This window comes from Apium graveolens, chromosome 4 (genome assembly GCF_009905375.1).
Source record: "Apium graveolens cultivar Ventura chromosome 4, ASM990537v1, whole genome shotgun sequence".
In the NCBI taxonomy this organism is placed as follows: domain Eukaryota; kingdom Viridiplantae; phylum Streptophyta; class Magnoliopsida; order Apiales; family Apiaceae; genus Apium; species Apium graveolens.
Genome location: NC_133650.1, coordinates 142,256,913 through 142,329,001, shown reverse-complemented (window position 1 = coordinate 142,329,001; position 72,089 = coordinate 142,256,913). Strand labels below are relative to the sequence as shown.

The following is a 72,089-nucleotide window of genomic DNA, read 5'->3' as shown; positions in this document are numbered from 1 at the left end:
CGATATGAGACTATCAGGGTTCCCATGTTGAGACCTTCTAAGTATCCCATATGGAAAGTGAAGATGGCTATGTTTCTAGAAGCTACAGATCCAGAATACCTTGACAGAATTTATGAAGGACCGCATAAGCCAACCAAGCTCTCTGTTGTAGTTGCAGATCAGCCAGCAAAGACCATACCAAAGGAGAAAAATGAATAAATAGCTGAAGATATCTCATCTATTGCCAAGGATGCAAGGGTAAGCCATTTGCTGCATAGTGCCATTGATAATGTCATGTCAAATAGGGTAATTCAATGCAAGACTGCAAAGGAGATATGGGATGCTTTGGAAATAAGGTGTCAGGGAACTGATGTAATCAAGAAAAATAGCAGGACTATACTCATTCAAGAGTATGAGCACTTTGACTCAAAAAGTGATGAGTCATTAACTGACTTATATGACAGGTTTGTCAAACTCCTGAATGATCTGTCACTGGTGGACAAGGAATATGACATTGAAGATTCAAATCTGAAATTCCTTTTAGCTCTTCCTGAAAGTTGGGATTTGAAAGCTAATATTATAAGAGATAACTATGCTCTTGATGAAACTACTCTTGATGAAATTTATGGAATGCTCAAGACTTATGAACTTGAGATGGATCAAAGAAGTAAGAGACATGGGAGAAAGTCAAGAATGGTTGCTCTTAATGCTGAGGAGGAATCCCTGAAAGTGGTTGTCTCAAAGAAAGGAAAAGTAAAAACTCTCATCATAAAGTCTGATTCAGAATCATCAAGTTCTGATGATGAAGATTCAGAAACTAAAAGTCTACCTGAAGTAGATGCTGATGAAGAGATGATGAAGCTGTGTGCTCTTATGGTGGAGGGTAGCACAAAGATAGCCTACAGGAAATTCAGAAGGGGAAAGAAGTTTTCCAGGAAAGGTAGAAGTTCTGATAAGAAGGGCTTCAAAAAATCTGAAGGCAAAGGAGGAAAGTCTGACAGAGGAGATTACTCAAATGTCAAATGCTACAACTGTGGTGAGAAAGTCCATATATCTCCTGACTACAAGAAAGAAAAGAGTGATAAAAGGCAGAGCTCTTGTCACAAAGAAGAAAAGCTGGACAGACACCTCAGATTCTGAAGATAAGGAGAACTATGCCTTGATGGCAAATGTTGATAGCAGTTCTGATGCTGCTGAGTTAAAGGTACCTCAAACAACTTATGCCTTTCATACTGATGATATTACTGAGTTGAGATTATATCTTAAAACCATGTTTATTAGCTATAGAGATCAAACTTTAACATTTGAAAGATTAACTTCTGAAAATCTTGCTTTTAAAAAGAGGAATGATTATTTAAAAAAAGAGTTAGTTATGTTCCATCAAACTCAGAAGGATAAAGATGATGCTTTCTATGTTAGAGATGAAGTACTAAAAATGAATAAATCTCTAAAAACTGAGTTAGAAAAGGAGAGAGAGATTATCAGGACTTCGACTAACTCTGACAGAACAACTCAGAATATACTAAGTAGTGAGAACTGGAAAGAGGGCTTAGGTTATGGAGATGAGAAAAGTGAAAAAGAAACTGAACAAGTTAAGCCAATCATTGTTAAACGGATTACTAAGCCAAAGGTAAATCCTGTTAAATTTGTAGCTAAAACTATAAAGTCTGATTCTGAAAAGATGAAAGATATTAAGACATAAGTGATAGCAGAGTCAACTTCTGACAAATTAGAACATGATAAACCAACTGAAGTCAACATAGGCTTAATGACAAAGAAGCAGCTTAAACATAAGCTGAAAGAAATTACCAGTGTAAACAAGGTAAAGGCAGCTAGGAAAAATAGGAATGGAAAGGAAGGAGTGAATAAAAGCAACAATTATATGCCTGTTCCTAATGCTCCTAGAAAGAAATGCTATAACTGTGGAATCTCTAACCATCTGGCTTCTTTTTGCAGGAAGAATAAGAATATAAACTCCTTACCTTCTAATTCAGGAGTTAAGAGTCAGTCTGTTAGGTTTAAGCCACAAAATCATTGTTTTCATTATGGTAGTACATGGCATTCCATTTATACTTGTAAGGAATATCATAGTTTGGACTATGATTATTATCAGATAAAACCTTCTTTGAAGAAAGTTGCTTTAATTCCTTCTAGTGTAAAGTATGATGCAAAGTCTGATACTGTTAATACTGATAAGAAAAATGTTAGCATAAACTCTGATGTTAAATCCGCTTCAAATGTTAACAAACTTAAGGCCAAAGGATCCAATCAATTCTGGGTCCTTAAAACTAACCATTAGTGGTCTTTGTGATTGCAGGGCAACATGAAGAACATCCTAGTTCTGGACAGTGGATTTTCAGGACATATGACTGGAAATAAAGCCTTGCTATCAGATTTTGTGGAGAAAGCTGGTCCAGAAGTTTCTTATGGAGATGGCAATATTTGAAAAACTCGGAGATATGGCAAGATCAATCTTGGGAATGTCATCATTGAAAAAGTAGCTCTTGTCTCGGGACTTAAACACAATCTGTTGAGTATAAGTCAAATCTGTGACAGAGGTTAACATGTGGATTTCTTTGAAGAACACTGTGAAGTTATAAGTAATTCAATAGGCAAAGTGGTTCTGAAAGGATACAGCCATGGTAACATTTATGAAGCCAGACTTTCAACAAGTACTGATGGTTCTGTAATCTGTCTGTTGAGTAGAGCATCAATTGAAGAAAGCTGGAATTGGCACAAGAAACTCTCTCATTTAAATTTCAATAATATAAATGAGCTTGTAAATAAAGATCTTGTGAGAGGACTGCCAAAAACAGTATTTGCTCCTGATGGCCTTTGTGATTCATGTCAGAAGTGAAAGAGATGTGTCCTAAGTCCAATCATGTATGATGATTTAGGAATAACTTTTATGTAATATGTTTTGATTTCATTGATATTAATAAAAGACTTGTTTTGTTTTTATTGCGGGCTTTATCTATTTAAGTGTTTAAATAAGATATACCATAGTTTTGAGTAAAACTTTTTATGGATTATGATGAGATCATAATAATGAGACCTAAAAGATGATAACTTTGACCTTAAATAGTTCCTGGTCGTAGGATTACTAACTGGTAATTAGTAATCCGCAAAGATCGGTACATACTATGCTTGCTTCATTATGAAGGATGTCTGTTCTCATAGAAATTTGTGTGGTGACACTATAGCTAGTATGTAGGTGCTTATTATATAATAAGTTCACTGAAAATGACTCACACAGGTGAACAACTGATGGAGTTCACTTACGTGTCAGCAGATGTTCACATAGTGATAGTTGTACAAGTATCCTTAGAGAACTATACTTTGGTTTAGTTCTTAGTCTCCAGGGACAATAATAAGGGCTCTACTAGGTGTAGGAATTTGTACACGAAGATAGTGTATGATCAATAAAGGATCTACCCCTTCTAGTGAAGGAAGAGAATGTTCAATGCTGTTCCACTTATGCTAGTTCAGGAATCTCTGGCCAGAGTGAATGAAATTAGAAGGGAGTTTCTAATTCACATTAATTAGAACTAAGCATAGTGAATGGGAAAGCATATGATTAAATAAGATAGGCTTGAGACGAGTTCCATGCCTTGTATTTAATCGTGACATTGCAGGGTAGAAGGAATTGATTGTACGATAACTATTCAGTGAATAGGTTCTTGGTATTCTAAGCAGTGAATTCGTATTATCCGGATAGTCGCGATATGCTGAGAAGTATCCCTCACGATGTAGAATGAATATGATTAATTTATTAATCATATTTAATGAATTAGAGAATTTGTATAAATAATGATAAAATAGTTTTATTATTATTTATTTCTACTACCGGTTTAATATTGAACCTACAAGGTCACACCATAAAAGAGAATGATTTAATGGTGGAGGAATTAATTAATAATGGCTGGTAATTATTTATTTTATAAATAAATAATTAATTAGCTAATTTAATAATTAATTAAATGAGATTTAATTAATTATAAATGAATTAAGAAAAAGTTCTTAATATTATTAATTAAGAATTTAACTTTTGGAAATTAAATCAAATGAGAGAATTATTTTTTAAAGTATTTAGAAGGATTAATGATTAAAAGGTGTTTTAATTATTAGTTAATTGGTTAATAAGAATAATCAATTAAAGGGTTCATAATAATAATAATGTTTTATGGGAAAATTTTCAGCTAAAATTTTTGCCTATAAATATACTATTATAAACCCTATTTGCCTCACCCAAAATACAACCCTAATTTAAAGAAGAAAAGAAAGGAGGCAACCCTAATTCTCTCAACCCCTTCCTCCTTCATTACTTCGATCTCTTGGTGGATACAGGTGGAGTGCTTCACACTTGAGGAGCAGCTGCTAGGGATCTCCGCTCATCATTCTTGGATCGCTTTTAAAGGTTAGTAATCGATCCCATATATTTTATCCATGATTTGTATGCAATTAATATGGATTTTATATCAAGAAAATGTTATACCATGCTTCTGTGATGTATAAAATCCTACAAGAAGGCAAAACAAAGAAAATCTTCTTTCAAGAGCAAAACTGAGTCATCAATTCTTGAGCCTTATCGCCTACTACATGTTGATCTATTTGGTCCAGTCAATGTCATGTCTATTGCAAAGAAGAAATATGCTATGGTTATAGTGGATGAGTTCACAAGATACACTTGGGTGTACTTCTTGCACAAGAAGACTGAAATTGCATCTACCCTAACTGATCATGTCAGGCAGCTGGATAAATTGATCAAAGATTCTGTTAAAATCATAAGGAGTGATAATGGCACCGAGTTCAAGAATTCAATCATGGAAGAGTTCTGCAAATATCATGGAATCAAACAGGAATTTTCTGCACCTGGAACTCCACAGCAAAATGGAATTGTAGAAAGAAAGAACGTGACTCTCATTGAAGCTGCACGAACTATGCTTGATGAAGCAAAGATGCCAACCTATTTTTGGGCTGAAGCTGTGCAGACTGCTTGTTTTACACAAAATTCTTCACTCATAAACAAGCATGGAAAAACACCATATGAGATGGTGAAGAAAAAGAAGCCAAATCTGAAATACTTTCATGTATTTGGATGCAAGTGTTTTGTTCTTAAGACTCATCCTGAACAGCTGTCAAAATTTGATCTAAAAGATGATGAAGGAATTTTTGTTGGATATCCACTTTCCACAAAAGCCTTCAGAGTCTACAATTTGAGAACAAGAGTTGTCATGGAATCTATCAATGTCTCTTTTGATGATAAGAAGATTAATGGACTAGAAGATTTTGATGATCATGATCAGCTGAGATTTGAGAATGAAGATTTAAATTCCGATTCTGGAAATTCTGATGACTTAAATCCTGATTATGTAAGGTCTGATGGATTAAGTTCTGACGTCGTTGAAACTGTGGTAATAACTCCAAAGGAAAATGCACCTGTCCAGGGGGAGCAAGCTGAAGAACCTACCACATCTCAAGACTCTCGAGAAGCATCAGAACCTGTCACTGGCTCTTCAAGTTCAAACATATAGTTCTAATGAGCCAAATTCTGATAATTTTGGAAGCTCTGATTCTTCAACTCCTGAAAAATCAAATTCAAATTCTGAAGTCTCGGAGAGCATAACTATAGGGGGAGCATTAGAAAATGCTGATGGAGATAACATGGATTATGGGGAAGGATCCAGTTCTATAGATCAACTTCCATCTACAAGGAAGTGGACTAAAGCATATACACCTGATTTAATCATTGGAGATCCTGAAGCAGGTGTCAGAACTAGAACTGCAACTTCAAATGAATGTCTCTATCATTCTTTTCTATCTCAGACTCAACCAAAGAAAGTGGAAGAAGCTCTTCAAGATGCTGATTGGGTGCAAGCAATGCAGGAAGAGTTAAATGAATTTGAAAGAAATAAAGTCTGGACCCTAGTGCCAAGACCAAAGAACAGATCAGTTGTTGGTACAAAATGGGTGTTCAGAAACAAAACTGGCAGTGATGGCATAATTACAAGGAATAAAGCAAGACTGGTTGCTAAAGGCTACTCTCAACAAGAGGGTATTGATTATGATGAAATATTTGCACCAGTTTCTAGATTAGAAGCCATAAGGATCTTTTTAGATTATGCTGCTCACAAGAAGTTTAAAGTCTTTCAAATGGATGTAAAAAGTGCTTTTTTCAATGGAGAATTGGAAGAAGAGGTATATGTTGAACAACCTCCGGGCTTTGTAGATCCTAAATTTCCCAATCATGTCTACAGGCTTGACAAAGCACTTTATGGCCTTAAGCAAGCTCCAAGAGCATAGTATGAGACTTTAGCTCAATTCATTCTTGAAAGTGGATTTCACAGAGGCAAAATTGACAAGACTTTATTCTACCACAACCATGGAAAGGAATTACTTTTGGTAAAGATATATGTTGATTATATCATATTTGGCTCTACTAAATCCAAACTGTGTGAGAAGTTTGCAAAGCTAATGCAGTCAAGATATCAAATGAGTATGATGGGAGAACTCAGCTATTTTCTGGTGCTTCAAGTCAAGGAAACTGTAGATAGCGCTTTTATCTGTCAATCCAATTATACCAGAAATTGAGGTCAGCATAGTCAGTTTGTTCACATAGTGATAGTTGTACAAGTATCCTTAGACTTGAGGTCATCATAGTCAGTTTGTGTACACTGAACTATGCTTTGGTTTAGTTCTTAGTCTCCAGGGACAATTATTAGGGCTCTACTGGGTATATGAATTTGTACACGAAGATAGTGAATGATCAATAAAGGATCTACCCCTTCCAGTGAAGGAAGAGAATGTTCAAGGCTGATCCACTTATGCTAGTTCAGTCTGGCCAGAGTGAATGAAATTAGAAAGGAGTTTCTAATTTACATAGAACTGAGCATAGTAAATGGGAAAGCAAATGATTAAATTAGATAGGCTGGACACACGTTCCATGCCTTGTATTTAATCATGGCATTGCTGGGTAGAAGGAATTGATTGTACGATAACTATTCACTGAATAGGTTCTTGGTATTCTAAGCAGTGAATTCGTATAATCTGGATAGTCGTGATATGCTGAGAAGTATCCCTCACGATGTAGAATGAATATGATTAATTTATCAATCATATTTAATGAATTAGAGAATTTGTATAAATAATGATAAAATAGTTTTATTATTATTTATTTCTACTACCGGCTTAATATTGAACCTACAGGGTCACACCATAAAAGAGAATGATTTAATGGTGGAGGAATTAATTAATAATGAATTATTTATTTTTGAAATAAATAATTAATTAGCTAATTTAATAATTGATTAAATGAGATTTAATTACTTATAAATTTATTAAGAAAAAGTTCTTAATATTATTAATTAAGAATTTAACTTTTGGAAATTAAATCAAATGAAAGAATTATTTTCTAAAGTGTTTAGAAAAAGGATTAATGACTAAAAGGTATTTTAATTATTAGTTAATTGGTTAATGAGAATAATCAATTAAAGGGTTAATAATAATAATAATATTTTATGGGAAAATTTTGAGCTGAAATTTTTGCCTATAAATATACTATTATAAACCCTATTTGCCTCAACCAAAATACAACCCTAATTTAAAGAAGAAAAGAAAGGAGGCAACCCTAATTCTCTCAACCCCTTCCTCCTTCATTACTTCGATCTCTTGGTGGATATCGGTGGAGTGCTTCACACTTGAGGAGCAGCTGCTAGGGATCTCCGCTCATCATTCTTGGATCACTTTTAAAGGTTAGTAATCGATCCCATATATTTTATCCATGATTTGTATGCGATTAATATAGATTTTATATCAAGAAAATGTTATACCATGCTTCTATGATGTATAAAATCCTATAATGGCATCAGAGCTTAGGTTGTATTCATATAGATCTGTGATAAAAATTTCAGAATTTTCTGATCTTGTATGAATTTATTATGATTTTTGCAAGTTATATCATGGATTAATTATGATTAATTAGAAATTATTTCTCAAAATTGGTTTGACTGTAGATATGAGTTTTACAAGTGTTGTAGATCGTCTGAGTATTTTTTTCATAATTTTCTGATGTGTGGATTAATTATTATGAATTTTTAAAGTTATTTTAATTAAAATTCGTAATAAAATATGTATATATATGTAATCTGTTATGTATATATATATATATATATATATTGTATCCTGCTGAAATCCAAAAAGTGTGTACTGATGTTGATGGGTTGGCACGGCGTTCCATGGTGGCTGATTATAATAAAAAAACGGCAAAAGACAGAAACGGGCGAAGGACCGCGCGGCTGGCTAGCGCGCGTGAGGGTCATACGCTCTTGTGTCACGCGCAGCGCGTATCTGACACGCGCGGTCAACTGGTCAGCGCTGACGCTGACGTCATGCTGATGTCATCAGATGACATCACACTACCATCAGCTAAGTTGTGAGGGCGCGTGTGCGCGTGGGGGCGAGTGGCTGAATGTCAGTTACGCGCCTGACGGCGCGTGTGCTCGTATTGGCGCGTCAGGTCCCTTCTTGAGGCGTGTGAGGGCGCGTGGGGAGTCTGTTTGGGGCGTGCTTGGTGTCGTTGGATTTGTTTTTTCGAGACGCTTCTAATGGTATATTAAATTATTTTTCCTGAAACTGTTTCGGACTGTTTATAGCTAACAGTAGTGTATTAAGCTGTTTTTTAATTGTTTTAATTACTTTTAAATGCTTCATGTGATACATAAAGATGTATTTTGCTTAGAGTAATATGCTACATGATTTAAAATACCTACCTTTACGTTTATTCATGCTTATATATGTGATATATGCTTAACTTATCATGCGATGATAGATTTAGGTGAACTTAATTAGCATAAGGCGTATGTTAGACAATCTAGTATAGTGAAATTGTTTCATGACCTTAATATAAATATTATGAATACAATCATGAGATTCTTGTGTTTATGAAACACGTAATTAAATATGAATTTTCAATATTGAGAGAAAGGATGATTCTGTCAAAAACAGATTTCGATATGTAAGAAAGGGGTATTAAGTGACGCCTCTTGACAATGCTCCCCCCCGATCTGGGAATCATCTGATTATCGATTATTGTTTTGAAATATTTAATTTAAAAGGAAGAATCTCTTTATAATATGATTATGATTATAATATAATATAATCCCTCTAAAATTAAATAATATCAAGTAGTAATTGGCCAATGACACAACGGGCTTGTGTCGGTCAAAGCCTTCCAACATGGTAGAAAGTAGTTCTTATTTTTAAATCATTGTCATTTCGTGCTACAGCCGAGGGCTTTGATTTTGAAATAAGAAATACTTGTCTATTACATAGAGATGTGTACATTGAATTAGAATCTAAAGGTCGTTACGTGCTGCAGCCGTGGGCCGTTGGAGACTTATTCAATTATACGAAATGTTGGGTTAGACTTGACTTAGAATATTGAGTCTGTCGTGCTACAGCTGTGAATCAATTATTCAAGAGGCTAAAGTTTTATTATGGAATAACATAAGATGTAATTGACAAGAGTTGTCTGCCTATTGAACATCACATGACGTTTCGTGCTACAACCGAGGTTGTGTGATGGAATGTATTATCCCTGTTCCCACTAGTATTATGAATGCTTAATTTTTCACTTAAGGGGTTATATAAATTAGATAAACTAGTGTGAGCCACTTATGAATAAAGAGCCGATTCATATAGTGTTTTGAAATGAAATTGAATATTTTCTAAGTGTTGTTATGTGTTCATCATTTACAGATTTACTATATACGTTATGTCTTCTGCACTATCACTCCGGAGTATACTAGATGCTCACAAGTTGACTGGTCCTAATTTTGCTGACTGGCTTCGAAACTTGAGAATTGTTCTCAGGATTGAGAAGCTGGAATACGTTATTGACTCACCTAAGCCTACTGAACCTGCTAGTGATACACATAATGATGAACATGTTGTGTATCGTAAGTGGATAGATGATGCAAATGTTGCTCAATGCATCATGCTAGCTTCCATGAACATTGAGCTACAGAAGCAACATGAGCATATGGATGCTCACACTATCCTCATGCATCTACAAGAGTTGTATGATGTGGCGGGGAGGACAACTCGATATGAGATATCGAAGGAGCTGTTCGATTGTAGGATGTCTGAGGGACCATCTGTGAATGACCATGTACTTAAGATGATCAATTTGATTGAACGTCTTGGACAACTTGGTTTTGCCTTGGATGGGGAGCTGAGGCAAGACTTGGTCTTGCAATCGCTTCTGAGTTCGTTCTCGCAGTTTGTTGTGAACTTTCACATGAATAAGTTGGATGTCAGCCTGCCTGAACTCCACAACATGTTGAAGACTGCGGAATCGAATTTTCCCTCTAAGAAGAGTTCTGTTCTTCTAATTGGTGAAGGTTTCAATCCTAAGAGAAGGAAGAGGAACTCTTCCAAGAAGAAGAAAGTAGGTGAAGAAAAGCCGGTTCCACCAAAAGCTGAAGACCCCAAGAGCAGAGTTGGAATATGTGCTTGACTCACCTAAGCCTACTGAACCTGCTAACAATGCACATAATGATGAACATGTTGTGTATCGTAAGTGGATATATGATGCAAATATTGCTCAATGCATCATGCTAGCTTCCATGAACATGGAGCTACAGAAGCAGCATGAGAATATGGATGCTCACACTATCCTTATGCATCTACAAGAGTTGTATGATGTGGCAGGGAGGACAACTCGATATGAGATATCGAAGGAGCTGTTCGGTTGTAGGATGTATGAGGGATCATCCGTGAATGACCATGTATTTAAGATGATCAATTTGAATGAACGTCTTGGACAACTTGGTTTTGCCATGGATGGGGAGCTGAGCCAAGACTTGGTCTTGCAATCATTTCCGGGTTCGTTCTCACAGTTTGTTGTGAACTTTCACATTTATAAGCTGGATGTCAGCCTTCCTGAACTCCACAACATGTTGAAGACTTCGGAATCGAATTTTCCCCCTAAGAAGAGTTCTGTTCTTCTAATTGGTGAAGGTTCCAATCCTAAGAAAAGGAAGAAGAACCCTTCCAAGAAGAAGAAAGTAGGTGAGAAAAAGCCGGTTCCACCAAAAGCTGAAGACCCCAAGAGCAAAGCTGTTTGCTTTCATTGTAACAAGGTGGGGCACTGGAAGAGGAACTGCAAGGTTTACCTTGCAGAATTGAAGAAGAAGAAGGGTAGTGAGACTACCGCTTCTGTTTCAGGTATGTTCACGATTGAATTAAATATGTCATTAAATCAAATTTCTACTTGGGTATTAGATACCGCCCGTGGTTCTCATATTTGCAATTCGTTGCAGGGACTAAGGAGAAGTAGGACTCTTGAAGAAGAGGAGGTGATTCTACGGATGGGAAATGGAGCAAGAGTTGCTGCTGAAGCTGTAGGATCATTTCATTTACATATGCCTACGGGCAAGACTATTGTTTTAAATAATTGTTATTTTGTTCCCTGGATTGTGAGGAATATTATTGTAACACCCCCAGATCCGGGGTCGGGGATCCGGGTCGTCACGGTCTTTCTTTCCACAATATCACTTCACTTAATTAATAATAATAACCTTAAGCTGTGACCCCACACTAACACACACCACAACCCGTTATAGTCTCAGAGATGAAATTCAAATAAGTACAAGTCTTTGAATCCACAATTTAAAAGTTATTACAACCCAAAACGATTACTTGATAAATTTACAGTTAATTGCCATTATCTGCCACAAGTTATAATTATACATAATTGATTCTCAAAAGTAGAATGCCTAATCTACTAATAGATCTACCTCTGCAGCTATAGCAGCCACAACATCATCGGGAAGACGCGGGACGCTTCCCACGCGCTTGCGCTGGGTCTGCTGGAGTCTGGCCATCTTTCCTAACTGTTGTTGTGTGATGAAGAAATAAAGTAAGAGTGAGCCTTACAGCTCGCAAGATAATACATAGTGATAACAATAATATAAGTATCTAAATGGATACTTACTAGAATCTTTATCGTGAGTAAGGTAATTACTTACTGGATATAAGTTTTAAAAGAAGATGAAGTTACCAATTACTTCACTATACTTATACCATATTTAGAAATCTACTTGAACTACTACTGTTCGAAGTATAATAAGATTCACGAGGTCATCCCATAGATGAGACCACAAATAAAACTTGAAAATATTTGATCTTTGAAATATTTTGAAAAGAGATGAAGTTACGAGATACTTCATTCAATGGATACACCAGTAAAAATGTTTGACCCTGTCAATGCTTCGGCAACCACCCATTAGTAGCCTTTCAATCGAAATGCTACGGGTAGTGTTGCAGAATTATCCAAATGGATGATGAACTCATTACGGGAGTTTACCGCACCAGGAAGACCACTTACGATGATCAGTCGTAGTAGTACAACCCCACCATTTTCTACATGTAGAGGAGAACCTGTCGGATTTACTTGTCAACCGAACACTGAACTCCTAAGGAATGGACCGCCTTAGCGGAACTTCCAGGCCATTTGGGCCAATATAATAAGGCTGGGCCGGCGCTACTCGACCACTTACGCCACTCCTAGTTCAGATGAAATCCATGACTCTGAAACGTAAAGCTCGTTTCCCCCTTTCCCCAAGTAGAAACTTGTTGATACGGCTCCAACAAGAAGTCGTATCTAGTTGGAAAGGAAAACTCACCGATATTTCCCAGGCGATGCCTGTTAATGGATTAACTTGTTCCAAGAATTTTACTTCCCGAATATTGGGTAAGTAATCAAAAACTCTTTTACCAAGACAGCAACCTTGTTGCGAATATAAAACACACCACCGAGCTGGATCCCCCATGTTTTGAGCGAGTATTTAAATCCCCTTTTTAAAAGGAAGATCTTAAATATAAAAATAGTTTTGGGATCCGCTCTAACTTTTGAAAATCATTTTAAAGACTCGAAAACACTTTAAAGAGTGTTTGGAGTAAAACTGATTTAATGAAGTAAATCAGTCCCCAGAATATTTAGAAAATGACTGAATGTTAATATTTAAAATAATATTCCCATAAAGAATAATCTTTATAAAAATAATTGAAGTAGAAGTATTAAAACTTATACTTGAAACGAGTATTAAATAACCAAAGATATACTTATATGAAAGTACTATCTTTATTTGAATAATCGAAAATAAGTTTGATTATTGACACCTTATTCTTTAATAAAATAAAGAATATACCTCGACAAATAATCGGAGTCATAGATCCTCAAATGAATATTCAAATAATATTCATTAAATAATATAAACTGAGTCATAAGCCTTCGAATGAATATTCAAATAATATTCAATAAATAATATAAAAGAGTCATAAGCCCTCCGATGAATATTCAAGTAATATTCAGATAAATAAACAAAAGGAGTCATACGCCTTCGAATGATATTCGAAATAATATTCAATAATAAAATAAAGTTTAAAGTTATCGAATAAACCTTATTCGATTAATAGTTTGGAAAAACTATAACCATATATATATATAAATATATATATATATATATCCATATCCATATATACAAAAATCTACTCGGGATCCTCGACTCCCGGTTTTAGAAAATATTTTCACCTTTGGGTCCCTATACTAAGGGTATATGCAAGCTACCGCTATCCTCTAGCATAGGTATTATCAACTGAACCAACAGATATATATATATATGGAAAGAATGCGAAACAGGCATGCATATATATATACCATAGCAGCATGCTTCAATATATTGCATCATTTGCTAATTAACCAACATGCATCTATCGCAAGATAATGCAAATACATATATTCATCACAACAACAGTATAACGGATAGAATACTTGCCTGAGCGACTTGGGGGTGAGAAAGGCTCGGGACGAGTCTGATAACCTATAAACAAAAAGTAAGTTGGAATTAAACCAAAATCACTTGTAAATCTATACTTTAACTAACTTAGACTCTAACGCTTGTTTTGCGCTCACTGATTTGCTTAAGTCACTCGGGTACCCTCGGCTCCACCATTTTTAATAATTTAACCTTTACGAGTTTTAAAGCGATTCCTTCGCGAGTGTCTTACCAACTGCCTAACACACTTACCATAAATGTTTCATACATTAATTAACCCTTTTTGGTCTTTAACCTATGTTTCAAGGTAAGGCGAGGGGTAAGGGTTCGTTCGCGAAACGTCGTTACTTAAAACGGCAGTTTCTCCTAAACCGTTCATCGGAATCGAACGAACTACATATCAAAACGAAGCTCGTAACATGAGCTATCTAAACATGGCAGTGGTCATAATCTAGCAGGGGGTTCTCGGGTCCTAATGCTATGCACAAACAGTCCAAAGAAAATCAGATGTTACGACGGCTATGTTTACGCGATTTCCCAAATTTTAAACCATTCAATACCAACCACAAATCAACCCCAAATCAATCATACAACCAATATCCCTCCAAACCACATCATAACAGCCCCAACAAATCCACATTAACCATTTATACTTATTCCTCACATGAACTAAAAGCTTTACTTAGGTTCTTTAACTAATTACCAAGATTTACAACTCCAACAATGCAACAAAACCAACTAATCTCTACAAACTCAACCAAACTTCAACCAATCAAGCATCATGCTTCACATATGCTATATCAAACACATTCAATCCTAATTACTCAAAACTAAAGCTAGGGTTTGTAGTTTATACCTTCCTTGGAGAGGTGGGAGGAGCTAGGAAGCCTTAAGAAGCTTTGAGAAGTCTTAAGAATGCTTGGATCTTCAAGAAAACAAGAAAACTTCAAGTTAAAAAAACTTGAAAACACTATTCATAGTCTTCTTCTTTGATTAAATGAAGAAGATTGAGAAGGAATTAATGGCTTAAACTCATGATATAGTCCTAACTAAGCATGAAGATGATTAGGGAATTATCTTACCAATTTAGGAAGCTTGGATCTTGGATTTTGAATTTCTCTTGCCTTTTGAATAGTGAAAAGCCGTGAGCAATGAAGAACAAAGCCTTGGTTGCTTTTGATTTTTGATGAAAATGATTTTACTTGGCTTGGTTGATTGGTTTTTGTGCTTGCTTTAGTCAATTACCTTCTTGCCCTTGGATTTGTGTGGTTACAAAGCCACCACACCTCCTTCCTTCCCATGTCATGCTTATGTCATCCTCATGATGTCATCCTCACTTCCTTGTCCTCTTTCTATTGGTTGGATGACATCATTCCCACTAATCCCTTTGATTAACTTCCTAATCGTTTGCCTAATGACCGCTGATCTGTTATACGGTTCGCTTAACTTTCGTTTTCGTTTATCGTTTGAGGGATCATACCCGGTATCTTATTACTTAGGTTCCCTCAACCTTTCTCAATATATTATATTCCTTTTATGATCCTCTCCTATAATCCTTTAATTTAAATCCTTTTATCCTGTTACCTTTTTCTCAATTCTTTCCGTATCTAGTGGATTTCCGGGAAAAATCCAAGTGTTCAGAATTGGATTCTGACGATCTTTACATACACTTATATACCACATAGAGTACTAATAATATCCCATAAGATCAATAACAGAACCCCTACATAGCGTGGCATGAACAGTTTTCTCATTCAGCAAAAACACTATTCATAAGGGTTTCAAAATTTCTCAAAAATTGGGGTTATTACAGTCTCCCCTCCTTAAAAGGATTCCGTCCCGGAATCAGATAGAAAACAAATGGGGATACTTTCTTAGCATTACACTTTCTAACTCTCGAGTCAATTTTTCCACGTTGTGGTTCTACCACCAAACTCTGCCTAGTTTGATAATCCTTCTCCTAAGCACTTGTTCCTTTTCACTCTATAACCCTTCCTGGTTGCTCCATATAGGTTACGTCGGGTTGCATATCTATGCGCTCATATGCCTCTATTTATCTGGCATCCAAATTACACTTCCTTAACATTGATACGTGAAACACGCTATGAACTTACTACATGTTCGGGGGGGTAGGGCTAGCTCATATGCTAACTTCCCAAAACGTCTTAATATATCCAAGGGTCCAACAATTTGTGGACTTAGCTTTCCTTTCTTTCCGAACCTCATCAATCCTTTCCAAGGGATACCTATAACATTTCTAGGTCCCCTATTTCATACTCTTTATCCTTTCGTGTCAAATCAACATACTTATCATGTCCATCTTGGGCTACTACCAGCCGTCCTCTGATTAGATCTATCATATCCTTGGTCCTTTGGACTACTGCGGGTCCGAGCATCTTGCGCTCTACAACTTCATCCTAACATAAGGGAGATCGACATTGTCTTCCCTCAAGGATCTCATAAGGCGACATCTCGATAATGACATAGGATCTATTGTCGTAAGATAACTCAATTCTTATTAAGTGATCATTCCAAATTCTTTCAAGTCTATTACACAGACTCTCATCATAGCTTCTAATCATTAGAACTTTTGCTTCTCAATACCCATTCTTTTCCAGTTCGTAATCGCTACTACCTTCCGTTCCTAATATTATACGGGTTATACTTTTGCTCGCTAGCGTTCTATAACCTTTTAATAACCACGTCAACCTTAGTATCACGAATGTGTTCCCATTCCGCATACTACCACCACTTTATTACTCCTTTTTCAGTTGTTTCTATTTTCCAAAATTTGATCAATCAAATAGAAGTAAAGGAATTTGTTGAGAGATCACTAAGATCATGAACACTTGTTATATCGCATAGTTAGTACAGAAGGTGGCCAGCCTTTAGTACTTGACAAGCAATTAAACAATAGCTGGTATCCTACTCGGCTTCTATCACACAGATAGATAGTCATTCGGCAATACCTCCCCTTCTGGAAGGGTTGTTCTTCTCAGCTTATATGAAATGAAAAGAAGAGAAAAGAACAAATTGAAGAGAATTGTATATATGAAAAAAAATATATACTGTCACCAAATATCTGGCTTGGAACCTACCTCTGAACTATAGAGGTCTGTCATAGGAGAACGAAACATATATATTTATATCAACATCAAGTGTTATAGCATCGTATTTCACATGCCTAAATATTTTTGCCATTCCGTCCATCATTCTATGGACCCATGCTCTTCCTCGAGCTTATACACAATCACCTTTGAAACTCCCTCGACATCGAAAATTGAATCTGGGATCTCATTCTAGACATCATCATTACTAGAATTCTATGCTTGCACCGCAACCTTCCTCATATAGTAATACGACTCTCTTTTCATAAGAAGGAATAAATATTCAATTGGTAGATACTCTACTTAATTAGTCTATCAATGATAACTTATACATTACCACGACCCGATTAGTGGTACTCAACCTCAACATCCATTCCAATACAACTCTCACGGTTGTAATCAGCTCACCACTCGCAGAATCATTGCTGCATTACTATGGTCCACTACTAACCTACTGTAGTCATTCATTTTCCATGAAGTCTTAATAGCTAACCATACGGAGTCCATACATGTCGTATCAAATTCTCCTAAGGAGTTAACATAACCACCAATCACAATTCATGAAGAACACTCCAAACTCTGACGTACTTTCATGACATGAAGCAGATAAAAGTGCAGAAGAGTTTCAATCAAAGCAACGATAGCAGGTTAATACCATTCTTAATCATACGCCCTAAATAGAAGAATTAACTCAAGGGTTCATCTAGTCCTTTTTGAAACATGGTCCTGGATTATTCTCAAGATAGGACCTTCTAAGATAGATAGCCCGATCATGGCGATTACACGAATTAAACCTTTACCAACTACTATTACGGTTGGGTATTGCACAGTCATCAAAAGGAATGTCAATCTTCCAAACCATAATACAACCTTCACAGTTTTAACCATCATCACTGTATTCTTTTGGCACACGCGCCTATAATTATCCACTTACCCTTAAAGTGTCGGCCACCTCTTTGGCCTTTCCTGATAGTAAAATTTCCTTACAGTCAATGTCATTTTAACCACCTCCAAATAAATTTTCTACCTTATTTCCGATCACTGCTTGAGTGAAGATGTTTTCCTTAAAATCAGATGGGAAAAAAAAATATCACCATTTTTCCATAAGTTATTGCCTCAATCTTTAGAGGTTAATCACTGTCACGACTGACTCTCAATCATACTTAGAACATCTTTTATCTTAGGTCCTAATTGCCCTGAACAATTTCGACCCTTACTGGTTCGATCCATACTTTCTCGTGGTTTAACACGTGCCCCACTTGGCATCATTATAATTATGTCATATTTCCTTTATCAACATTTTTATTCTTGAGAATTTTGAATATTACCTTTCTCCTTGTAAAACCTCTAAGGTTATCCTTCAATCGTTCCTCCTGTATTCCCTAGATACAGGGCATATCAAAATACCATTCACTATTACTAGAACCATTGTCTATATACATCTGAAAAATTTCTCCACTAATTCTTAAAGGTTATTGTTACCTTAATCCTTTCCAATTCATACTGTCAAAACTCATATTATCTCTATTAAGGGTGAAATGCCAACCTTTATGCATTCCCCTAGGATTCGTTTTAAGTTACCGATGTTCTATCCTTAATTCCACCTCTAAAAAGGTACAAGCATCCTTCCATGGATAAATAAAGTCATATATCCCTGATAAGGGTATCTTGTTCAATCATTTCCACCTCGATAGTCTATACCTAACTTCATAATAGCATCCTTATTCAAATTGAGGTCAATCCATATGGCCTCCAAAAGATAACAACGGTTATCCGCTTTTCTTGCCTAATTTGGTAACGATAACAAGGATGTTCTGGAAGATATTGGTCGTGTTCAATGTGAACTTCTTCTTAATAATTCCTTATTTACTTTTGTTGTTTATCTCAACAGTCATCTCAATGTTGGGATATCTCTCATACCTGGCGTCTCCCTTTCTGGGTATCATGCCACCGGTCTTACACTTCACATTCTTGAAGGTCACTTCCTTCATCCAATTTTCCTAGTTTCTTACTTCCTTGTCTCCTCAGTCTATCCGCGTCTCATTGTTTATCCTTCGAACTATCTCAATGTTTCCTCGAATCCTCCCAACTTAAAGGGGATAAAATATATGCATCTCTTATGCCCTCAACTGTCAACTTTAACTCATGGTGAATCACCCTCATCCTGACGATCATATACTTTTCTATTTCTATTGCTACGAGTCTTTAGGGTTTCCTCATACCCAACTCCCTTATCATTCCTCAAACTCTATTGCCGTTATATTCCTTTCTCTTATCATTATTTCATGAACCAACACAATATAAGCATTGATTTCAAACATCCCGTCATTCTGGATTCGTGTCTACAGAATGAATCTTGACAACTTTTACGTCTTAGATTCATAATTCATCATACTCATCTGCCTTTGTTCTGGCTCTAAAGCTTTTACACTATCTCCATAACCTTGGGAATTACTTTCCCGAAAACAATTGACTGAACTTAAATCAGTTTATTCTAACCTCTGGCTCCGTGCCTTTCTTGGTCTTTCACCAGCGGATGGTCTCTTTCTTAGGAGGGTAAGTGACAAAACAGTCTTTTGTGGTTCGTCAATCATTTAGAGTCTCAAATGATTCATCTATTTCCTTTAGCCAGGCTCTTGCCTCGACCGGGTCAGCTTATTCCATGGAACTCTGAGAGCTTAGCGACTTAAAGGTCCTGAAAGAATTTCTCACCGTACTGTCTCCTCAGGGTGGTGGTTGGGGATAATAGTCTAAGTTCTCTTTAGACAGGTCCATGAATTGCCGTATAGGAGTACCATCTCGGGTCTCCTTTCCTTACTCGACTTTCCGTTTCCTTAGTATGGAATGTTTCATCCTTCTCCCATACTTGGGGTTATCTTGTACGTTAAAATCCTCATTTTCCACTTCATTATGTTATGGGTTCTTTCTTTCTTGATGGCAACCTCCCTGACTATCACATTCAGGGTTTGCCCTAAATCTTATTCCTCAAACTATGGCTCTCATCTAAGTTCTCATCCTTAAGCTCTTGAACTTTTGGAACCCAAATTCTATAGGAATACCTCATTATTCCCTTCTCATCTTTCTCGGTATTAACCTCTTATCTATTTTTTTTTTTTGGCTCTCTGCCTTCATTCATCACCTTTCTCTGGCACCGTATGCTCTTTTCCAATAATTCGATCTCTATTGCAATCTCAAACAGCTTTTCGGTACCGGCTCCGGTTACCTTCACTACTATTTCCAAAATCTCTTATAAACTCTCCAAAAGACATTATCATCTTGAGTCTCTCCTTTTTACTAAGGGCATCAGCCACCATATTGGCTTTCCCCGAATGATAAAGAATCTCCCAATCATTATTCTTGATTAGCTCTAACCGCCTCCTCGGGCGTATGTTGAGCTCTCTCTACGGGAAAATATACTAGAGTACTTATGGCTTAGTTAAATCTCGCACTTCTCTCCATACAAGTAGTGCCTCCAATCTTTAGGGCAAAACTATTGCCACGAGCCCAAGCTCATGGGTGGGGATATCGAATTTTAAATTCCCTTAATTGTCTTGACGCAGACGCGATTATCTTGCTGTGCTATATAAGAAGCACCCTAATTCCTTATGCGAAGCGTCACTTACAAATCACAAAATCTCCTTTTTCCCTCCGGCAACGCCAACATAGGGGCCGTCACCAACCTTTGCTTCAGTTCTTAAAAGCTGCTCTCGCATTTTTCTGCCTATTCGAACTTCTCAGTCTTATGAGTAAGCCGCGTTAAAGGGGCTACTATCTTTACAACTTGAACGAACCTCCGGTAGTGACCGGCCAATCCTACCTCTGGTAGTCGACCAAACCATGGTCATCAATTCATCAGTGGTCCTTTATCCAATCCTGTCAGGATCCTCCATGGGATCCTCCTCAACAACTATCCCTTCTAGGACAACATCCTCAACCGCTAAATCCTCAATATCAACATCATCCGGTCCTGCATTAGGACACTCTATCGGATCCACAATCCGATCTCCAATTAGTAATAAAATATCATCGCGATGTTGCTCCTCAACCTCAGGGTTCGGAGTCCCGCTACCATATACGATAACGAACTACGCTCCTATCACGATATTTATAAGGGTTCCCATAAGGGTTTTAACTGTCAGTACTACGTTACGTAGTCCGACTATGAACTTGGCAAGAGTTCTTATTATCTTAGTTAACTTATTATCTTAACGTCCCATCATCTCTGAGGTTTATAACGCTTAGCTCTGATACCATTTCTGTAACACCCCCAGATCCGGGGTCGGGGATCCGGGTCGTCACGGTCTTTCTTTCCACAATATCACTTCACTTAATTAATAATAATAACCTTAAGCTGTGACCCCACACTAACACACACCACAACCCGTTATAGTCTCAGAGATGAAATTCAAATAAGTACAAGTCTTTGAATCCACAATTTAAAAGTTATTACAACCCAAAACGATTACTTGATAAATTTACAGTTAATTGCCATTATCTGCCACAAGTTATAATTATACATAATTGATTCTCAAAAGTAGAATGCCTGATCTACCAATAGATCTACCTCTGCAGCTATAGCAGCCACAACATCATCGGGAAGACGCGGGACGCTTCCCACGCGCTTGCGCTGGGTCTGCTGGAGTCTGGCCATCTTTCCTAACTGTTGTTGTGTGATGAAGAAATAAAGCAAGAGTGAGCCTTATAGCTCGCAAGATAATACATAGTGATAACAATAATATAAGTATCTAAATGGATACTTACTAGAATCTTTATCGTGAGTAAGGTAATTACTTACTGGATATAAGTTTTAAAAGAAGATGAAGTTACCAATTACTTCACTATACTTATACCATATTTAGAAATCTACTTGAACTACTACTGTTCGAAGTATAATAAGATTCACGAGGTCATCCCAGAGATGAGACCACAAATAAAACTTGAAAATATTTGATCTTTGAAATATTTTGAAAAGAGATGAAGTTACGAGATACTTCATTCAATGGATACACCAGTAAAAATGTTTGACCCTATCAATGCTTCGGCAACCACCCATTAGTAGCCTTTCAATCGAAATGCTACGGGTAGTGTTGCAGAATTATCCAAATGGATGATGAACTCATTACGGGAGTTTACCGCGCCAGGAAGACCACTTACGATTATCAGTCGTAGTAGTACAACCCCACCATTTTCTACATGTAGAGGAGAACCTGTCGGATTTACTTGTCAACCGAACACTGAACTCCTAAGGAATGGACCGCCTTAGCGGAACTTCCAGGCCATTTGGGCCAATATAATAAGGCTGGGCCGGCGCTACTCGACCACTTACGCCACTCCTAGTTCAGATGAAATCCATGACTCTGAAACGTAAAGCTCGTTTCCCCCTTTCCCCAAGTAGAAACTTGTTGATACGGCTCCAACAAGAAGTCGTATCTAGTTGGAAAGGAAAACTCACCGATATTTCCCAGGCGATGCCTGTTAATGGATTAACTTGTTCCAAGAATTTTACTTCCCGAATATTGGGTAAGTAATCAAAAACTCTTTTACCAAGACAGCAACCTTGTTGCGAATATAAAACACACCACCGAGCTGGATCCCCCATGTTTTGAGCGAGTATTTAAATCCCCTTTTTAAAAGGAAGATCTTAAATATAAAAATAGTTTTGGGATCCGCTCTAACTTTTGAAAATCATTTTAAAGACTCGAAAACACTTTAAAGAGTGTTTGGAGTAAAACTGATTTAATGAAGTAAATCAGTCCCCAGAATATTTAGAAAATGACTGAATGTTAATATTTAAAATAATATTCCCATAAAGAATAATCTTTATAAAAATAATTGAAGTAGAAGTATTAAAACTTATACTTGAAACGAGTATTAAATAACCAAAGATATACTTATATGAAAGTACTATCTTTATTTGAATAATCGAAAATAAGTTTGATTATTGACACCTTATTCTTTAATAAAATAAAGAATATACCTCGACAAATAATCGGAGTCATAGATCCTCAAATGAATATTCAAATAATATTCATTAAATAATATAAACTGAGTCATAAGCCTTCGAATGAATATTCAAATAATATTCAATAAATAATATAAAAGAGTCATAAGCCCTCCGATGAATATTCAAGTAATATTCAGATAAATAAACAAAAGGAGTCATACGCCTTCGAATGATATTCGAAATAATATTCAATAATAAAATAAAGTTTAAAGTTATCGAATAAACTTTATTCGATTAATAGTTTGGAAAAACTATAACCATATATATATATAAATATATATATATATATATCCATATCCATATATACAAAAATCTACTCGGGATCCTCGACTCCCGGTTTTAGAAAATATTTTCACCTTTGGGTCCCTATACTAAGGGTATATGCAAGCTACCGCTATCCTCTAGCATAGGTATTATCAACTGAACCAACAGATATATATATATGGAAAGAATGCGAAACAGGCATGCATATATATATACCATAGCAGCATGCTTCAATATATTGCATCATTTGCTAATTAACCAACATGCATCTATCGCAAGATAATGCAAATACATATATTCATCACAACAACAGTATAACGGATAGAATACTTGCCTGAGCGACTTGGGGGTGAGAAAGGCTCGGGACGAGTCTGATAACCTATAAACAAAAAGTAAGTTGGAATTAAACCAAAATCACTTGTAAATCTGTACTTTAACTAACTTAGACTCTAACGCTTGTTTTGCGCTCACTGATTTGCTTAAGTCACTCGGGTACCCTCGGCTCCACCATTTTTAATAATTTAACCTTTACGAGTTTTAAAGCGATTTCTTCGCGAGTGTCTTACCAACTGCCTAACACACTTACCATAAATGTTTCATACATTAATTAACCCTTTTTGGTCTTTAACCTATGTTTCAAGGTAAGGCGAGGGGTAAGGGTTCGTTCGCGAAACGTCGTTACTTAAAACGGCCGTTTCTCCTAAACCGTTCATCGGAATCGAACGAACTACATATCAAAACGAAGCTCGTAACATGAGCTATCTAAACATGGCAGTGGTCATAATCTAGCAGGGGGTTCTCGGGTCCTAATGCTATGCACAAACAGTCCAAAGAAAATCGGACGTTACGACGGCTATGTTTACGCGATTTCCCAAATTTTAAACCATTCAATACCAACCACAAATCAACCCCAAATCAATCATACAACCAATATCCCTCCAAACCACATCATAACAGCCCCAACAAATCCACATTAACCATTTATACTTATTCCTCACATGAACTAAAAGCTTTACTTAGGTTCTTTAACTAATTACCAAGATTTACAACTCCAACAATGCAACAAAACCAACTAATCTCTACAAACTCAACCAAACTTCAACCAATCAAGCATCATGCTTCACATATGCTATATCAAACACATTCAATCCTAATTACTCAAAACTAAAGCTAGGGTTTGTAGTTTATACCTTCCTTGGAGAGGTGGGAGGAGCTAGGAAGCCTTAAGAAGCTTTGAGAAGTCTTAAGAATGCTTGGATCTTCAAGAAAACAAGAAAACTTCAAGTTAAAAAAACTTGAAAACACTATTCATAGTCTTCTTCTTTGATTAAATGAAGAAGATTGAGAAGGAATTAATGGCTTAAACTCATGATATAGTCCTAACTAAGCATGAAGATGATTAGGGAATTATCTTACCAATTTAGGAAGCTTGGATCTTGGATTTTAAATTTCTCTTGCCTTTTGAATAGTGAAAAGCCGTGAGCAATGAAGAACAAAGCCTTGGTTGCTTTTGATTTTTGATGAAAATGATTTTACTTGGCTTGGTTGATTGGTTTTTGTGCTTGCTTTAGTCAATTACCTTCTTGCCCTTGGATTTGTGTGGTTACAAAGCCACCACACCTCCTTCCTTCCCATGTCATGCTTATGTCATCCTCATGATGTCATCCTCACTTCCTTGTCCTCTTTCTATTGGTTGGATGACATCATTCCCACTAATCCCTTTGATTAACTTCCTAATCGTTTGCCTAATGACCGCTGATCTGTTATACGGTTCGCTTAACTTTCGTTTTCGTTTATCGTTTGAGGGATCATACCCGGTATCTTATTACTTAGGTTCCCTCAACCTTTCTCAATATATTATATTCCTTTTATGATCCTCTCCTATAATCCTTTAATTTAAATCCTTTTATCCTGTTACCTTTTTCTCAATTCTTTCCGTATCTAGTGGATTTCCGGGAAAAATCCAAGTGTTCAGAATTGGATTCTGACGATCTTTACATACACTTATATACCACATAGAGTACTAATAATATCCCATAAGATCAATAACAGAACCCCTACATAGCGTGGCATGAACAGTTTTCTCATTCAGCAAAAACACTATTCATAAGGGTTTCAAAATTTCTCAAAAATTGGGGTTATTACAATTATTTATATTCCCATGTTAGACTTGGCTGGATTTTTGTTTGTTATTCAGAATAATAAATGTTCAATTCTTAGAGATAACGTTCTTTATGGAAGTGGTATTTTAAATAATGGTTTGTATGTATGTGACGTAGAGCATAATTTACTACAAATTGAACATACTAATAAAAGAAAAAGGGATGATGAAAATCTCACTTTCTTGTGGCACTGCAGACTTGGTCATATTAGTGAAAAAAGACTGCGGACATTGCATAAGGAAGGGTTACTTGACCCCTTTGATTTTGAATCATATCCTACATGCGAGTCTTGTCTATTAGGTAAAATGACCAAATCTCCATTTAGTTGACATGGAGAGAGGGCTGCAGATTTGCTAGGATTGGTACACACAGATGTATTGGGACCAATGTCTACGCAAGCCATGGGTGGATTTTCATACTTCATTACTTTCATAGATGATCGATCTAGATTTGGATATGTGTATTTGATGAAACACAAGTCTGAAGCCTTTGAAAAGTTCAAAGAATATAAGCATGAAGTAGAGAAACAAACCAAACATAGTATTATAACTCTTCGATTAGATCGAGGTGGTGAATACTTGAATGGAGAGTTTCTAGATTATCTCAAAGAAAATGGTATAGTCTCCCAGTGGACTCCTCCATATACTCCACAGTTGAATGGGGTATCTGAAAGGAGAAATCGAACTTTGTTAGACATGGTTCGGTCCATGATGAGCTATGCGAATCTTCCAGTATTCCTGTGGGGTTATGCATTGGAAACCTCAGTATATTTACTTAATAAGGTGCCTTCTGAATCTGTTCCTCAAACTCCATATGAGATATGAAAAGAAAGTAAACTGAGTCTTAAGCACGTTAAGATTTGGGGATGTCCAGCTTATGTCAAGAAAGTTGACCCAGATAAGCTGGAATCTCGATCCGTAAAATGTAATTTTATGGGATATCCTAAAGAGACTTTAGGGTATTACTTTTACACCAATCATAGGGTGTTTGTCTCCAGACATGCTACCTTCTTGGAAAAGCAGTTTATCCTTGAAGGAAATAGTGGGAGCAAAATTGAACTTGATAAAGTTCAAGAAGCACAAACTACTACGGTTCAAATGGAAACACCTATTCAGACTGAACAACCTTCTGTGGAACAGCCCATTCGTAGGTCAGTAAGAGTGTCTCGCCAACCTGAGAGGTATTATGGCCTTGTCATTGAGAATGACAATGAGTTGTCAATCATTGATGATGACGACCCTATGACCTATAATGAGGCTATGAGTAGTGTTGACTCAGAAAAATGGCATAGTGCCATGAAATCCGAAATGGAATCTATGTATACCAACCAAGTATGGACTTTGGTTAAAGCACCTGAGGGTGTGAAGCCTATTGACTACAAATGGGTATACAAAAGAAAGATTGGAGCAGATGGCCAGGTGGAGACCTATAAGGCCAGGCTCGTGGCAAAATGATTCAGACAAAGGCAAGGGATTGACTTTGATGAAACTTTTTCGCCTGTAGCCCTGTTAAAATCAATTCGGATTTTGCTTGCGATTGCTGCTTACTACGACTATGAGATCTGGCAAATGGACGTGAAAACGGTCTTCCTTAATGGGAAACTTGAAGAGGAAGTGTATATGACATAGCCAGAGGGTTTTCTTTCCAAGGGAAATGAACACCTAGTGTGTAAGCTGCTGCGAACCATATGCGGTTTAAAGCAAGCTTCTCGTAGATGGAACATCCATTTTGATGAGACAATCAAAGAGATTGGTTTTATCAAAAACATAGATGAACCATGTGTCTACAAGAAGGTTAGTGGGAGTGCGGTAACATTTCTTGTAATGTATGTAGATGACATACTTTTTATAGGAAATGATATACCGATGCTGCAATCAGTCAAAGTGTGGCTATCGAAGAACTTCACTATGAAGGACTTGGGAGAAGCATCGTACAATATCGGTATGAAGATCTATAGAGATAGATCTAGAAGAATGATAGGTCTTACCCAGGGTATATACATCCAGAAAGTGCTTAAAAGGTTTAGCATGGAAAACTCCAAAAGTGATCTCATACCGATGAGCCATGGAGTGTCCCTTTCCGAAAAGATGTCTCCTAAGACACCTGAGGAAAGAGAGCATATGAGTAAGATTCCTTATGCTTCAGCAATAGGATCTATAATGTACGCGATGTTATGTACTAGGCCTGATGTTGCTTATTCAATTAGTGTGACGAGCAGATATCAGTCCGATCCAGGTGAAGACCATTGGAAAGCAGTAAAGAACATCCTTAAGTACTTGCGAAGGACTAAGGATATTTTTCTTGTTTTTGGTGGTGAATCTGAGTTGAAAATAGAGGGTTATACTGACTCTAGTTTTCGATCAGAAAGTGATGATAGCAAATCCATGTCAGGGTACGTGTTTACTCTGAATTGTGGTACGATTAGTTGGAAGAGTTTCGAACAGTCTACAACGGCTGACCCCACAGCGGAAGCAGAATATATAGCTGCAAGTGAGGCTGCAAAAGAAGCCGTTTGGATGAGGAAATTTGTTTCTGAGTTGGGAGTTGTTCCTAGCATTGAGGAGCCTATTGTGTTGTATTGTGATAACAACGCAGCAATATCACAAGCTAAGGAACCAAGATCTCATAAGAATTCCAAGCATGTCCTGCGGCGCTTTCATCTGATTAGGGAGATTGTTGAAAGAGGAGATGTCAACGTCAAGAGGGTTGACACAAATAACAAAATAGCAGACCCTTTAACAAAGCAACTTTCTCAAAGTCACTTTGATCGTCATAAAGACAAGATGGGTATTAGATACCAGAGTGATTGGCTTTAGTACAAGTGGGAGATTGAAAGAGATGTGTCCTAAGTCCAATCATGTATGATGATTTAGGAATAACTTTTATCTAATCTGTTTTGATTTCATTGATATTAATAAAAGACTTATTTTGTGTTTATTACGGGCTTTCTCTATTTAAGTGTTTAAATAAGATGTACCATAGTTTAGAGTAAAGCTTTTTATGGATTATGATGAGATCATAATAATGAGACCTAAAAGATGATAACTCTGACCTTAAATAGTTCCTGGTCGTAGGATTACTAACTGGTAATTAGTAATTCGCAAAGATCGGTACATACTATGCTTGCTTCTTTATGAAGGATGTCTGTTCTCATAGACATTTGTGTGGTGACACTATAGCTAATATGTAGGTGCTTATTATATAATAAGTTCACTGAACATGACTCACACAGCTGAACAACTGATGGAGTTCACTCACGTGTCAACAGATGTTCACATAGTGCTAGTTGTACAAGTATCTAGTGAAGGAAGAGAATGTTCAATACTGATCCACTTATGCTAGTTCAGGAATCTCTTGTTAGAGTGAATAAAATTAGAAGGGAGTTTCTAATTCACATTAATTAGAACTAAGCATAGTGAATGGGAAAGCATATGATTAAATAAGATAGGCTTGAGACGAGTTCCATGCCTTGTATTTAATCGTGACATTGCAGGGTAGAAGGAATTGATTGTACGATAACTATTCACTGAATAGGTTCTTGGTATTCTAAGCAGTGAATTCGTATTATCCGGATAGTCGCGATATGCTGAGAAGTATCCCTCACGATGTAGAATGAATATGATTAATTTATTAATCATATTTAATGAATTAGAGAATTTGTATAAATAATGATAAAATAGTTTTATTATTATTTATTTTTACTACCGGTTTAATATTGAATCTACAAGGTCACACCATAAAAGAGAATGATTTAATGGTGGAGGAATTAATTAATAATGGTTGGTAATTATTTATTTGTGAAATAAATAATTAATTAGCTAATTTAATAATTGATTAAATGAGATTTAATTAATTATAAATTAATTAAGAAAAAGTTCTTAATATTATTAATTAAGAATTTAACTTTTGGAAATTAAATCAAATGAGAGAATTATTTTTTAAAGTATTTAGAAGGATTAATGATTAAAAGGTGTTTTAATTATTAGTTAATTGGTTAATAATAATAATCAATTAAAGGGTTCATAATAATAATAATGTTTTATGGGAAAATTTTCAGCTAAAATTTTTGCCTATAAATATACTATTATAAACCCTATTTGCCTCACCCAAAATACAACCCTAATTTAAAGAAGAAAAGAAAGGAGGCAACCCTAATTCTCTCAACCCCTTCCTCCTTCATTACTTCGATCTCTTGGTGGATACAGGTGGAGTGCTTCACACTTGAGGAGCAGCTGCTAGGGATCTCCGCTCATCATTCTTGGATCGCTTTTAAAGGTTAGTAATCGATCCCATATATTTTATCCATGATTTGTATGCAATTAATATGGATTTTATATCAAGAAACTGTTATACCATGCTTCTATGATGTATAAAATCCTACAAGAAGGCAAAACAAAGAAAACCTTCTTTCAAGAGCAAAACTGAGTCATCAATTCTTGAGCCTTATCTCCTACTACATGTTGATCTATTTGGTCCAGTCAATGTCATGTCTATTGCAAAGAAGAAATATGTTATGGTTATAGTGGATGAGTTCACAAGATACACTTGGGTGTACTTCTTGCACAAGAAGACTGAAACTGCATCTACCCTAACTGATCATGTCAGGCAGCTCGATAAATTGATGAAAGATTCTGTTAAAATCATAAGGAGTGATAATGGCACCGAGTTCAAGAATTCAATCATGGAAGAGTTCTGCAAATATCATGGAATCAAACAGGAATTTTCTACACCTGGAACTCCACAGCAAAATGGAGTTGTAGAAAGAAAGAACGTGACTCTCATTGAAGCTGCACGAACTATGCTTGATGAAGCAAAGATGCCAACCTATTTTTGGGCTGAAGCTATGCAGACTGCTTGTTTTACACAAAATTCTTCACTCATAAACAAGCATGGAAAAACACCATATGAGATGGTGAAGAAAAAGAAGCCAAATCTGAAATACTTTCATGTATTTGGATGCAAGTGTTTTGTTCTTAAGACTCATCCTGAACAGCTGTCAAAATTTGATCTAAAAGCTGATGAAGGAATTTTTGTTGGATATCCACTTTCCACAAAAGCCTTCAGAGTCTACAATTTGAGAACAAGAGTTGTCATGGAATCTATCAATGTCTCTTTTGATGATAAGAAGATTAATGGACTAGAAGATTTTGATGATCATGATCAGCTGAGATTTGAGAATGAAGATTTAAATTCCGATTCTGGAAATTCTGATGACTTAAATCCTGATCATGTAAGGTCTGTCTGATGGATTAAGTTCTGACGTCGTTGAAACTGTGGTAATAACTCCAAAGGAAAATGCACCTGTCCAGGGGGAGCAAGCTGAAGAACCTACCACATCTCAAGACTCTCGAGAAGCATCAGAATCTGTCACTGGCTCTTCAAGTTCAAACATATAGTTCTAATGAGCCAAATTCTGATAATTTTGGAAGCTCTGATTCTTCAACTCCTGAAAAATCAAATTCAAATTCTGAAGTCTCAGAGAGCATAACTATAGGGGGAGCATCAGAAAATGCTGATGGAGATAACATGGATTATGGGGAAGGATCCAGTTCTATAGATCAACTTCCATCTACAAGGAAGTGGACTAAAGCACATACACCTGATTTAATCATTGGAGATCCTGAAGCAGGTGTCAGAACTAGAACTGCAACTTCAAATGAATGTCTCTATCATTCTTTTCTATCTCAGACTCAACCAAAGAAAGTGGAAAAAGCCTGGACCCTAGTGCCAAGACCAAAGAACAGATCAGTTGTTGGTACAAAATGGGTGTTCAGAAACAAAACTGGCAGTGATGGCATAATTACAAGGAATAAAGCAAGACTGGTTGCTAAAGGCTACTCTCAACAAGAGGGTATTGATTATGATGAAATATTTGCACCAGTTTCTAGATTAGAAGCCATAAGGATCTTTTTGGATTATGCTGCTCACAAGAAGTTTAAAGTCTTTCAAATGGATGTAAAAAGTGCTTTTCTCAATGGAGAATTGGAAGAAGAGGTATATGTTGAACAACCTCCGGGCTTTGTAGATCCTAAATTTCCCAATCATGTCTACAGGCTTGACAAAGCACTTTATGGCCTTAAGCAAGCTCCAAGAGCATAGTATGAGACTTTAGCTCAATTCATTCTGGAAAGTGGATTTCACAGAGGCAAAATTGACAAGACTTTATTCTACCACAACCATGGAAATGAATTACTTTTGGTAAAGATATATGTTGATGATATCATATTTGGCTCTACTAAATCCAAACTGTGTGAGAAGTTTGCAAAGCTAATGCAGTCAAGATATCAAATGAGTATGATGGGAGAACTCAGCTATTTTATGGGGCTTCAAGTCAAGGAAACTGTAGATAGCGCTTTTATCTGTCAATCCAATTATACCAGAAATTTACTGAAGAAATTTGGAATGCAAGATTGTTCAACTGCATCCACTCCCATGGCCACTGCAACCAAGTTAGATAAGGATACTGGTAAATCAGTAGATATTACGAACTATAGAGGTATGATTGGCTCCTTACTCTATCTAACTGCAAGTAGACCTGATATCATGTATGCTACCTGTCTTTGTGCAAGATTTCAGGCTGATCCAAAAGAACCTCACTTATTAGCTGTGAAAAGAATTTTCAAGTACTTTAAGGGTACAACTGATCTAGGATTGTGATATCCTGGGGAATCAGATTTTAAGCTAATTGGTTACTCAGATACAGATTTTGCAGGATGCAAAATAGACAGGAAAAACACTAGTGGAAGCTGCCAATTTCTTGGAGGCAGATTGGTTTCTTGGTTTAGCAAGAAACAAAAGTCAATTTCCATATCAACTGCAGAAGCAGAATATATTGCTGCAGGAAGTTGTTATGCACAGATTCTATCGATGAAGAATCAGTTACTGGATTATGGGTTAGAATTTTCTAAAATCCCTATTTATTGTGATAATCAAAGTGTTATTGCTATGACAGGTAATCCAGTTCAATACTCAATGACAAAACACATCAACATTAGGTACCATTTCATAAGGGAACATGTGGATGAAGGTACAGTGGAATTGTATTTTGTTCCAACAGATCAATAGCTAGCAGATATCTTCACAAAACTACTATGTCAAACTACTTTTATAAGATTGGTAAATGAACATGGAATGGTTTCAGGTTCTTTCTCTAAATCTGCTTAGTTTTTGTTCTCATGGATCAGACTTTATGATCAGTGTTTACAAATTGTATTATCTATATGTAATCTGTGCTTAATTTGAAAATTCATTAAATGTTGATTGTTATCTGATGTGGATCTATATACTCTGATAAGTGTTTTGAATGTTCTGTGGCTATTCAATCCAATGAGGATAACTGTGCTAGATGCTGACCTAGTAGTCTTTAACATACTAGAAATCCCATGTTTCAATTAGTTGTTTATGTGGAAACTCATTAACACAAGCAGATTCTGATATTGAGCTTAGTCAAGTTTACTTTGTATATCTTATTACTAAGTCACAAACTAGATTCTTGTTTCTTATCTGTCAAATTCTGATGTCAGTAAATCTTAAGAATGAACTAATTACTGATAAGCCTCACTTATCAAAAGAAAAGAAAAGAAAAGAAAAGAATAAAAGTCAGGTACTCCTTTGAGATCTAGAGTAAAAAATATGGAAGGGAAGACCCAAGTGCATTGCTGGTAAGTAATATGCATCAGAAAAGCAAAAAAATTTCTTGGTGACTTTTCACACTCTATGATTACTGGAGGAATACTCTGATAACAGCATAAATTTTGATAAGCAGTTGTGACTCACTTAGACTGAGAAGCCACTATAAAAAGGAATTTCAAAAGATGCATAAAATGAGCACCAACAGTTGAGGTGGACTCTTGCATAAATTTTTTCTATAGTAGACATCAGGACTGATGACAGATTCTAAGCATTTTTCTGAGTTATGCCTTATTTCTAAGATGTACTGAAGTTGATCACACTTTAATCTTTATCTGATATTTCGCTGAATGCACACACTTTCACTCCATATGAATGATGAAAATTACTGTGGTGATTAAGTTGTTTTTGACAAACAGTTAAGTATCATTTGTATAAATTATGAGGACAAGTTCTGATGGTAGTTATGATGATTAAACTCTGAAGAAAACAAGTCAGTATTTGTTTAAAGAATCAAAGAAAAAGATATTCACTTTTTGAGTACAGAAGCCATGTTCTGATGACTGTTAAAATCTGATATAAGTTAAGTTCTGATATTAAATCCTGATGGAATCTTTGATGCTTACGTGGCATTTTTCTTTACTTGACTTATTTGTGGTAAAATCTGAAACAGTCATATTTAAATCAGAATAAATTTGGGTGAGATAAAAACAGTCATAATCATTATGGGTTAGTGGTTAACGTGTATGTCTTGAAAAACTACATGTGCACAGTAATTGTTAATTATTTCCCGTGCCCATTAACTCTTCCTTTAGATCTTTTACTGACTATTATTATTACACATCGGTTTAGGGAGTCGAGGGATCATTATTTTTACTTGTAGTTGTTAACCAGCCCTCGCGTCCCTTGGTATTCCATTGCCTATTTAAATGACTGATCGTTCATCAGTAAAATCACATCTTTTCATTTTTCTCAAACAATGGCACATTATAGTTGGTTTTACTGCTATGGTACAGAAATTGTGACCATTTTTTGAAATGGAATTCTGACTATATATCCTATCAACAGCATTCCATTCGACATCTGGATTCAACTTCCAGGCACCATTAAAAATGATCTAATAACTTTCTAAAGAGAAGTTCATCTTCGTATTCTTAAACAGCAGGAGCAAATCATTCATCTTGTTGTTCTCTTTGTTGAAAGTAGGAAGAAGAATTAATTATCATTCATTCGTTTCTCTTCACCGTCAGCTTTGTCAGTCTTCTTAGACTAGGACTAAGGCTGTTGATGTTAAGAATCTTAGAATAAGACTATCTTGTAATTTTTGCATGTAATTGATAAATTTCATGAAATGTACTCATCTATTATATTAATAAAATTTCCTTTAATTTGCAAGATTTGGTCTTTGTTTCTCAAATTATGTGACTATGCATGTTTTAATTGCAATTTGTTAATCTTTACTTCATCGATTTTTAACTTTATCCTGTGATGAATGTTTTGATTCAATAATGGTCAATAATAAATTTTGATGATATGAGGAAATAATTGAAGCACGAGTTCATGCTTCTGAACCTGTGATAATTGAAGCTGAGAATGTTACTTCTCAGAAAGAAAAAGCAGCTCAAAGTTCTGATACTTTGAAAAGGAAATCTATAAATTCTAATGCTGCTGAAGCAACTCCTTCATTGGCAAGGAGATTGAAGAAAATGAAGGCTAGGAGGTATTTGACTAAGGCTATATCAGAAGATACTGAAGAAGCTGAGGAAGGGGATCAAGAATCTCTGATCTCACAAGAACCAATTATCATTGAAGCTCTTCCCACTCAAGCCAAAGACACTGCTAATGACACAATTGTTACCCCTCATGTCTCTCCTATTAAAGCTACAGATGATGCTAAAGAACAAACTGATAATTCTGAAATAGATATTCAAATTTTGAATATACCTGAAGTTCTTTATCTGGAAGCTCCATCTACATCAAAGACACCAGCTCTGGAGATAAATTCTGCTGATCAGAATTTAGATGATATTATTCCTGAATTTCCAGTTGCTTCACACACTGTTGAGGTATCAGAACAGAATGATTATTCCTCAAGTTCTGATGACAGTATTTATGTTGAGACTCCAGTACCTACTCTGGGCAAGGAAGAATTGGCGAAGAAATTTGTTGAAAAGGAAGCACCTATTCCTTGGGAGGATACTCACAGAGGTGTTGAGTGGACCAAGAAGTGGAATGAACACTACAAGAAAAAAGATAATAGACATCACACATTAGACATCAGTCATTCATGCCACTGTTGTTAAAAACTTCATTAACATCATCCCGCGTTAATGTGATGTCTTTGTATTATTAACACATCACTTCCTTAACAGACCGATGTCTTAAATACTGAAAAAATTCAAAGCGCGGCACTTCAAATTATTTTCCCCTACTTGTTAAAATTTTCCCCGCTTACTTACCAAATGATACCGCCTCAGCTAAATTTTTGTTCCCCCTCTTTTTTTCACTATCTTGTGATTAAACAAACAAAATAAGTAAAATATATTTTATCTCTTCTCTGGTCTCTTCTCGACCCTCACCTCTCTGGCTGTCTCTCTCTCTCTCTCTCAAGTCTCAACTCTCATATCTGCAACGTTATCTCTACTCTCAACCATCTCTTCTCTGTCCTCTCCTTACCTCTCTCCTCTGGTCTCTCTCGACTTTAACCTCTCTCGATTTGGTTGTTTCATCTCGAATGGGTAACTCGAATTGTAAGCTCGAAATTTATTGATCTCTGACAACACGATATTGGTTGGGAGTTTGAAGCTCGAACTGAAATGATATTGATTTGGAGTTTCGAAACTCGAATTGGTGAGTATGTAAGCATTTGTAAAGGGGGTTTTCTGAAAATTGGAACCCTAATTTTAAATAAGGGTTTTATTTTTAAATTATAATATTTGTTATAAGGAGCCTTTTTAAAGTAATAATGATATAATGGTATGCCTGATGTTAATGCAGTTCCTTTTTTGTGCTTTGGATGATGGTGGCTAGAGGCCAGTCCATGGACCGAGATAGAACTTCTAGTATGGGTGCTCGAACAGGTAACTGCTTCATTTCTTTCTATACTACACCTAATAATAGTTCATGCTTGATAGATCAAACATTTTCTATAATAATGTTTTGGTAAATCAGTTGATAAATCATATGCAGGCAGTGGTCAGTATCTAGATTTGAACTTGTTAATTTCTCCACCTTATTTTCCTGATGGTGCTAAAGGGATGGATGATTTTGGGAGTTTAAGTTTCCAGAATCATTTAGATGAAACCCCTGAGGTTTCAAAATCTAGGGTAAGTTAAATATTAGTAGTTCAATACCTAGTTACATTTCAACAAAGCTAGCTTATCGGTAATACTCTGTCATCCGCAGAAGGTCACTCGAAAAGAGGAGAGTTCTGCTTCCACAATAATGGGCATTCAACTGCCTCTAGGCCAAGTTTATACACCAGAGCACCACCCTTCTTTCTGGAGTGGTGTAAATTCAAGTTTTCTTCCTGTCTTTGAGGTATATAAAATGTACATTATGTTGCCATGGCTGTTCATTATGTTGCTCCAGTTATACTTGACTATAAGTGACTGGTTAGTACTTCAATTTCTCAAATTTTATGTCACACTGAAGCAGAAAATCAATAATTCTAATGATAGCTAGGTTCCCATAAGTTGTCAATCTCCTTACCACATAGTTATTTAAATTACCTGAAATATCAGTCACCTCTGTTTTCTTGAACGAAGAGGGCTTATGCAACCCACATATATCAGGGTTTTTTTTAAGATGGTATACTTTCATCTTGAACATGACAAGTCGATGTAAGGCCTTGTATAATTGGTCTCAGTTTTATATGTGTTCTATCCTATATGTGATCATGTAACAGGGAAGAGAAATAAAGAAGAGTATAGGAGTTGATTCGCAGCCACCCTGGGCGTGAAGTGATCAAGGACCTTATGCTGAAGCGACTTCAGTGCCACTCTTCTCGACTGCAGCATCATCAGGATTCGTTACTTCAAAGATTACTGATTCATCAGCTGGTGTTTATTATCCTCACTTCACCATCCCACCTCATCACTACGCTTCTACGCCTTGTCAAATCATGCCAAACACTAACATCGTGTCTTATTTCTGAAATCACAAGCGTTAGGCCACGACTCGAGTTCAGCATCTTCTTCATCTTCGTTTAAGTATAAGAAGACACTAATTGGCCTAAAACAACTGATTGGGTCTTTTGTGACATGTTAAATTGTTTTGTTTTGTATTTGTTATGCTTTATGTTTGTATGGAACATCTTATTCTGCATTTCAACTCATTTCTATAATAATAGTTCATGCTTGACAGATAGAACAGGTAAACTGGTAAACATAAACGTTAAATGAAAATGGTTCATTTAATTTCTCTTTATTAGGTGTAGTATAGTTAGATGATATATAATTTAATTATTGTTTTAAATATATTTATTTATCTTAATGCAGGAAAACAAGGCTCAGGATGACAGTACCTATTTTCTTTCAGATTTTTTTATCTTCTATATTTGGGTATCATCACCTACTAAACTTCAAATCTTTTGTTTTAATAATATATAAACTAGCTACTACTACATAGTGTTAAAAGATTTTAGCAGTGTGTCGCAAACTTGCAATATACAATGAGTTGTGTGTTGATATATTTGTGCAGGATGACATTGAACCAGATTACATACTTTGTTGGGCTAAAACATTCAACACCAACAGTAGCTTGCGCATTGACAAACTTACTTCCGGCTGTCACTTTCCTCATGGTTGTTCCTTGTCAGTAATTACTTTATTTCTTGTTTCATCTTCTTCGCTAGCTCGGTTTAAATCCCCTTTGCCAAGAAAATTATACTGTGATTTAATTTTTTGATCCGAAACACCACACTGAGATACAAATTTCTTAGTAGCGTAGAGTACAAGGTGGTGGTTTTATCTTATCATCCGATGTGTATGTTCCAAATACGCATTTCAAAGTTTTGAATATTTTCTACTGCTTTGTAGTTGATCTATGTGACACCTGTTTACATCTCCACATGATTGTACCCCTGATTATTTTGTTTATCAATTTTTGTGTTATGTAGAATAGAGAGTGTTGCAATCAAGAGTAGAGCAGGGCAAGCGAAAGTTATATGAACTATAATCTATGTAGGAGGTGCAATGTTGCTTTCATTCTACTATGGCTCCAAAGTTCCCATTGGAGAATCCCCAATTCACTGGAATTATGTTATACGGAATTCTCAAGATCCCTCAAACCAAAATAATCATCAAAAGTATTTGGTATTTGTAATAAGCCAGATTGCTTCAAGTAACTTTGAAGGTGTAGTGCAGGTAGTCCTTAAATCTTATATGCTTATAAGCTTATATTGTTAAATTGCTTTTGTTTAAGATATAATCTATTTGCTTATTTATCATACATGGGATGTTACAAGAAGTCAAGTGTCCTTGGCAATGAAAGATCCAATAATGTTGGCCAGTGGGAGTGATGATGGTTCAGTGAAGCTCTGGAATATCAATCAGGCAATTATATTTTTTCTCATGGTGAATGTCATCTTTAAAATTAAATGTACTGCAATAATCTAATTACCTATTCAATGGAATAATTTGGATGTATAATAAGTTGTCTGTCTTACATGTGTTGCTATTGCAGGGAGAAAATATTGGTACCATAAAAACCAAAGTCAATGTATGCGTCCACGAATAACATATTGAAGCTTTGGGATTTATCAATGAGCACATCTTGGGTCCTTGATTGTCCTCTTCAGTCATATACAGGCCACTTAAATGTGAAGGTAATTTAACTATATCTGCCTAATTTATATGTGACATGTTTTGTGATACAACTAATATGAGGCGTCTCTTTTCTAGAACATAATTAGTCATGGTGATGTTTATTGCATGTCTTGAATACGAACAGATGCATCATTAACAATTGTTTTTAGACGGTGTGTCCAATGTGTGTCTGCTATGAACATCAGGAAGCCATGAATTGCAGACTACAAGTTATATTTCCTTCTATTTGATTGGTGAAAATTTTATATATGAGCGATGTCATCATTATTAAAAAGTAAGAGGCAATCAAATATAATTAAATATATAAATATAATTAAATATATAAAATTTAGTGTTTGGTGTGTATACGTGATCACGTCACGGATAAACAGTTAATATAATAATAATTTAATTATAAAGTAGTAGAAAGTACAAGGGGGTCATGACTTGAAGAAGCAAAAGGTAAGATCACTAATCAAAACCACATGCTAATATGCTATATGATAAGGGCCCTGGTGGATATAAACGCGATGTTTCCTTTACTATGGCTTGTAGATATGTTAAGTTCTTCATATCTGATTCTTCAACCCATTTTCCACTTACCACATTGCGGTCCAGCTCCTCTTTAGCTAAGTTTAGGGAAGTTGGATTGTTAAGTAGTAATGACACGGCCCATGTTAGTGTCTCAGATATGCTTTTTGAACCAGTCATGATGATAACCTGAAATAGTTTAAAACTAATTTTATTACAGGGGACTTATGAAGGTCAGCCTGGTTGGATCGTTAGTGAATGAACCTTTTTTTAGTGCATGAAACTCTATATATTAATTTAACTCCAAAGTCAAAAGTGTTACAATAGTGATTACTAGAAACGGATTTCCTACCATTGATATAAAGCCAAAATCGATGTGGCTCTAATTTTTATCGGCTGGAGATGAGAAAAGTGAACAAGAAACTTCTGAAAAGGTTTCCAATATTTTTGTGTTTGTGATTGTATTTATGCGTGTATTCATTCAAGTAAAGTGTATCTTCTGCTGCTGCATATTAGATTTTCTTCTAGGAGCTCATATTAAGTGGTATGCTGTCTAAAATCTGTTTGAACTATGTAAGTTCTGCATAGTGAAGAGGAAGCAGAATGTCAGACGGCATATGATTTAGCTGCTGAAGTGTATATGTCGACATTTGACCGCTCAAAACCTCCCGAGGAAGTATGTTCTACCTTTTCCACTCTTAAATCTTCAACTAGTGTTCAAACTTTACAATATTTTGTGTCATTTGATATGATAAAGTGAATGTTTCATATGTTTGTGCAGTTGATGATCGCGAGGTAGATTCGTTCGATCAGAGAAGAATACACTGAGTCGGGTCATGTACTGCCTCTAACAACATTTAGAAGCTATAATTCAAACTCGAAATATTTTTACAGATCAATGTATTAACAATTTGGTTTTAATAGAATATGAATATGCAAGTCATATTTGTTTTACTCATTAATGTGAGAATGATAATATTTGGTTGTTATTTTGGTGTAAAAATAATTTGATTTTTTTGTATTGTGTAAGTAGTGTAATAACTAAATATACATCACTTTTATTGTGTAAAAATTGATGTCAACAATAAAATACAAATTAGTTTTTGTGAGATAAAACTGATATCTATGTGACAATATAGACATCACTTTTAAAGAAGAAAAATTGATGTCAAAAAATTTAATGTACATCCCTTTTAGATAAGCAACCGATGTCAAAGAATGACATGTTCAAGTCTAAATTGAACATAGATATCACTTTATTTGGGATAAAACTGATGTCTATATGCCAATATAGACATCACCTTTTAGTAAAGAAATTGATGTTTAATATCTGATTTTACATCACATAAATGAAAATATTCGATGTCTATGTGGAAAAAAATATAGCTCATTATATGTTTAATCTGTTGTAATAGGTGTAATTTATTTATTAAATTATTTATTTCTAACATTTTTTGTAAAAAAACAATGCATGGACATCAGCTTTTTTGCAAGAAATGATGTCTAAGCCAGTATAGACATCGGGTTATGGCCGATGTCTAGAATAGACATCACCGACATCAACATCGGTTGCTAAACAGCATAGACATCGGCCAAAAACCGATGTCTATGGACTTTTTTCTTGTAGTGGAATCAGATTTTATTCCATGTTCTAAAATTATGACTAAGCATATTCAAAAGCTGATGAGTTGCTCACAAATGCTGATTTCAAGACACAACTCAAGATCACAGCTCTGTCTACAAAACATCTTCAAGGTCTACATACTTCTACTCATCAAAAGGTTGATACACTCAAGGAACAAGCTGATAAGTTCAATCTACAAATCAAGCTTGACAAGAACAGTTATATCAAACCTATTTCTGAAAAAGTTGCAACCATTGAGAAAACTCAAGAGAAGCAACAGACCCAAATTGCTGAGGTTCTGGCTAAATCAAGCTTCTCAGAAAGCTCAATTGGATGAAATTTAATCTTCAGTTGAACTTCTTCTTTCTCTCTTACTTCCTGATGATGCCAAAAATGGGGAGAAGGTAGTTAAGTCCAAATGCTCACCTACTCAAGAACTGAAGAAAAAGGATGATAAAGGTGATGATCAGGGAAACTCTGAAAAGAGCAGAGGTCAAAGAAAAGTTCAAGGAAAATCTTCTATTCAGAACAAGTGAAGTTCTGATGCTGTGAATGCTCAAAGATTGAAGTCAAGTGGTGATAAGCAAAGTCTGATGTCAAGTTCTGATATTCTGATTTAGTCAGGATCTGAACACTCTTAGAAGTTTTTGCAAACTCTGAAGTTGAAGGGGAAGCAGACTACTGTTTATTATAAAGATCCTAAAATCCAGACACTTGATGAGGAGATAGCAAGAAGATTATTTCTGAAACACAATCCAAGAATGGATTTAGAAACTCTCTAGGAGGAAATAGCTAGATTTGCTGCTGAGAAGACAAATCCTAAGTCTAAAGCTTCTGATGCAAAGAAACCTTCAAGGCCTAAGGAAAAAGGCATTGTGATCAAGGAAAAGTCAAATTCTGAAACTTTAAAGTTCAAGACTGATCACAGACTAAGAGTGATCCCAAAGACAAAGGGAAGGAAAAGTTTATGAACCAACCAAGTCACTGGACTTGAAAATTTCTCAAGATCTGATGAAACCAGTGTGTAAAATGGTTCTAGTAACTGATGATAATCTTGTTGAAGATGAAACTGTTCAAATTGTGAAAAGAAGAAATATAAATGAAGATTCTAAAACAACCTCTGACATTGCTCAAGTTATTATTCAGAATAAAGGACAAGAAGGTACAGAAGAAACTACAAATTCTGATCAAGCTATCAAGACATCAACTACTGACAATGCTCAAGTTGATTTGGATAAAATGACAATTGCTGATAAGAAGAAGCTGTTATAGAAGAAAGCTACTCCAGTTGAACCAAAATCCAATCTCATGATTAATCAACTTGCTACATTTGGGTTGAAAGCCAAGCAACCTAGAGATAGAGCTGGATTAGATTCTGATGAATAGAAGATTCAAACAAGAGTAGAGATTACTCTAAGAGATCCTTTCATATTGACAGACAAACCATATGAACAAATTAAACAAAGGCACCTTGACAAGGTGTTGTCTGCTCAAGTTGTGATAGATGCTCATGATAAGGAGAATCTAAAAGAGAAATTGATCTTATTTCTCAATGATGGAAGGACTTATAGATTAGCTGATACTGATGTATTAAAGAAGTCTATTAGAGAATTTCAACATATTCACTATCTTCTGGAAGTAAAATATGATGTTATAAGAAGGTGGTCAGAATACATTTTGAAGGCTATAAGAGATCTATTCAGAATCTCTGGTACAAAGAATTCTCATTACAGTCCAATGATTACTGAAGGTGATGGAAGAGAAATTCCTATGCTGAAGAATTCTGCTAAGGTGGAAGTTATTCTGAAAGGAAGATGCTTATGTTATAATGAAAACTCTTCACATCCTAAGGTTATCAGACTTGGTGATTGACTTGAAAGAACATCCATTCAAGCTCACAGAATAGTCATTTATCAAATTGGTGATAGTAAAGAAGAAGAACTGATGCAGGTCAAAGCACAGATTGCTGAAGTTCTGAAGAAAGCTGAAGATAATCTGATAAATGATTTTGTTAAGAATCATTATGGATTCAGATTGATTCAGTGATGTTGGTAAAGCTGGATGTTTTGTAAGTTGTAATTAATAGTCTTATTAAACTCTTATTGCATTTGAACTTAAATGTTTTTGACATCATCAAATCTATTAACTTGTATATTCTTGAAAATTTTACAATTTGGGGGAGATTGTTGGATATATTTGAGATGTCATGTCTAATATGTTTCATATTTAGTTTTCAGATCTTAACTAATAGGAAATATCAGTTCTTACTGGAATCAGGACTTATTGGAAGTCAGGATTTAAGGATATCAGGATTTAGATTATCAGAAGATAATATCAGAACTTAAGTACTAGAGGACTAACAGTTAAGGAAGGAAGCTGATTTACAGGAAAGAAGATTGAGACTAATACAAGAAGAAGATATGCATGGAAAGAGTTAGAGGACTAGAAGAATTATATAAGATATCTGGTTGATATATTTTAGGAGACAGAATAATATTCCATATCAACTAGAAGTTATCTTGTAACTGTGTGTCTATATAAACACAGACATAGGTTTAATCTATAAGAGGTACGATCATCGAGAAGATCATACAATTGTAACCTAGCAGCTCTCGTGATATTTGTTCATCACTGCGAGAGAACGGTTCCATTGTAACAGAGTTTATTATATTGAATACATATGTTTTCTGTAACTTGTGCTTTAAATCGATTTGATTGTATTCTACACTGTATTCAACCCCCTTCTACAGTGTTGTGTGTCCTAACAAGTGGTATAAGAGCTCATCTGTTACCACACATACAGTAAAGATCCAAAACAATCATGTTTGAAGAATTAGAAAATCCAACCAAGCCCGCCAAAACTGAAGAAACTCCAAAGACTCAAACCCATAGTCGAAATGAGACTATCAGGGTTCCCATGTTGATAACTTCTGAGTATCCCATATGGAAAGTGAAGATGGCTATGTTTCCGGAAGCTACAGATTCAGAATACCTAGATAGAATTTATGAAGGACTGCATAAGCCAACCAAGCTCTCTGTTGTAGTTGCAGATCAGCCAGCAAATACCATACCAAAGGAGAAAAGTGAATACACAGCTGAAGATATCTCATCTATTGCCAATGATGCAAAGGTAAGGCATTTGCTGCATAGTGCCATTGATAATGTCATGTCAAATAGGGTAATTCAATGCAAGACTGCAAAGGAGATATGGGATGCTTTGGAAACAAGGTGTCAGGGAACTGATGTAATCAAAAAAACAGGAGGACTATACTCACTCAAGAGTATGAGCATTTTGACTCAAAAAGTGATAAGTCATTAACTGACTTATATGACAGGTTTGTCAAACTCTTGAATAATCTATCACTGGTGGACAAGGAATATGACATTGAAGATTCAAATCTGAAATTCCTTTTAGCTCTTCCTGAAAGTTGGGATTTGAAAGCTACTACTATAAGAGATAACTATTCGAATCATTTTATAATTAAATAATAGGGTTCAAACACCCGAATCTAACTTTAAAATAAATTTATAATAATTATTGAGCCTTCAAAATAATTTAAATTAATATTTAAAGCTCGAAACTATTTTTCAGAATTTTTAAATCCAAATAAGTAATTAAATCTAATTAAATAATCAATTAAAATTAATTAATAACTAATTAAATTAATTAATCAATTAATATTTAAATAATTGACTAATTAAATAATTAACTATCAACTAAAAATAATTAATTCATTAATTAAGATTTATTTTTAACTTAAAAATAATTTTCAGAAATTAAATAATGAATTTTTATTAAAATATTTGAATAAATATAAAGTGATTGTCAAAGCGTATCGAGGAAGTCTCTCAAATCTTGCTGAGGAAGACTTGCACAGCTTCTTAAGAAAGAAACTTAATCAGGAAGACTTGTAAAACTTATTTAGGAAGACTTATAAAACTTATCGAGGAAGTTTTGTAATATTTAATGAAAAAGATTTAAATAGCTTACTTAGTAAGACTTGTAAACCAACTACTATAAATAGCTCATTTAGCTAATGAAATAATATACAACTTTCTCTCCATATCTTCTATTCTCCTATATTTCATCTACATTAAACATAACTCATATTTTCAGTCCAGGTTTATAACACGTTATCAGCACGAGTCTCTGCCAACTGAAGCTTTATTCTCGAAAGAGCTACGACTTATTTTGACCCACGAGTCTCTATCAACTAAAACTATTTCATAAAAGAGGTACGATTTCTTTTACTCATTTTATTCTAATTATTATTACATATGAAATCTATAAAGATGGCTATGCCGTCAAATAATACTATAAAGATGGCTCTGCCGTTAAGTAATACTACTATAAAGATGGCTCTGTCGTCAAGTACTACTACTATAAAGATGGCGCTGCCGTCAAGTAATAATCAAAAGTTTTCTGGTTGGCTATGCCGTCGTGACTTTTGTATAAAGTTATTATTTCAACTTTCCTGTTTAAATATAATGTGATATATTATATCTTATTTAAAATCTATTCAGAATGGCGAATCTTGCAAAATTAGAGTTTGTTGCCTTGATGTTTTAGGGAATAATTATTTGTCATTGGTCCTTGATACGGAATTACACCTTAGTGCTAATTCCTAAAAGATATTATTGACCTAGAAAAAATCCCAACTTTTGAACAAAATGCAAAAACAATTATCTTTCTTAGGCATCACATCCACGAAGATCTAAAATATGAATACCTCACTATCAAAAATCCACTCACCCTTTGGAATAATCTCAAGGATAGATTTGATCACCAGAAACTTGTTCACTTGCCATCTGCCCGATATGACTGGTTTAATTTGAGGTTACAGGATTTCAAATCCATAGCTGAATATATTTCTGCTCTTTTCAAGATAAGCTCAAAATTAATTTTATGTGGTGAAAATATTACTAATGTTGAAATGATTGAAAAGACCCTCTCAACCTTTCACCCCAACACTATGATCTTGGCTCAACAATATAGGGAGCGGAATTTTCAGAAATACGGCGAGCTGATATCTCTCCTTCTTGTGGCTGAAAAGAATAACGAGTTGCTACTGAAAAATCATCAGATACGTCCCACAGGCTCTGCCCAGATACCTGAAGTACATAATACGTCATTCCTGAAGAATGAACATGGGAAAGGAAATAGAGGAGGACGGGGTTATGGACGAAACCGTGGACGTGGAAATTTCCGTCGTCGGTTTCGCAATCAATATCATTCTGGCCACCTGAAGTGGAACGTGATGGTTACAACTCTGGCCACCATAAATGGCAACGTGAAGTGCCAAATAAAAGAAAGGCACCCCAAGAAGGAGAGAACTGAGGCATCTGTCATAGGTGCAGATCTAAGGGACACTGGCAACGTACTTATCGCACACCCAAACATCTTGTTGATCTCTATGAGTCATCCAAAAGGAATAATGGAAAGAGAGTAGAAACCAACTTCGCTAATTATAATCTAGTTAATGAACCAGTCAATAGTGCTAATCTTTATTATGGTTTAGACGACTAGACTTCATATGTATTGTCTTGCTTTACTTATTTCCTTTGTATTTTACTTATTTCCATTATGTACTCATTTTATGTACTTATTTCATGCTGTTGTTCTATGTACTCGGTGTGTTTTTAATAAAGATGTTTTTTGTTTATATATGTATAAAGATGGAAGATATATGCATTGTTGACTGCGCAACCATACACACTATTTTACAGAGTCAGAAATACTTCTCACATTTGACTAAAACCAACTGACATATCTAGACGGTATCGGGTACATAAAATATAATAGAAGGTTTTGGGAAAGCTAGTTTTCTTCTACCAAATAAGACACACATACACATACAAGAGGCTCTATACTCTAGCAAGTCAACTAGAAACTTACTGAGTTTTAAAGATATCCATCTTAATGGGTTTCACGTTGAAACTACTAATGAGAATGAAAAAGAATACCTTCTCATCACCTCAAATACCGTTGACAATAAAAGCGTCCTAGAAAAATTTCACTCGGTTTCTTCAGGATTATATGTTATGAGTATACGAGTTCTTGAATCTCATAGTGTCAAGATCTCCAAAGTCATAGACCAAAAACTACTTTCCCTTTGGCACGAAAGACTCGGTCATCCAGGAGTATCTATGATGCGTCGTACCGTTGAAAATTATGTGGGACATCCACTTAAAACTCAAAAGATAATATCCCAAGATGAACTTCATTGTTCAGCATGTTCCTTAGGAAAACTGATTGTCCAACCATCCCCAGTTAAGCTTCAAACTGAGTCCCCGAAATTCTTAGAAAGAATTCAAGGTGACATTTATGGTCCTATTCATCCATCTTCTGGCCCATTTAGGTACTTTATGGTTTTAATTTATGCGTCAACTCGATGGTCTCATGTATGTCTACTAACAACCCGAAATACAGCCTTTGCCAAATTACTTGCCCAAAAAATTAAACTCTGAGCTCAATTTCCTGACCATCCAATTAAATCAATCCAACTAGATAATGCTGCTGAATTTACATCTACAACTTTTAATGATTATTGTATGTCAGTAGGAATCTCAGTCGAACACCCGGTGGCTCACGTACATACACAAAATGGTTTAGCAGAATCCTTAATTAAAAGACTTCAACTTATTGCCCGTCCCTTACTCCTAAGAGCAAAGTTACCTATATCTGTTTGGGGTCATGCAATACTCCTATGAAGTATGTCCCCCTATGGGGTCATGTGTCAATCTGTAGTTAGAGGCTAGAAATGGAAGATGTTGCAGCTACTATGCCTCAGTTTCTGGAAGTTCCTAAGAAAATGATACTTGGTGAACATGTAATTAATGGCATACGTCAAAACGCCGGTCTCATAACAACTCATTTTTTTGGAGTGTATGATGGTCACGGGGTTCTCAGGTGTGTCTGAATTTTAGGTGTAGATTTTGCTCTCTTTACGTAGTCTGTTTATATCTTTTGCTGAGTTGAATTTATTTTAAAGAAATCATGAAGTGTCTATGATGTAGTAGTTGTATATTTTCTTGAATATGCTTCTTTCCAAGTTCATTAATGTGCACGTTTGTCAAATCTTAAAATAAGTAATTTATGACTTAAAATGAATAATTGACTTATAAGTGGTAAGTAGATAAATACTTATAAGTTGTATAAGTGTTTGGATAATTTTACTTATAAGTCAATTTTTTTTACTTAAATAAACAAAAAATAATAATTTTTAAAACTTTATTATCCTAATTCGTAAATTTTAAATTAGATTAACATTTTAAACATATATTTTATAACTAAAGTTTATAAAAAAATAAAAATTCAAAATAAGTTGAGAAAAAGTACGCCGTTACGAACATTTAACTAATCAGCTTATAAGTTGAATTTACAACTTATAAGTTGGGTCGACAAACACTCGTCGATAAGTACTTACGGGATTAAAAGTCAATAAGTTACTTAATATTGGGATCCAAACATGCCCAATATTTCTGTAACTTAAAATTTTAATTTTCCGCGTCACACCATGTTTGAGAAACTCAGTTAAAAGCATTAATGCTCTGTTATTGTTATTTGTGAAATTCCAATTTCCGTACGATCAGGTTACATATATTATCTTCTCAACTATATAATGTATGTAGATTGCGAACTACTGCATTTACCAAGGGTTGCTATTATGTCAGGGTCTTCAGATTATACGATATTTGGAAAGAAAGTCCACCACAAGCGTGCAAAAGCTTTGATGTAAGAGATGAAGGGGTTCCAGTTTACATCCAAGCTTTTTTTTTCCTTTCATTTTTATCACATTACATTTTCGATGTTGGAAAAATCTGTAAAGAATAACTGTAAGGAATCATGAAGCAATAACATTTTATAAACAAACCACTTAAGAATCGTGGCATGAAATTCATAATTTTTTAATAAAAAATACAGGGTGCTAGTTCAGTGTATGGATGAAGAGTACTGCTTATACCAGAAAGCAGCAGGTGACCTCTGAAATGAAAGTCAAGCAGCAGGAGGTAACTAATATTTCTATTTGCTCGTTTCTCATCATTGTATTCTCCTAAAATTTTATAGCATTATTAAATTGTTTCTACTTTTGTTGTTTACTATGGAGGATTAAGAGATTATTACTAAATTATTTTTTCCTACTTTCAGCGAACCTATGTACTACCATTTGAAATTTTGGTACATATAAATTGAAACCGTAGGCATTTCATCACATCTATGTTTGTCCTGCACACCAAATAAGTAAACTTTGTGGTAACAGGAAATTATTATAAATAAAATTATAATATATGCGGTTAAGCGGAGTGCTGCCAAATAAACTCCAATTTTTTGTGGTATACTGTAGTTAGTTGATAGTTGTCTGTTATTTTATTTTCTTTAGGCATATAATTATTTAACCATTCATTTGTTTTGCATTCTTCAAGGTAAATTGTAAGATATAGTTATACTGCTGTGGATAGGCTTGTTTGCTAGATCTTAATATTCTATTATGTGCAAGCATATTGTTGTATCTGAAGATATTTAATGGGCGAGTAATCATTTCTTATAAACACCTGTTTCCCTGCACCACTTTCTTATACTTATGGCTTGCAGGGTTGTTATATGGTCTTTTTGGTTATGTTTACTGCTTTTACACTTTCTGATTCCTCCACAGTTAGGCTACATCAGGCAAATTCTCATGCCAAGAAAGGATGGGAGCAGTATACTGATGTTGTCATAGAGACGATCTCCAAAAAGAAGAGAGGAGTTGTTTTTCTTCTTTGGGAAAATTATGTTCAAGTGAAATTCAGATTCTTCTTTTAGCAAGTTTCATGGTTCAAGTTTTCTAGTCGGCAATTTTATCACTTTGTCAAATGGATATGTTCCTATGCCAAATTCTGTGCATTTACAGTAGAGCATTTATCTCAGAATTAGGCATGTCATACAAAGAATATAAAATTTTATTATAAGACATGTCTACCGTTCTCACTTTTTAAAAAATTAAAATCTTACTGTTTACCATGTTTAAAAAACAAAAGTTACCATGTTACTTCTTTCCCCCCTTATTTTTTTGCTTTCCATAAATCCCTGGGGAAAGGAGGGATGTAGGGATGATATGTACACAATACAGATACTCTTTTAGGTTGTACAAAATACATTGTACTAGTTTGATAGAAGAGGTTTGTGTAAACAATGAGACATCATATAGAAATCTGGTATTATTTTCGTTCTCTGTGATTGGTCACATGAGTCGTCTCGGTCTGAGTTCTTACTTCTACTAGAATTTGATAGACTAAACTAGACATCCAAACATGTATATCTAGTAAGATATGCAAGTGCTTTTAGCACAGAATGTATTACATCTGTAAATCATATTGATTGACTCATACTCATTAATTGTTCAGGTGGTCATGAACTTAGCAAAAGCACCAGAAATGCTGGTGGAAGGGTTGCATGTGGTAAGTCTCTGAGTTGAAATAAGAAAAGCATATTACATATTGATTTCCCAAAATCTTGCTGATAGATAAATGAATGGTTATTGATGCCTTGTTGGCTTTCTTTACCACATGAAATTTTAGGGGTATCCAGTTGTTGATATCGGCATATCAATTTATAAAGTATCTATAATATTAGGATCTTAACACTTGAATCAACATATCATCTCTGATATTGATTTATTAAGGTTTTATTTGGTGCAGGTATAATTGGTCTGCAAGGTTGATTTTGCTTCTCACTCTTGATATTGGTCAGGCACTATCCAGACTCCTTCCTTATACAAGCATGCGACATTTTACAACTGCTATTTTTAAATAAAAGAATTATGGCATTGATGAGCAATAAAATGTAACTTTGTTACGATTGTTTCATTTTCGGTGCTAAAACTGAATTTGCCTTCCTGCAACAGTTTAGTTTGCCCGGTGATAATATTCAATTTGTAATTAACTTGCAACTTAGCTCTTATACAATATTTCACTTCAAGGAACAAGAAATTTTACATCATCTGCATCGAACTCGAACTAACATTCGGACTCGACAAAAAAGTGAGAACGGTAGACAATATGGATATAATTTTTATAAGTTTATCTTAGAATTAGACATGTCAAATCAAGCTTCGGTATTAAAAGTTTCATAGCATGTAGCTATTGTTATCTTAACTTTCTTATATCATTGCATGTTGACATATAGGGAAACATAAAAACCTTTAGCTTTTTTGTTATATCCGCAAGCTAGCTTTACTGCAAATGGATTCAATGTTTGAATGCTAACAAGTAAGGATTCTTCTACTGATCTTATACACTTGGTAATGTTGCAGGCACCGTCATTCTCATAGACGTTCCAGTTTACTTGAGAAGCATCCAGTTCAATGGAAAAACCATGCGCCTTCCAATAACCATTTCCTCAGAACGACACTTGAGAAATGCTGAGAAATCTTTCTGAAACTGTCGCTGGTATACACTAACCACACTGGGGGGGCTTGTATCGGCAATGTATACACTCATTTTGTTAATCTCTTCCAACTCAGGAACTTGTAAGTAAAACTCAGGAGTAATAGCCATAATGGTTATCCTGTAAGTTGATCTTTAGATGCTCTAGTTTGGTACATTGTTTAGTCTTTATAAATGCTTAAGGTTGTTGTTTCTTTTATCAATGTTAAGGTTATAGATCACATAAGAAGTGGATAAACGCTTGTCATTGGACTTATACGCAGGAGGTATTAGAGTGCCTCAAGCTACAAGTACTTCTAGTTCTCTTCTTTTTGATTCAGTGTTAGGCCTCAAGCACAGTGGTCTGTTGATGAGCAGTACAGGTTTGGAAGAAGGACTTGCCAAATAGGTAGTCTCTTCCAAATTAAATAAGTTTTGTGTGTAATTCTTACTTGTTTTTCTTTTAGTATATTTTAATATAATTCGCGTAGATAGCATCTATTGCAAAATCCTCATTTCCCCTGTCTAAGTCCAAAATGCATTTTGTATTAATTCTTATGCAATTTGGTGTGACTTGTGTAAGGAGCAAGGAATGGTGAATGAGGGAGAACAAGTAGCTCTCTGCTGATTATTTCGTATCCAGATCAGGAAAGTGTAGAAGGGAAAAAAGTGCTTCTCTGCCTGGTTATTTGGTATAATTTCATTTCAAAGGATAGTCAACGAGTAGTTTTTTCCTATCCAAGGATAGCTTGGATTTTATGTTGTAGTTGTTGGAGTTAAAGATGAGACTTTTATGTAGTGGTATGGTTTGGAGAATTGAGACTGTTATTTAATAGTTTGGTTCGAAAAATTGAGACTCATGTATGCAAATTTGATATTTTATTAATTATATATGGGATTGTTACATTTGACTATTCTAGTGTAATATATGTTTACATATAGTGTTATATTACATATGCTAGTGTTGCTTAATTATAAAAAATTGGTATTACAATAGATAAAACAGACTGTTACAATAGGCTGTGGGACCCCACCTTGTGGGTCCCACTTATGCAATCTTGATCAAACTATTGTATCACTCATTTTATGTTACATTTGGGCATGTTAGTGTTACTAGGTGCATGTTGTAATGTTTTCCTCTCTGTTATAATAGATCAGTGAAATGTTACATTAGGGTGTCTATTATAATGCTCATATACGTAACGCCTCTGGTGTTACAGTAGACCTATTGTAACGCTTTTTGGGCCTATTGTAACACAATTTAGGCATTACAATAGTGCACTTATGGCGTAGTGTTCAAGGTTGACTAGTTTAAAGCGCTTGCAATGTAAAACAAGATTTTTTTTTGAATACTAGAAACATGTTATAAAAAAGTTCAGAAATATTTGCAATATATCTCGAAGAAAGGTTCAGAAGGACTTGCCTTATCACAGATGATTAATTAAGATTTATTTTTAACATAAAAATAATTTTTAGAAATTAAATAATGAATTTTGAGATTTTAAATAATTTAAAATCAATTTCTGAAAATATTTTTAAAAAGAAAATACATTTTCTGAAAATAATTAAATAGAAATCTAATTTTTGAAATTTTATAAACAGGAATCTAGATTTTATAAATTTTTAAAACCAAAATATTAAATTTGCAAATCAGGGAAAACTTCTAGGTACTAAAGGGTAATTTTTCCCCGTCGTCTTCCCCGACTGCAACTCCGGTGGCAGGCCATTAACGGCGGCCACCAAGCTTTCCGGGGAGCTACAGACTGCCCAAAAATGCATAAAATTAACAGGGGATGAAAGTCTCTTCCCTAGAAACACGTCTGCAGCAACAAAAACTTCAAACCATGCACAGATTGAATAGAATAATCAACTGAAAATATCGCCACCGGTTCAATCGATTTTCCGACGAGCCACTTCCCGGTATCATCTGTTGATTTCAATCATACCATTCGAATCGTTTTTAAACGATCTACACAACCGTGTAATCAATTTCATCTAATAACCCTTAACAAATAAACGCCTAATTTTTAACGAAGAACATTCAAACACATAAACCCTAGTTCTTCAATTCGAGAATCAAGCCAACTTTTCTACATGTTATTGAACTTCAAATTTGACATATAATAAACCAAAATCACGAGGAAGAAAAGATCTACATGATTCTAGCATCAAATCACACAAACAACATCAAGAACAAAAATTCATATTTTAATTACTAAATAATTCGAATTAAAATAATTAAATAAGAAAATCACCTTAATTTCTACACTGAAATGGATGATTGAATATGAAAGAACTTTTCGAAAGCTTCGATTTGATATATGGCACGCTCTAATCGGAGTTCGATAACGCCTTTGTTTGTGCATTTGATTATGAAGAACACGATGAATTTTTAAGGTTTTTCTCTGGAAACTATATAGTTTTACTGTTTGCAAATGATAATCTGTACAAAATACAATAATGTATTGGCTATTTATATTTATGGAATATTAGTACGTTCTAGATCGTGTTGGATCGATAAATGTTTTTTATCCCGGGTGGATTGAAAATATCGGATTGTGGGCTTCATGGAGGATCTCACTCTTTAATTCAGGTACATGAGGAATCCATATTCTGGATGAAAATCTTAGTATCCCTTGCTCATCCCTTTGAGTATTAATCTCCTCTCCAGATAACTGATTCTTCTCTTTCTCCATTACTTTTTCTTGATACTTCTTTATCTTTTCCACTAGTGTTGGCTAAAAGGTCATTGCACGACAAACTTCCTCGACTTTTCCATAAGCACAAAGTTCCAATTCCAATCTTTCGATTTCTTCAGATAACTCTTTTGATGTTATTATCATATTCAGTCTCTCCTTCCTACTCAGAGCATCGGCCACTACATTCGCCTTTCCAAGATGGTAAATTATCGAACAGTCATAGTCCTTGATCAATTCCAGCCATCTCCTCTGCCTCATATTGAGCTCCTCCTGAGTAAAAATGTACTTTAAACTCTTGTGATCCGTGTAGATTTCACACTTCTCTCCATAGAGGTAATGTCTCCAAATCTTAAGTACGAACACTATGGCGGCTAGTTCCAAGTCATGCGTCGGGTATTTTAACTCATGCGGTTTTAATTGTCTTGACGCATATGCGATCACTTTACTGTGTTGCATCAACACACAACCCAAACCCTTATGCGAAGCGTCGCTGAATATTACAAAGTTCCCTTGATCATCTGAAAGTACCAACACCGGAGCTGTTACCAACTTCTACTTCAACTCTTGAAAGCTATCCTCACATTCTGCACTCCATTCAAACTTTTGATTCTTTCTGGTTAACTTGGTCAATGGCATGGCGATCTTTGAAAAATCCTTGACAAATCTTCTATAGTATCCGGCCAATCCTAGAAAACTTCGCACTTCCGTAGGAGTCTTTGGCCTCTCCCAACTCATAACTGCCTCAATCTTTGCCGGATCCACTTTAACTCCCTCATTTCCAATGACATGCCCCAAAAATTGAACTTCCTTTAACCAAAACTCACATTTGGTAAACTTGGCATACAACTTCTCTTATCGGAGTATCTCCAATGCTATCCAGAGGTGCTGCTTATGTTCTTCTTCCGACTTAGAATAAATAAGGATGTCATCAATGAATACTACGACAAATTTGTCCAAATACTTCTTAAATACCCGATTCATTAGATCCATAAATGCGGCCGGAGCGTTGGTCAATCCAAACGGCATTACTAGGAATTCATAATGCCCATATCTGGTCCTGAATGCGGTCTTGGAAACATCTTCTTCTTTGATCTTTAATTGATGGTATCCCGATCTCAAATCAATCTTCGAAAAGCATTTTGCTCCCTTCAACTGATCAAAAAGGTCATCTATCCTTGGTAGCGGGTAGCGGTTCTTGATCGTCACCTTATTCAACTCCCGGTAATCTATGCATAGACGCATACTCCCATCTTTCTTTTTTACAAACAGAACAGGTGCTCCCCATGGCGATATACTTGGTCGTATCACTCTTTTATCCAATAATTCTTGTAGCTGGCTCGCCAACTCTTTCATTTCTGCTGGTGCCATCCTATACGGGGCCTTGGAAACTGGTTCTGTGCCTGGAGCAAGGTTGATCTCGAACTCGATTTGTCGATCTGGTGGTAAGCCTGGTAGTTCATCGGGAAACATATCCAGGAACTCATTAAATACAGGGATATCTTCCATGCTGGGGATGCCTTTTTCCGAATCCACTACATAAGCTAGGAACGACTCATAACCTTTTCTAAGTAGCTTCTTAGCCTGAACAATTGTAAGAAATAGTTGTTCTTGCCTCTGCCCCTTAAATACTACCTTCTCTCCACTCTTCGTCTTTAAATACCCTTTATTGGTCTTACAATTAATCTGAGCGCTATTCTCTCCTAACCAATCCATTCCTAAAATTATATCAAACTCTCCCAACTTGAAGAGTATCAAGTCGGCTGAAAACTTATACCCCGAAATATCAATCTCATACTTTGGACAAAATTGATTCACAGGAATCTTCTCTTGGTTCGCAATTACCACATTTACTACCTCACTCATAATCATTTTCTCACATTGAAGCTTATCAACAAAAGATTCTGATATGAAAGATCTTGTTGCTCCCGAATCAATCAATACTTTAGGTTTGACATTATTGAGTAAAAGTGTACCTGCTATCACCTCTGAATTCTGTACAGCATCCTTCATCTTTAAATCAAATGTCCTTGCTGTTGCTTGCGGGGTTGGTGCGGGTGGTGGAGGTAATGCCAATACCTCGGCTGGCACGCTTGCACTGGTACTTGCCACATTCATCATAGCTTTGACTGGTCTGGTTGCCTTGCACTCCCTAGCTATGTGTCCAGTCTTCCCACACTTGTAGCACGTAACTCCTGGCTTCAGCATCTTGCACTCATTCGCCAAATGTCCCTTCTGATTGCACCTATAGCATGTCATGCTCAGCTTATTACACACTCCGGGGTGCCTTCTTCCGCAGTGCTTGCATTCTGGCCTCTAGAACCTGTTTTCTCCAACTTGCCCTTGGCTTGCCTGATTGTTCCCTTTCGATTCTTGCCTTTTACCCAAATTTCCTTTCTTTTGAAAATTTCCACCCTTCTGGAAACCAATCCTCTTTACACTCTGATCTTGTGAACTTCCTGCTTCAGACTTTTCTCCATAAAATGGAACCTTCCTTTTCTTGTTATCCCTCTCTTTCCTTGACTGCATCCCATTATTCTCAATCAGAGCAGCATTCTGTACTACTCCCGCATAAGTTTCAAGCTCAAACATAGCCACCCTATCTCTGATCCAAGGCTCCAATCCTTGCTGAAATTTCTTTGCTTTTTCCTCCTCATTGCTGGTATACTTTGTCACAAACCTTGACAACTCAGTGAACTTCTTCTCATACTCCAATACAGTCATGTTCCCTTGCTTCAACTCAAGAAATTTTAGCTCCATCTGATTCTGCATGTACTTAGGATAATACTTGTCCAGAAATAACTTCTTAAATCTCTCCCAAGAAACCTGTTGAGTGACTTCCATAGCTTTTACTGATTTCCACCAATAGATGACTTCTCCCTTCAAGAAGTATGTAGCATACAGCGTCTTCTGATCGTCTCCTAACTGTACCAACTCAAAAGCCATTTCCATCTCCTTGATCCATGTGTTAGCTATCACTGGATCAGTGGTATCATGAAATGCAGGTGGATTCACATTCTGAAAAGCCTTGAAAGTGAAAATTTGTGTAGGTGGTACTGGTGGTTCAGGTGGTTGGTGTGGCTCACGGTTATCTTGGTTTTCAATTCGTTGTTGAAGGGTTAGTTGTTGTTGAGCTATTGCATTGGTCTGTTGTTGCAAGGTTTCCAGTAATCGAAGAATGTTTGGGTCTGTGGTGGATGTGGTTGTTGGGTTCTTCTTTTTGGGAGGCATAATCCTAAAATAAGAGTTATGTCAAAACAGATATGAATGATAAAATTATTCTAGGGTATCGCATGGCATTCTTATTTACATATGGGGTCAAGTTTCCAAATTAAGCAGATATGATGATGCATATAAAAACGTAAAATAACAGTTGAGAGCAAATGGAACAATAGAACATAATTATTGAAATTTTAAAGGTCACAATACATAGGATTAGGACAAAGTCTGATTCTAGGAATAACAGGCTTATTTAAAGGAACAACAGAATAACTGGGGATTCCACAGAGTCTGATAGTACAACAACATGAAAGGTAAATGGAAAGAACTAAGGCTCCACTCCATCTGAACGGGGCTTGGTAGTCTTTTCCTCTCGAAGCGTCTTCACAATGCTCTGGAGCTCAACCACCACCATCTGAATGACATACTGGCTGGTACGGTCCCAGTGCGCTGGCATCTCCTCAAGCTTAGTGTTGACGTACTAAACCAAGGTCTCAAGTCTCGCAGTCATCTACTCCTTGGGCTTCCCTTCGTAGTTTCAGCTGTCCGGATACACGTTCTTCAGTCGGTCTATCAGTCGGTCGTACTTGCCCTGAAGCATGTCGAACTCGCGCCTCAACTCAGCATACACGGAGAAAGCAATAGTGTCGTCCGACCCAGAGGATGACGAGGAATGCGCCCTTTGCTGACAACCAATAAGAGGAGTATTAATAATAATTTACTTAACCCACTCTCTCGCATATTACCTATAACCTACACACATATCCTATAACCTATTTGGGCTGTCCAGGGACTCTAAACCGTAGCTCTGATACCAAAACCTGTCACGCCCCCAACTTAAACAACAAATTAAATATAACTATTACAACATTTTAAAAGAAGAATACACAACCAACTCCAAGATCTTACAGTTTAGGGTTTGGAACAGCCCGACACTACCAACTATTACATCTGAATATAAATACCGAGTCCTCACACAATCTATTATTACTTATTCTACCTGGGCTCGAACATAAGCATCAGCATCACAGGTATTACGGGCAGTCTGCTTGAATCTAACCATAGCTGCTAGTTGTAATATCAGGGTAAAGCAAGGAGTGAGCCAAATGCTCAACAAGTGCTAACAGTATGACACAAAACATAAATCGAGATATACCTTTAAGAATGACAATGGAAAGACATAACCAATGATATCGAGAGATAAAACTATGTGGGATGGCATCATTTTACTTGTATCAAAACAATCTTAAAATCATGTCTTAATCAAAATCATTTTATGACGCTACGGATTACAGCCCGTGATCAGCCGCGAAGTAATCCCGAACCTCGCTGGGTTCTAAAAACATTAACGGGAATCCCTAGGCAACTTTTAAGCCTAATATAAGTGTGGAAATGACTCGCGTCTCAGTCCAGATCCACTATTCAAAGAAAACATTTATCCCCCTTTGGGACTAAAAACCCATATTTTATTTATTTCAAAAACTGATGCCGAATTATAACAAAATCTCTTTTAACAGTAAACATTTTTATTAAGGGATTATAGATCAACTCGATATATGGGAAATATGGTATTAAACCTCAGGGCCATGATTTACAAAATTTTACTCTATTAGGGTAACCAAAAGGTTTTCATATGTCAGAACTTGGACAGGAACATTTAGTGAGACTAATGGATAATATAAAGGGGTAATGCCAAACTGGGCTTAAAGCAATGGTTTCTCGTCAAGGTACAGGTGTTGGATCATCAAGAAGATAAGCTTCATGAATATTATGGGTGTTAGGGTATGAAGAAATGATTATTTAGCTCAGGATGTATCAGAGTTGTCAAACTTTAGGATAAGAAAGAGGGGTATCAATCAATGAGGGTTCACGTTGATAAGTTTCTAACTTACAGGGTTCAAGGTAAGGTTCTATAGGGATTCAAGTATCAGGATGAGATATCAATACTTAGGAATCATCAACATGTTAATCAAGAGGATCAATCAAGTAATATATCAACTCTCCATTTTATCATGGCATTAAACTATCATGAAAGACTTTTGAACTACTTGCAATACGTACTCGAGGGTTCATGGCATCTCTATATAACTCAAAGATAAACAAAAGATACGCTTGATTTAAATATATCAAAATGACTCAGGATAATTACATCGATATATATAAACTGTTTACAGTAAGTACGAAGGTCAAGTTGAATCACTTGCCTTGAGAAAGGCTGGTCTGGTCTGACTGGTAGGAGCAACTGGAGCTTCACTCGACCTTTATGGCAAGTTTTTCCTCGTCTCGAGATCCTACATAATAATAATAATCCTCATTATAATATATTCTTACCATCTTAACCTATTTACAACTCGAAATTAAAGACGGATGCCACTTAGGCCTATACGCACCTAATTTTATATTCACTTTTAAATTACAAACGTACACACATAGCCACATAATCACATATCATATATTAACACCAAATTACACCATATATATACCATAATGCAATACTAGGCTTGGATGATCTCGACTCACCACTTAAGTCACTTGGTCGCTAAACTAGACAAAGTCTTCAAATTTTGGCTTCCTAACTCGATGTGCCTTTCCTAAACTATCCAAAACCTATTGACCCTCAATTGTGTCTTTTGCTCTACTGACCTTCTACTATCTTACAACTATGGTGGTCGACCTAATGCTCACTTCTAAGTGTTCTAAAACTATGGGATAAGTGAAGGTGCTCACTGGTGCAAATGTCAGAATGACAACTATAGTTTCTTGAGTGCATTAGACACTCTTAAACTACAAGTTTTCCTTTAAAACTTTTACACAAGACTCTCCTGACCTAAGGGCATCTCACAAGCTTTATGTGGCTCAAGGGCCTGGCTTGGGCCTTCTTGGGCCTAATCTAAAAGTCCAAGGTTCCCCTGCTTTTCTGGGCAGAAAACGCCCTGACTTGAATTAACCTTTGACACATGGTTCTAACTCATATCCTATGAACTATGGCTGTAAAAACTTCCCTGACACTCCCTCTAACTAAGGCCCAATAGGTCCTAATGAGGGCCTACCCATGACATGGTCAAATCTCCCTATTTCTAAGTTGCAACAAAACTGTCCCCTGCTGGACAGATTTTGTTATTCTACTTGTGCACCTAACCAAATGACATGCAAACCTCCAACCAACTCCTAAAACCTTTTATATACTCCAAATAATAACTTCTGGTAGCTTGGGCCTCAAAGTTCACATCAATGACATGGTCAAAACTTACTCTAAACCTCAGGGTGCTAAACTGATTTTTCTACAGAAACTATAACTCTCATTTTCCAAGGTTTTGACTTGACAAACTCAACTAACAACAACTCAATACTTAAACCAAGACTTATACATGGTATTCTACTGAACCAACTACCTTATTCTCAAAATAACCTTTGTAAGATCATCCTTACCTAAGGTACAATTATGGCAAAACAAAAGAGACTACACTTCACAAATCACAAATCACAAATCTTCATGCTTTTGAAACAACAAGATATATATTTTTATAAAAGATAACCATGAATTATTACCATGCAACAAGAAGCATAAATCAATATTAACACATTATTCCTACTGAAATTAAGGCTCACTAACAAAATCTTTCCAAATGATCAAAATCTTACAACATTCTAAGAGAAATCCACATGCATGCATGCCTTCGGGTTTTTCAATCCAAAACAACACATTTTCTACATATGTTCTATCATAAAATTGACATGCAAGCCTAGCATAAGATATAACTAGATGATCACTTAGCATGTAAGGAGTTTTATCAAATTTTCACCACAAAATTCAAGTCATTATCATATAAATATGCAAAAATTGAACAAAACAACAAGAATGATCTCAAGGACCATTCATTCGGCTCCCATATGGTCATGGCCGAATGAATTGGAAGGGAATGGCCATTAAATCATCAAGAGTTTCCTTCTCAAGACTTGGCACTTATCCATTCCTTGTAGTCCTCTCAAAAACAACCTTAAATCCATAAGAATCAAGATTGTATTTTGAGTTTCACTAAAACCTTTACATGCAACCTTTAAACTTAAACTTTCTACTCAAAACTCTTTGAAATATGAGTGATCATGGTATGGGAAGTAACATTTACTTGTGTAAAGAGTGGAAGCTTGGTTGAGGATTGAAGAAAAAAAATGGGGAGGGGGTTTCGGCTTTTAGCCGAGAGTGAGAGGGGAGAGCCGAGAGGAGGGAGAAGGGAGGGAGGAGAGAGTGAGGTGTGGGTGGAGTATGAGAATGATCATGATATTTGCTTGTTTTTATGGTATTTGATTTGACAAAATTTGAGTGGAAAGGAGAATTGACAAGTCTATCCCTCCACTTATACTTGGTGCATTTTGCATGCAAGGGTAAAGAAGGAAATTGGCTAGAGAAATAAGAGTTAGTGGGGTTGGAATTGTCCTCTTTGTCCTTGAAAAGAATGAGAGGGTGGTTTGCATGCAAGGGCTTTCTTGTAATTTGCTAAATATGACAACTAAAATTTATAATGATTTATTTTTATAAAATAAAATACAAGTTCAAAAATTATTAAATTTATACCATAAAATAACTTGGATTTTTAGAGACTTTATAAAATCATTTTCAAAATTTGTGAACAAAATACCTTTTAAAAGAAAAATTTTCCAAGGCTTAGAATATTCCTTATAAATCAAAAATAAAGAAATTAAATAAACTCTTGCTTTGAAAAATCATGTACTACATAAAGCAAATTTATAATGCAGAAATTTTCACTCACACAAACGTATAATCATTGAATATATTTCATTCGGCTTTAATATTATACCAAATCCACAAATAATATTACACGAAAATACCGGTTGTAACAATTTCGGGTGTCCGGATACATGTTCTTCAATCGCTCTAACAGTCGATCGTACTTGCCCTCAAGCCTGTCGAACTCACGCCTCAACTCAGCATACACGGAGAAAGCAATTGTGTCAGACGGTTCAGAGGATGATGAGGAATGCGCCGTTTATTGCCAAACAATGCATAGATATATATATATATATATATATATAAGAGAATTATTAACGATGGATTCACATAACCTATACTCACACTCTCGCCTAATATTCTATAACCTATGTATATATCCTATAACCTATTTGGGCTGTCCAGGGACTCTAAACCGTAGCTCTGATACCAAACCTGTCACACCCCATTTTTAACAAAAGAAACTATACGAATAATCACAATAGTTATCAAAAGGAAATAAATACATCCGAATCCAAGATCTTACAGTTTAGGGTTTGGAACGGCCCAACACTATTAACTATTACAACCTGATTTCAATACCGAGTCCTCACACAAACGATCACCGTACTACCTGAGCTCGAACATACGAATCGGCATCACAAGTCTTACGGGCGGTCTGCTTGAATCTAACAATATCTGCTAGCTGAAATATCAGGGTGAAAGCAAGTAGTGAGCCAAATGCTCAACAAGTGTTATATAATTCATAAACAAGAATGAAAGAATAACCATGGAAATGAAAGATCCAATAATATAGTAACAAAAGATAAACTTTCAGGGTGATGGCATCATTTCTTTGTAACAAAAAATTTAAAACCATTTCTTTTTCAAAAACCATTTTATGGCGTCACGGATTATAGCCGGTGATCAGCCGCGAAGTAATCCCAAACCTCGCTGGGTTCTAGAACATTAATGGGATCCCTAGGCAACCTTTAAGCATATAATTTAGTAGCGGAAGGACTTGCATCTCAGTCCAGGTCCACTATTTAAAGAAAACATCCATCCCCCTTTGGGACTGAAAATCCACTTTTAACTTTTCATTTTAAAAACTGATGCCAAGCGACGATTAAATTCTTAAACAGTGAACATCTTTATTAAGGGTTCTAGATCAACTTCGAAGTACATGGGATAGGTTTAATCAACTTTAAGGCCATGATCAATTAGACTGATACCTTATCAAATAGAATTGCAAAGTTTCTATTCACAAGGGATTTGGTAATGAGGTTTAACAGGGTTATTGAATAGTATAAAGGAACTAAGTCAAACTAGGTTTAATTTAGTGGTTCCATATAAGGCATAGGTATTAAAATATAAAGAAGGTAAGCATCAGTTCAAAGTATAACAGGGTATCATGGTTTAGGGGTAAGAATAGAGTTGTCAAGCAATCATGAACAAATTTAAGGAATAACTGACTTTTAGGTGTCAAGATAAGGTTACTGAGTATAACCTATACAGGGTTCAGCATCACAATTACTTTGGTATACTAGCATGGTATGACTTTGGAATTACTTGCATAGAAATCTTCAAGTAAAGTTAAACTACTTGCAATAGATACTTGAGGGTTCATGGAACTTGCATATAATATGAAAGATAGATTGAACACTTGGATTAGGTATACATGTATATCAAGGTAAATTAGAATACTCGCATTATATATAAAAGCTAGGTTAACACACACTTGCAGTGTAAACAAAAAGGTAGGTTGAAACATTTTCCTTGAGAAAGGCTTGACTTGACTGGCAGGTAGGAGCAACTGAGAGCTTTACTCGACTTTAATGGAAAGATTACCCTCGTCTCGTGATCCTACACAAAATAATAATAACCTCATTATAATATATTCTCACCAACTCAACCTAATTATAAACCGAAATTAAGCACATTGGCACTTAGGCCTATATACACATACATGCTTACAATTACCTTATAAGCATAATAGTTCACATAGCCACATATGATCACATAACACATTTAAGTACATAATGATATATCAATGCACTATATTGTATCACTAAGCTTGGATGATCTCACTCCACTTACTTAAATCTTAAGTTATGTTAAACTAGTCAAAACTCCTAATATTGACCTCATAACTCGAAGTGCATTTTCTAAACCAACAAGTTCCTATTCACCCTGACCTAGGACCTACACTCTACTGACCTTATACTATCTTACAACTATGATGGTCAACCTAGGCCTCACTCATAAGTGCTCTAAAATTAAATGTTAAGTGAATGTGCTCATTATAGTGATTTCAGGATGACAACAATGGTTTTTTTAGTACAGTTGACACCCTTACACCTCAAATTTACCTCCCAAACTTCTACAATAGACTCTTCGGATAATAAGGTAACTCCCAAACTTGGTGTGACTCAAAGGCCTAGCTTGGGCCTCCCTAGGCCTAAGCTTAAACTCCATGGTTCCCCTGTTTTCTAGACAGAAAAGTGTCCTATTTTGCACTAACTTGTGACACATGATTCTAACTCAATTCCTATGAACTATGGCTGGAAAAACACCTCTGACACTCCCCCTAACTAGGTCCAACCAAGGCCTAGTGAGGGCCTACTCATGACATGGACAAAACTCCTCATTTCTAGGTTGCAGTAAAACTGTCCCCTGCTGGACAGATTTAGTGTTTTCACTCGTGTACCTAACCAAACAACCTACAAACCTCTAACAAACATCTAAAATTTGAATTATACCCCTAGTACTAGCTTCTGGTGACTTGGGCCTAAAAGTGCATTACAATGACAAGGTCATATCTCACCCTAAACCTCATGATACCAAACTGAAAATCTGTAGAATCTAATGTACCCCTTTCCACCATGTTTCCCACTTGACAAACCAAACCAAACATCTACCAAAACCCAAACTAAACCTCAACCAAGGAAACCTACTGAACTAACACTCCACACACAATATTGGCTTAGTGGAGATCATCCTTACCTAGAGTGCAATATAGCAAAACAAGAGTCAAAATGATTCACTAATTACAAGTCATCACAATTTTGAGAATAACTCAAATCCTCTCTATATATATATACGAATCAAAATCATATAACAAGGAGCACAAATCGTAATTAATATCTTAACTCAACTGAAATTAGAGTTTATTAACAAAAATCAATCCAAATGATCAAGAACTTTCGAAAATTATGAGTTGAACCTATACTTGCATGCTTTCGAATTTACAAGCCAAAAACAATATGGTTTCCATATAAATTTCATCATAGAATCAACATGCAAGCCTAGCATTAACCATAACTAATATGATCACTTAGCATTCAAAGAGTTTCATCAAGTTTTTATTTCCAAATCCAAGCTATTATCACATAAAAACACACAAAAATCAAACAAAGCAACAAGAACACCATCCATTCGGCTCCTAACAAGTCATGGCCGAATGGATTAGGGTAAAAACAACGTTTGCACAAGTGTGACACACTCATGTCTAGCCATTCTCAACCCCATGATGATATATCTCATGGTGAAAAGCGTCTTCACAATACACTGGAACTCGTCTGCAATCATCTGGATAGTATACTGGATGGTACGGTCTCGGTGCGGTGGCATCTCATCAAGCTTAGTGTTAACGTACTAAATCAAAGTCTCAAGCCTCGCAGTCATCTGCTTCTTAGGCTTTCCTCCATAATTTCTGTCACGCCCCCAACTTAAACAGCAAATTAAATATAAATATTACAACATTTTAAAAGAAGAATACACAACCAACTCCAAGATCTTACAGTTTAGGGTTTGGAACAGCCCGACACTACCAACTATTACATCTGAATATAAATACTGAGTCCTCACACAATCTATTATTACTTATTCTACCTGGGCTCGAACATAAGCATCAGCATCACAGGTCTTACGGGCAGTCTGCTTGAATCTAACCATAGCTGCTAGCTGTAATATCAGGGTAAAGCAAGGAGTGAGCCAAATGCTCAACAAGTGCTAACAGTACGACACAAAACATAAATCGAGATATACCTTTAAGAATGACAATGGAAAGACATAACCAATGATATCGAGAGATAAAATTATGTGGGATGGCATCATTTTACTTGTATCAAAACAATCTTAAAATCATGTCTTAATCAAAATCATTTTATGACGCTACGGATTACAGCCGGTGATCAGCCGCGAAGTAATCCCGAACCTCGCTGGGTTCTAAAAATATTAACGGGAATCCCTAGGCAACTTTTAAGCCTAATATAAGTGTGGAAAGGACTCGCGTCTCAGTCCAGATCCACTATTCAAAGAAAACATTTATCCCCCTTTGGGACTAAAAACCCATATTTTATTTATTTCAAAAACTGATGCCGAATTATACCAAAATCTCTTTTAACAGTAAACATTTTTATTAAGGGATTATAGATCAACTCGAAACATGGGAAATATGGTATTAAAGCTCAGGGCCATGATTTACAAATTTTTACTCTATTAGGGTAACCAAAAGGTTTTCATATGTCAGAACTTGGACAGGAACATTTAGTGAGACTAATGGATAATATAAAGGGGTAATGCCAAACTGGGCTTAAAGCAATGGTTTCTCGTCAAGGTACAGGTGTTGGATCATTAAGAAGATAAGCTTCATGAATATTATGGGTGTTAGAGTATGAAGAAATGATTCTTTAGCTCAGGATGTATCAGAGTTGTCAAACTTTAGGATAAGAAAGAGGGGTATCAATCAATGAGGGTTCACGTTGATAAGTTTCTGACTTACAGGGTTTAAGGTAAGGTTCTATAGGGATTCAAGTATCAGGATGAGATATCAATACTTAGGAATCATCAACATGTTAATCAAGAGGATCAATCAAGTAATATATCAACTCTCCATTTTATCATGGCATTAAACTATCATGAAAGACTTTTGAACTACTTGCAATACGTACTCGAGGGTTCATGGCATCTCTATATAACTCAAAGATAAACAAAAGATACGCTTGATTTAAATATATCAAAATGACTCAGGATAATTGCATCAATATATATAAACTGTTTATAGTAAGTACGAAGGTCAAGTTGAATCACTTGCCTTGAGAAAGGCTGGTCTGGTCTGACTGGTAGGAGCAACTGGGGCTTCACTCGACCTTTATTGCAAGTTTTTCCTCGTCTCAAGATCCTACATAATAATAATCCTCATTATAATATATTCTTACCATCTTAACCTATTTACAACTCGAAATTAAACACGGATGGCACTTAGGCCTATACGCACCTAATTTTATATTCACTTTTAAATTACAAACGCCATTCACAAGAATCAAGGGTGTTCACTTCGAGTTCAATAAAACACTACCATGCAAGATTAAAATATAGATTTTTCATCATAAACTCTTTGAATTATAAATGAATAATATATGGGAAGTGAGATTATTTAATGGAGGGTGGATGTTTGAATGAAAAATGAAGGAGAATGGGGGGTGGGGGCTTCGGCCGAGAGAGGGCCGAGAAAGGGAGACGGAATAAAATGAGGGAGAGTGAGTGTGATGTGGTGGTGAAAATTATGACAACTTGTCTTTGGTTTTTGGTTTTGATTTGACTAAAATGTGAGCGGAATTGACAATTGACAAAAGTAACCCTTTAGCAAGCTTGTGTCAATTTGCATGCAAGGATAAAGAAGTAACTTTGGCTAGTGAAGTAGTAGTTAGTGGGGTTGGAATTTCCAAGTTTGCCCTTATCTTGTGTTGGGTGTAAAATGCATGCATGGGCAACTAAGGTAATTGCAAATTAAAAATTAACTATTCTATATAAAACAATTTTTATAATTATAAATACACTTCCATAAATCACAAAATATATATCATAAAATAGCTTGTGATTTTAGAAATTTAATGATATAGGATTTAAAAAAAAAATTGTTAGAAGATTTTTAAAAATCTATTTTTCCTATAGAATGAAATACTTTTGATTATCATTTAAAAATACTAAATAGTAAGATTTTCCATTTCAAAAATTTTGTATAAACTAATACATTAAACACTTAATTTATAGGCACTTAACATATAGATCACCCACATTTATAACTCAACACAATTTAAATCTCAATTATAAACACACAATTATATATATATATAAGTTCTAGAAATACCGGTCGTAACAAATATACTTTGATTACATCAAAAGTTGCCTTTGACCGGGTAATGATAAAAGTGGACTTCGAGTATATGAGGAATCATGTGAGAAATATGAATGATATAGAAAGAATTTAACCCTCCTAATTTTAGAGAGATATTATTGGCCTCTTATGTGAGCTAGACTATGACATGCGTGGCGCTGTGCTCAAATGTTGATTTGAAATGATACTCTACTCATTGATCAGGAAAACCTGGATTAAACCATGAAGAGGATGACACATAACATGCCTCGAGTTTAATCTATAATATTTGGTTATAGGGATTATATTATATTGTACATTATTCACGTAAGGTTTAGTCGATCACTAATTTAATTATTATTACTTGGGTAGCGATAATGTATTAATAGATCTCGCTCATTGTTTATAAAATAAATATGAGATATTTAAATTAGTGCCAATGTAATAATAACCTATAGGTTCGCACAAAAAAATTGGAGGAATATTTATTTCAAATTCAGATTTGAATTAAATGGGAAATTTGCATGATTTATTATTAATTAAGTTGGACTTAATTAATATTCCTAGTCGAGTATTATTATTAAGGGACAATAATAATGCATCAAGAACGGTGTGTTTGTTGACTGATGATCATATCTTATTGATCATAGGTATAGTGATACTAAAGTCGAAAACTATTAGATATATTTGAGATGTCATGTCTAATATGTTTCATGTTTAGTTTTCAGATCTTAACTAATAGAAAATGTCAGTTCTTACTGGAATCAGGACTTACTGGAAGTCAGAACTTAAGGATATCAGGACTTAGATTATCAGAAGATAATATCAGAAGATGGATATCAAAACTTAAGTACTGGAGGACTAACAGTTAAGGAAAGAAGCTGATTTACAGGAAAGAAGATCGAGACTAATACAAGAAGAAGATATGCATGGAAAGAGTTAGAGGACTAGAAGAATTATATAAGATATCTGATTGATATATTTTAGGAGACATAATTATATTCCATATCAATTAGAAGTTATCTTGTAACTGTGTGTCTATATAAACACAGACATAGGTTTACACTATATGTGTTACGATCATCGAGAAGATCATACATTGTAACCTAGCAGCTCTCGTGATATTTGTTCATCACTGAGAGAGAACAGTTCTATTGTAACAAAGTTTATTATATCGAATACATCTTTTTTCTGTTACTTGTGTTTTAAATTGATTTGATTGTATTCTACACTGTATTCAACCCCCTTCTACAGTGTTGTGTGATCTAATAAGTGGTATCAGAGCCTATCTGTTAACACACATACAGTAAAGATCCAAAACAATCATGTCTGAAGAAGCAGAAAATCCAACCAAGGCCGCCAAATCTGAAGAAACTCCAAAGATTCAAACCCACAGTCGATATGAGACTATCAGGGTTCCCATACTGAGACCTTCTGAGTATCCCATATGGAAAGTGAAGATGGTTATGTTTCTGGAAGCTACAGATCTAGAATACCTTGACAGAATTTATGAAGGACCACATAAGCCAACCAAGCTCTCTGTTGTGGTTGCAGATCAGCTAGCAAAGACCATACCAAAGGAGAAAAGTGAATACACAGCTAAAGATATCTCATCTATTGCCAAGGATGCAAAGGTAAGACATTTGCTGCACAGTGCCATTGACTATGTCATGTCAAACAGGGTAATTCAATGCAAGACTGCAAAGGAGATATGGGATGCTTTGGAAATAAGGTGTCAGGGAACTAATGCAATCAAGAAGAACAGGAGGACTATACTCACTCAAGAGTATGAGCACTTTGACTAAAAAGATGATGAGTTATTAACTAGTTTATATGACAGATTTGTCAAACTTTTGAATGATCTGTCACTGGTGGACAAGGAATATGATCTTGAAGATTCAGATCTTTAATTCCTATTAGCTCTTCCTGAAAGTTGGGATTTGAAGTCAACTACTATAAGAGACAACTATGCTCTTGATAAAACTACTCTTGATGAAATTTATGGTATGCTCAAGACTCATGAACTTGAGATGGATCATAGAAGCAAGAGGCATGGAAGAAAGTCAAGGACAATTGCTCTTAAAGATGTGGAGGAATCCCCTAAAGTGGCTGCCTCAAAGAAAGGCAAATGAAAGGCTCTCATCATAAAGTCTGATTCAGATTCATCAAGTTCTGATGATGATGATGACTCAGAAATTGAAAATTTACCTGAAGTAGATGCTGATGAAGAGATGATGAAATTGTGTGCTCTTATGGTGAAGGGTATCACAAAGATAGCCTACAGGAAATTCAGAAGGGGAAAAAAGTTTTCCAGGAAAGGTAGAAGTTCTGATAAGAAGGGCTTCATAAAATCTGAAGGCAAAGGAGGAAAGTCTGACAGAGGAGATTACTCAAATGTCAAATCCTACAACTGTGGTGAGAAAGGCCACATATCTCCTGACTACAAGAAAGGAAAGAGTGATAAAGGCAAGGCTCTTGTCACAAAGAAGAAAAGCTGGACAGACACTTCAGATTCTGAAGATGAGGAGAACTATGCCTTGATGGCAAACGCTGATAGCAGTTTTGATGCTGCTGAGTTAAAGGTACCTCAAACAACTTATGCCTTTCATACTGATGATATTACTGAGTTGATATTATATCTTAAAACCATGTTTATTAGTTACAGAGATCAAAATTTAACATGTGAGAGATTAACTTCTGAAAATCTTGCTTTTGAAAAGAGGAATGATTATTTAGGAAAAGAGTTAGTCATGTTCCATCAAACTCAGAAAGAAAGAGATGATGCCTTTTATGTTAGAGATGAAGTGCTAAAAATGAATAAATCTCTAAAAACTAAGTTAGAAAAGGAGAGAGAGAGAGAGAGATTATCAGGACTTTGACTAACTCTGGAAGAGCAACTCAGGATATACTAAGTAGTGGAAACTGGAAAGAGGGCTTAGGTTATGGAGATGAGAAAAGTGAAAAAGGAACTGAACAAGTTAATCCAATTATTGTTAAATAGACTACTAAGCCAAAGGTAAATCCTGTTAAGTTTGTAGCCAAAACTGTAAAGTCTGATTCTGAAAAGATGAAAGATATTGAGACAGAAGTGATAGCAGAGTCAACTTCTGACAAATTAGAACATGATAAACTAACTAAAGTTAACATAGGCTTAATGACAAAGAAGCAGCTTAAACATAAGCTGAAAGAGATTACTATTGTAAAGAAGGTAAAGGTAGCTAGGAAAAATAGGAATGAAAAGGAAGGTGTGAATAAAAGCAACAATTATATGCCTGTTCCTAATGCTCCTAGAAAGAAATGCTATAACTGTGGATACTCTAACCATCTGGCTTCGTTTTGCAGGAAGAATAAGAATATAAACTCCTTACCTTCTAAGTCAGAAGTTAAGAGTCAGTCTGTTAGGTTTAAGCCACAAAATCCTTACTTTCATTGTGGTAGTATATGGCATTACATTTATACCTGTAAGGAATATCATAGTTTGTAATATGATTATTATCAGATAAAACCTTCTTTGAAGAAAGTTGCTTTAATTCCTTCTAGTGTATAGTATGATGAAAAGTCTGATACTGTTAATACTGATAAGAAAAATGTTAGCATAAACTCTGATGTTAAATCCGCTGTAAATATTAACAAACTTAAAAAGGCCAAAGGATCCAAGCAAGTCTGGGTCCTTAAAACTAACCATTAGTGGTCTTTGTGATTGCAGGGCAACAGAAAGAACATCTAGTTATGGATAGTGGATGTTCAGGACATATGACTGGAAATAAAGCCCTGCTATCAGACTTTGTGGAGAAAGCTGGCCCAGGAGTTTCTTATGGAGATGGCAACATTGGAAAAACTCTGGGATATGGCAAGATCAATCTGGGGAATGTCATCATTGAAACAGTAGCTCTAGTCTCAGGACTTAAATACAATATGTTGAGGATAAGTCAAATCTGTGAC

At 35.5% G+C, this 72,089-nt stretch overlaps 1 protein-coding gene and 2 long non-coding RNA genes across 12 annotated transcripts; all 3 read left to right on the top strand.

The window, feature by feature from the left end:
* The first annotated feature begins 35,565 nt into the window (after positions 1–35,565).
* Positions 35,566–38,585, top strand: LOC141716920 (uncharacterized). Of its 3 annotated transcripts, none has more exons than XM_074519076.1 (8): positions 35,566–35,833; positions 35,981–36,063; positions 36,173–36,309; positions 36,389–36,523; positions 36,891–37,545; positions 37,685–37,787; positions 38,103–38,349; positions 38,451–38,585. In XM_074519076.1, the coding sequence occupies exons 2-5, from the start codon at positions 36,000–36,002 to the stop codon at positions 36,942–36,944; spliced, it is 390 nt and encodes a 129-aa protein (XP_074375177.1). In that variant the 5' UTR covers positions 35,566–35,833; positions 35,981–35,999; the 3' UTR covers positions 36,945–37,545; positions 37,685–37,787; positions 38,103–38,349; positions 38,451–38,585. The 3 variants fall into 3 exon arrangements, with proteins under 3 accessions (XP_074375177.1, XP_074375175.1, XP_074375176.1); XM_074519074.1 differs by having other exon boundaries at positions 37,685–37,797; XM_074519075.1 differs by having other exon boundaries at positions 37,685–37,797; positions 38,454–38,579.
* Positions 38,586–38,674: 89 nt separating this feature from the next.
* LOC141716977 (uncharacterized) lies at positions 38,675–40,234 on the top strand. Its single transcript, XR_012573473.1, has 3 exons — positions 38,675–38,810; positions 39,900–39,997; positions 40,103–40,234. It is a non-coding gene; the product is annotated as an uncharacterized LOC141716977 (long non-coding RNA).
* An 8,237-nt stretch (positions 40,235–48,471) lies between these two features.
* On the top strand, positions 48,472–52,182 carry LOC141720324 (uncharacterized). 8 transcript variants are annotated; one of them, XR_012574238.1, is made up of 7 exons: positions 48,472–48,538; positions 48,620–48,680; positions 48,870–48,955; positions 49,600–50,383; positions 50,624–50,670; positions 51,238–51,453; positions 51,581–52,182. It is a non-coding gene; the product is annotated as an uncharacterized LOC141720324 (long non-coding RNA). The 8 variants fall into 8 exon arrangements; XR_012574237.1 differs by having other exon boundaries at positions 48,524–48,538; positions 48,620–48,781; XR_012574235.1 differs by lacking the exon at positions 48,472–48,538 and having other exon boundaries at positions 48,548–48,680.
* Positions 52,183–72,089: the final 19,907 nt, after the last annotated feature.

What these genes read in the sequence shown, in the direction of transcription:
- LOC141716920 (XM_074519076.1), top strand. Translation starts at nt 36,000, where the DNA reads ATGATGGTGGCTAGAGGCCAGTCCATGGACCGAGATAGAACTTCTAGT. An exon ending in CTGAGGTTTCAAAATCTAGG is followed by an intron (nt 36,310 to 36,388) that starts GTAAGTTAAATA and finishes TGTCATCCGCAG; the next exon opens with AAGGTCACTCGAAAAGAGGA. An exon ending in GTTTTCTTCCTGTCTTTGAG is followed by an intron (nt 36,524 to 36,890) that starts GTATATAAAATG and finishes ATCATGTAACAG; the next exon opens with GGAAGAGAAATAAAGAAGAG.